Source organism: Haliotis rubra, unplaced genomic scaffold (assembly GCF_003918875.1).
Source record: "Haliotis rubra isolate DU_JTF1 unplaced genomic scaffold, ASM391887v1 Scf421, whole genome shotgun sequence".
Taxonomy (NCBI): Eukaryota; Metazoa; Mollusca; class Gastropoda; order Lepetellida; family Haliotidae; genus Haliotis; species Haliotis rubra.
The window spans coordinates 1-72,089 of NW_025767104.1; the positions used below are offsets into that span (position 1 = coordinate 1).

The 72,089-nt window shown below is 38.8% G+C and overlaps 3 protein-coding genes across 4 annotated transcripts; 1 reads left to right on the forward strand and 2 right to left on the reverse strand.

Annotated features, from left to right (window-relative positions):
* Nucleotides 1-8,384: 8,384 nt before the first annotated feature.
* On the reverse strand, nucleotides 8,385-15,725 carry LOC124288652 (sulfotransferase 1B1-like). The gene is made up of 7 exons (XM_046725221.1): nucleotides 15,440-15,725; nucleotides 14,609-14,692; nucleotides 13,790-13,988; nucleotides 11,555-11,873; nucleotides 9,689-9,792; nucleotides 9,163-9,325; nucleotides 8,385-8,764 (listed from the first exon to the last, which is right to left on the reverse strand). Exons 4-7 carry the CDS (start codon nucleotides 11,733-11,735, stop codon nucleotides 8,628-8,630), a joined length of 585 nt encoding a protein of 194 aa, XP_046581177.1. The 5' UTR covers nucleotides 11,736-11,873; nucleotides 13,790-13,988; nucleotides 14,609-14,692; nucleotides 15,440-15,725; the 3' UTR covers nucleotides 8,385-8,627.
* Nucleotides 15,526-24,472, forward strand: LOC124288658 (sulfotransferase 1B1-like). The gene is made up of 6 exons (XM_046725227.1): nucleotides 15,526-15,600; nucleotides 20,240-20,438; nucleotides 21,674-21,997; nucleotides 23,102-23,205; nucleotides 23,585-23,747; nucleotides 24,083-24,472. The coding sequence occupies exons 1-6, from the start codon at nucleotides 15,526-15,528 to the stop codon at nucleotides 24,202-24,204; spliced, it is 987 nt and encodes a 328-aa protein (XP_046581183.1). The 3' UTR covers nucleotides 24,205-24,472.
* Nucleotides 24,473-27,386: 2,914 nt separating this feature from the next.
* Nucleotides 27,387-43,684, reverse strand: LOC124288653 (sulfotransferase 1A1-like). 2 transcript variants are annotated; one of them, XM_046725223.1, is made up of 6 exons: nucleotides 43,550-43,684; nucleotides 39,965-40,162; nucleotides 31,709-32,029; nucleotides 29,034-29,136; nucleotides 28,525-28,687; nucleotides 27,387-28,070 (listed from the first exon to the last, which is right to left on the reverse strand). In XM_046725223.1, exons 4-6 carry the CDS (start codon nucleotides 29,121-29,123, stop codon nucleotides 27,937-27,939), a joined length of 387 nt encoding a protein of 128 aa, XP_046581179.1. In that variant the 5' UTR covers nucleotides 29,124-29,136; nucleotides 31,709-32,029; nucleotides 39,965-40,162; nucleotides 43,550-43,684; the 3' UTR covers nucleotides 27,387-27,936. The 2 variants fall into 2 exon arrangements, with proteins under 2 accessions (XP_046581179.1, XP_046581178.1); XM_046725222.1 differs by lacking the exons at nucleotides 27,387-28,070; nucleotides 28,525-28,687; nucleotides 29,034-29,136 and adding an exon at nucleotides 29,364-29,423.
* Nucleotides 43,685-72,089: the final 28,405 nt, after the last annotated feature.

The window sequence follows — 72,089 nt, forward strand, 5'->3', positions numbered from 1 at the left end:
TTACTTGGTAGTTCAATGAAACGCACATTTTACATAGAGCTTTTCATTCAAGGTTCATTCAAGGTTTCACCAATCAATGTCCTGGTCAAGTCATTCCTGAAATATTACGGTACATGTTAAGAGGAATATACTAATTGTTACACAATTATTTGTTTACATGGCATTTTGGGCACTTGATACATCAGTGACAAACATGACAAATATATGGATGACAACTTAATTATTTGTTTCACGACGTTTCCTGGCCAGTTTGTGTCCCTTCTTCCAGGGGTCAATGCCTTTGAAGAATTTCATGAAGTTGGTCCAGTTCACTAATTTTCAACCTTTCAAGAACAACTGTATCACAAGAGCTTGATAATGTGCCATAAACACATGCTGATGACATAATCACAATCGCACAATAGACTCTGCTTTTACTGACGATATGTGGTGAATGAATTTTGACGATTAGATTTATTGTCCCTATGACGCGTCTGTGTTTAGTGGCAGCTAAAGCTAGATTAGCAAAAAGCCTTGCATCATTTCAGTGTTGCATTTATATAATTTTCACAACTATTTTCTACCAACTCCAAATGGATCCTGTTTTACAGGTAATCAATTAATTGCTCGATATCTGGTGTCAATTTACCTGTACGAGCATATCCGGAGAAGTATATGTCATCTGGCCTCATGTTGAAACCTTTGATTTGTTGAAGTATTTCGACTTTAAACAATGGCGAGTAGCGTACCCCTTGGAATATCTGAAAGGTTAGGTCTTGGCCGCTTCGATCTGTTACTTTAACCATGTGCTGCCCGCTGTAATCCACGTCCAGCGTCTTCCCAGATACCTAGTAGGAAACAGGTGTTCGATTATATCGTTCATGTTATTGTTGTAAAACATATCCCATATTAGGAATGTTTAATAGTGTCCTTATGCAGTAGAACCTGTCAAAATGAAAACCTATGTTTACACTTTCAATATGTTAGTTATTACAAGTCTCATAAATGTATATTTTGTTCAATGCTATGTTCATTTGCACACATTATCATTTTATACCAGTCAGGACAAAAGGACGACTCTGGAACTGCATTCCAACTGATACATGAGATTACAGCATGTAACTGAAAACGTATCCCATATAAATGTTTAATCTTGTCCTTGTATAGTATGGAAAATAGAACCTGTGAAGTTGAAAACCTGTGTTAACACTTTCACTTTGTTTGTTATCGCAAATATCATCGAATATCACCTTTTTCGTTTTGTTAACCGGAGGGAGCGAAACATGAACTGGGAAGGTTTTATTTTATAGGGGCATCTCCACATTACTACTTAATACGGTAAAAGCACGTAAATAACCTCGCCTCAAAGGTCATTCACCGTTAACCAGCAAAGTGAAAAGGCACTCTTCAACATATGTGTGTTATCGGGCAGCTGAACAAAACCTTTTTCAGTAGCATTGTAATGAGGAACCATGCTGTATCTTAAATGTACTCAGAGTCCATGTGCCCTCTTCTCCCTTCGCGTCAGCCATGTTTTACACTGTGATACACGAATTGTCCACTCAGTCCTGTCACTATCGTGGCTACTGTATAATGATATGGTCGAAAGGTTGCAGTCGTAAGGCGTTACCGTCCTTCTTCTGATATAGGAGGCTTCCCACATTTAACATTAATACACCTTGAACTACTTTGAAATTCATTCACTTTGAATGCGTTGAGAACGTCTGTGTTTAAGAAAGTGGTCAAATGAAACATCTAGTATCACACTATCCATAAAGTACGAATTCTAGTACCTTTCAGTGTTGAGTTCCATGCAGGATTCAGAACGCACAGTCTCAGGGTAAGGTACATTATCGCCAACACACAAGTGTGTGACACGGGTGCTCAGTGGGTTGGGGGTTGCCAGGAAGTCGGGACCAATGACATTATTTTCTAAAGTACTCCGTTTACGACAACCATGCTCATATTTCACTAAATAGTCGGGTACAAGACTGAATTGTTCACAGTCCGTGTCGTATAGCAGTAATTTTGTGTAATGCAGCGTCAAACGAATACATAAAGATGATATAATCAGAATTGTACAATTGGAAAGAGTTTTCTTCTTTCTATTCATTTGAGCCACATACGAAAATAACATTAATGAACAATCACAAACCACAAAAGGCAACATATACCAATTAATGACTTCAAAACAAGTACAACTTATGGCAGAACCGTTTGAATAACCTTGTAAAGGAATCCGTATTCGCTGTTAGTCACAACCGAGGCCCCGTTCTCGTACCAAACATGGCCGCGATGAGAGTGCTCCACATGTACTCACACGAAGTACATTAATGATTCAAACTTACCACCACTTTGGTATAAATATCATTATACAATCCTGTCTCCTCAGCAAAGTTCTCCGCTGCCACAATGGTTTTCATTTGGCATTTCGGGCGTAATCCTATAACTAACAAAGGTTTATAAATAAAAAGGTCTAATGTGAGGAATGCGTTAAATATTATGCAATACGCACACGGCAGTGCAACAACAGAAATTTTTGTGATAATTATGTTTAACAATCACCTTGTCTGACCAGTGCACAGAGCTGACTATTATGTGTATTTTTGTATAACATTCCAGAGAAATGTAACCCTTAAAGGAAGACATATTGCAACTAAAGGAACAAAGAGTAAAAGCTATATGTTATTTGCTACCCAAACCTCGAGAGTTACATTTCCTTTCAGGAGAGTGTGTTTTTCTGGCCTTTCGAACACGTGGATGTTCCGTTTCACCTCAACTGCTGCGATTTTTGGTGTTTCACTTTCGTTTCTCTAATGGAAGTTGATAGTTGTTTTAATATAACATTGAATGTACAGGCAGCGTCCATGTTTGCTTGATTAGCAGATGTGACGTCACAAGTGATGATGTCATCAAAGTTTCGGCACAATCCTATTAAAGTAGACTACTTTCAGTACTTGCACATTTGCAGTACTCTGCTGATATAACAGTACCTTTCAGTTTTGTAAATGAAATAACAACAGAAAATATAGTCCAGAAATATATTAATCGCTGTGAAATAATTCTCAATTACGAATGCGAACTGAAGTTTTATAAATATTTTGACAGAAGTCCTGGCTGTCAATTCAGAAACGTTACCTGTTCAACCTCGAAACGGGGCGGTGGGGTAGCCTAGTGGTTAAAGTATTGGCTCATTACGCCTAAAAGCAGGGTACGGTGCCCACATGGGAATAATGTGTGGAGCCCATTTCAGATGTCTCCCGGCGTGATATTATTGGAATATTGCGTGTCGCGCACTCACTCACTCACTCACAATTCATTTCAGCTTAAATGTGATCACAGCTATAAGTATTGTTCTGTAGGACCTTTTTGTAGATGGTTGCAAGCTTCCGAAAGATATCTCCAGCAGAGTATTATTATATAGAGCATTCACGGAGGGTCTTGGCATTTGCTACTTAATACGGTAATAAGGTCACAGATAACCGTGCCCACTGGTCAGTCACCTTTCTCCAACAAAATGAGCATTCCAAGACGTAGATGTATCACCGACCGGACAGCTGAACAAAACTTTCTCAGGAACATTGTACGGAAAGACATGACTTTCATCATTTTTACTTACGGTCAATCTACCCTCTTCACTTTTCACTTCTTCCATTTTTTGATGTTTGCACTGTGATACACCCAGTGTCCATACAGTCCGGTCACTCTCTTGGCTACAATAGGGGTGAAAGGTCGCAGTCTTGTCATGGCTCAGGCCTTACCGCATTCCTTCTCATATAAGAGACTTCTCAAATTTCACATCGATACACAACTCCTTTAAAATTGATTCACTTTGCACTCATTGAGAACCCCTGCAACAGGAATACACAATGTTGGGACCACAATATTATTGACGAAGTACTTCATTTTCAACAACCATGCCCTTAATTATGTCATGGTGTCAATCACGGAACTGTCTGGTCCAGACTCGGTTGTTTACAGACCACGTCATTGCAGCTGCTGGATGTGAAACAAACACACATCCTCATGATATAGTCAGAATCATACAATCGACTCTGCCTTGTCTCACGGATGTGGAAAGGGTTTTTTATCGTTTCTATATTTGAGCAGCATATATACCAGTAAGAACTAAATTCCAACATAAACCCAAAACTTCAAGCGCTTGCTCACAAAATAAAACCACAAGTTTAAACCACAATATCGTCACGCAGATTAAAACCCAACCTTGCGTGAGGGTTCGAATCCGGATGGGACTCAACCAAAGTGTACTATAATCTTTGCTTAATTGAGTAAGTGTAACCTTTCTACAAATGTGAACGAATGTTTTCATACATTTGAAAAGGTTGCTATTAATTTGAAATGGATTGGTTATCAGAGGACCTTGTTGTTGCAGAGTGTATATAGGGGAAAAGCTCAGGAGGTTTATTCTACCTTACTATTGATAGAAGTATATTATCAGACTGTTAAGGCTGCAGTTTTGAAGGTTTTATGAATTAGATCCTGGCGTCGGTATAGGTCTGTAAAGAAAAGGGATACTAGTATTTTGGTTTTGTTTGCTAGGGAGATGAAAAACAGTTCTGAGCAATATGTGGTGTTCTTTAAAGACGTCAGTGGAGATTCTTACCGTTTGAGGCAGTTTCTTTTGCTAGAAATGTTTGAGCATTGTGTCTCAGGAGACATTCGATCTACTGCACCAGAAGGTAGTCCAACCCTTCAGGCAGGGGTTTATATGGTTATAAACCAGGAAAGGATAGTCTAGTCTCTCCTAGTTCAATCTCTCTCAAGCCACGGCATATCATTTCTGAACATAGAAAGTGTTTTTTAAAATGTCAAACCACAGCAACGTTGTGGTTCGGCTAATCGGGAGCATGCTTTTGTAGACCAGTCATCAAAGTCTCTTGTGGGTGAAGAGTATATACCTCTCCTCAATACATGTTTTGTGCCAGCTGAAAGTCACATTTCCAGTGTAAAGCCCTTTTACCGTTTTGAGGGATAATTCTGAGTGTGGATGTTAATTTGCCATTTTCCAAGGAGTCACCAGCTAATTCTGATATTCTTGTTCCAGGGTTTTATGTGGTTTTGCAAGTGCACCTCTCAGTGTTGTGAATTTGAACCTGATGTCTGGGTTTGTTCAGGCGGTTGTTGAAGAAACACTCCCTTTTAAGTTGCTTATTGTGGATGAATTTGCAGAGGGACTATGTTTGGGTGATCCTGTTGCTTGTCATGAGCCCAGCACTTCGGAAAGAACTAAAATCTTGGAATGCAAATTCCTGACATGTTTTTCCGTCCTGTGTTGTTACTCGTGCTTAGACTAGGCACATTTCTTCTGAGGAACTGAGATTCCAGTTATGATCCACATATCTGAGAAGAACTCATTTTCTTGCCATTAGGGCATACTCTCTCTAGAAGAAAATGACACTGTTCTAGTTTGTTATTATGTCATTGGTGATATTTTGATAAGGAAATGGAGACCACCAGAGGTACCTGCTGATAATAAATGGAGAGTTTTTCATGAGACTGTTTTGCTATCGAAAATATGTTTTGAATTTGGCTCATGAAACTCCTTAAGCAGGTCATCTGGGTATGATCAAAACTTGTCACAAAATTTTGTCCCCTTTCTGGACGTGGCTGAATGTTTGTAAAATTCATTCTAAATACATTCCAAATACACAAATGTATGAATTATATACAACTGAGTTTGAATTATTCAACAAAATTATATAATGTTCACTATGGCTACATAACGAAAGTCCACGTAGAATAGCCGGTGTCTTTATGCTATGTATTGTCTCATGTGTGTGTATCTGAGGCAGGTTTTCACTTAATTTACCGAAGGAGCTGTGACGCCGATGACAGGAAGAGACAGTGTTCAGACTTTTCATTTTATAATCAATGTGTTAGGGTTCCCAATTACTTTCGCTGAAAGACCATGTTGGCATTGTTATGCATGTACGTATACACTGTGTACAAAGTAATACAGCACTGTACTTCTGGTCCATAGGCGGGGCGGTAACGTACCATTGATATGAATCACCGTATGTTGTGAGAGTGATTCGATTATTCACTCACTGCCGTCGTGTACCTGTAGCACTGGCACATCCAGAGTGAAAAAAAATATAACCCTTTAAAACCTTTGGGACACCTACATGTACACGACACAGATTTTGAGCTTGATGAATCATGTAAATCTAATTGATAAAATACACAACGATTGTTATCTCGTAATACTCATCTTTATATTCTTGTGAGAACTACACATTGCTCAAAGGAACGCATACACAGTCAACGATTGAACCACTTTCATTTGACATTGAAATAATTCCCTAGAATAGCTATAGACTTCCTTGTCGCGGATTCTGAGCATGTGCAATTACGTGATGTGTGTAAAAGTATGAAGCTTGCTACACGTTTTCATGCCAGAACCATGTTCTGAAAAGATGAGAGAGTTTTCGATTACTAGCATCGAACGAAAGAACTCCATCATCTGATTCACGGATTATGACAATCGTTTTGTGAACATTACGACCATACGAATGCATTACGAGGCATGTCATAATTATATGACAAAACTTGTGACGATCTCCCAAAATCTACAGAAAATGTCTACAGGAACATGTTCGACCAATAGTATGATGTAACACAACCTTGTAATCATGATTGTCAATTGTTCCAGATCTGGAGAATGTAAAGATACAACAATAACACCAACGGCGAAATACGCATCGAGATACGAGTGCAATTCAAACAAAGACGACGATACATTGGTGTATGATGTTGCGTGAACATTACGACCATACGAATGCATTACGAGGCATGTAATAATGATATGACAAAACTTGTGACGATCTCCCCAAAATCTACAGGAAAATGTCTACAGGAACATGTTCGACCAATAGTATGATGTAACAAAACCTTGTAATCATGATTGTCAATTGTTCAAGATCTGGAGAATGTAAAGATACAACGTTCTACCATGGCTACGTGAAATGCTCGAAATTGATTGGTCAATCAATAAAATCAGACGGTATCAATTTGGATTGAAAATGCGTCTGATTTCACGGCGCTTCACTGCGCACGTATACAACACTGCCGCACTACTTCAGCTTGGCCACCAACATGACTAATATCAACACAACAGATCGACGTGATGGAAATGCTGATGAAACATTTATTAAAACTCGAAAAATACAATTATACGATTTCTCCTCCACAATTATTAGGGAACCTCACTATCATAATTATTACCTTCTATTATAAAAATATTCAAACTCAATTACAATACACAGCCCCAAACATAAACAAACAATATCTAACATATAAATCAGAAAACCTTGTAAAAAATTAAAAATACATCCCTATCTATCCCTATTTGTGCGGCAAAACGTTCGTAAACATTTACCTACCTGGTAAATGGTATATTTGTTTCCGTTTAGAATGAGAAATTTGCAAGATAACGGTCAGGCGGAACACAAAATTTTGGTCACTCATACTCCATCATGTCCCGTTGCATCGTTCAAAAATGTCAAAAATTGAACCACGAGAATTCCCGCTCTCTGTCACCTTCACCGCAAGGCTGTCACTGCAATGTTCGTACATTTTGAAAAGCTTGGCCACAATCCAGTCAAAATGATGAGAACAATGTTCCAAGGAATCCCAAGTTAGTCGCATGTACACAAAGCAGTACTGTCACTCTTTTGTCGCATGCCGGGGTGGAGGCAGGTACGTGAAATTATGATCGACACTCGCCGGTCATAAAAATCAACAGTCTTTGATGAGTTACAGGTCATAGGTCGATCAGAAAAGGATGTATTCTTCGATTCTGCAGGGTTCAGGTTCGACAGTCAGTCAAGTATTTTCCACTGTCACTTCGAATTTCAACCTTTTGCAAAATGTAAACACTGGCTCGTCCGCCATTTCAAACTGTTGCGTAACTGTCTACTTCCAAGAAAATAAGTAGGTCAGACGATTCCATTATAGTGTGGCCAGGGGGGTACAGTAACACGGCACACAAAACAATAGGCTGGTTTCGGTCGTGTGGAGTTATGATTATAAAAACCAAGCTCTTAGGTGTTACATTATTGTATTGAATAAACAGTAGTTTGTTTTCTTTGGACAGAATAGTTCTTATGTTGCAATGTTAACAAAAATACGAACGGCACCTACCACTCCCTTCACAGACGAGTTCAATTCGCCTTCTCGTCCCATGCCGGATTACGCCGTGTCTTCCGCAGGACGAGGAAGTTCGATGTTAAATCGGTTATGGTAGAATGGAGATAAACATACTGTGTTTGGAAATTAGATCATTTGAAACCTCACGCTACGCGTTTCAAATGAAATTTAGAGACTATCAATTCGGTCTAACATTCATCTAATTTCAAAACACAGTACGTTTATCTCCTAAATAACACCAACGGCGAAATACGCATCGAGATACGAGTGCAATTCAAACAAAGACGACGATACATTGGTGTATGATGTTGCCGGTTAGCGATGGTTTTCAAGGTATGTTTTGTGTGCTACGAAATGTGTGTTTAATAATATAATATTTTGACAAATGGTTGTAGAAATATATATCGACATATGTTAGCGTAAAATCCGAATATTACGATATATCTGAAAACGGCACTAACCCAAACTAAAACGGAACTTTAGATACATATGATATTAGTTTTACTCCTTGCATATTTAGCATAGAATCTCGACCCCGCCATCTTCTCTTCGTATACTCTGTAGTAATCTTCCACCATCTTGTCGTTGAACCAGTTCTTCCAGTCACCAACGACTCCTGGGATATGTGATTTAAACATCATGATAGTCATAGAAGTTCTCGAAAGTACCCGTTTGTTATCAGGAACAAATTACTGTGCACCTTCTAAGAGATTACTCTTTTATCAAACGTTGTTCTTAAATACTTGTGAATCAATAAATTCTTGATTTCTTATGTGATTTATTGTGATGCACCTTAAACCGTTGGTTTATATCAAAAATCAGTGTTCATGAAATTACCTTTTCTGTACAGAAAGTGTTCTCCGTCAACTTTTATCGAAAATGTTTGTCAAACGTTGTGATTAAATACTTGTGAATGATAATGTTTTTTGTGCTGATTTTTATGCTTTACGTGATTTATTGTGATGCACCTTAAAAAAATGGTTTTATTTAATAGGTTAGTTTGTATTAAGTTACCTTTTCTGTACAGAAAGTGTTCTCCATCCACTTTTATTGCAAAGGGTTCCTTGTCGATTTTCATTCTTGAGAAGCTGCACTTCTCTGCAATGGCTCGGCACAGATCATCATTTCTGTGAAGTCCAAGAAAGTCGGACAGAGCTTGTACAGCACGTACAGGATCCTAAGGAAAGAAAGTAAAAATCATACCTTGGTGCTCAAATGACCAAAAGTATGTCTTACCATGAATTTTGCAGTGGTGTCTTGTAAATATAGACAGGGTTTTGTTTTCATGTATGAAAATTTACATATCTGGTTGGTCTTGTAAGTTTCGTGTTAGGTCAGTCATAACCCGGATTGGCATAGGTCTGGTCATTGTTAATGTAATGTAGTAAAACAAGAAAACAAATGAAAAGGTGTAAATCCTCGGTCTCATTTAACTTCGCATTCTGAATACTCCTCCAATTGTATGTTGATGCTTAAGTAAAGGAATTTCGGTAATCATAGCACTAAGACCATTTTGTCTAATTAGGCTGTGTTTGGATACCTTGATGGCTTCTTCATAACTTTGAAAGTGCACTGGGACTTCAGGATGGTCAGTGAAATATTTCTCGTCGTCTCTCCAGTGTTCAAATATGCCATTATTGTCGACTGAAACATACGAAAATCACCATGATCCCCTAGTTTTGGATGTTGGAGACTCATCGCTCATGCGCTCATGTTTTAAACGTGAAATATGTAGCAATGTTCAAACATGTTTGATATAAGCTTGTCTTTAAATATATCTTTGAATTCATGACTCACCTGTGTATACACATAGACTTTTTGTCGTCTTATGGCTACAACAATGCGGTTGGAACGTTTGAATTTATTATTAAAAGTAGCACAAAGAACTAACTTATGCATTATTAAGTATACTTTTCTGCTTTTTACAATATCGACGTTTGCACACCAGGAATGGGCTTTACTCGTCTTCCATGTGAGAAGTTCCTTATACACGTTATTTCTTTGTGTTTTTTCTATTTGTTTGCTGATTGTTTGATGCCGCACTTGGGATATGATGACATTGTAAATCAAGTCAGTGCCCCGTATCACTCGATCTCGTTAGACGCCTCTTATGACAAAGATGCGTTGCTGAAGGCCTTTTAATCCGGATTGTCAATGTGTTATTGATGACTTTACAGTAGGAAAGATTCAGAAAGGACTTGCTTCTTTTGTATATTTCTGAAGCCAAAAGCTTTGTATATTTTTCAAAACAAAATTTCCGTGACAAAAGGTTTAAGAGTCCCCTTTGAACCAGCAAATTAGAACACAGACAAGTGTAAAATATTCAATAACATATTGAACAAACAATGAGCAAGCTACAATGAATGACAATACAGATTTCTAGTAAAATGCAATTGAGTCACAAATCTAAAATATTGGGTCACAAATATGAAATATTAACTCCCCAGAGTCTTGACATTTACAGTGAGAACAGATATACTGATTGAAGGTTGTTAACAATGACAGCAGTTAAATAGACAAGCACGGTCGGTCTTGAAATGTTGAGCAACTTGACGATGGCAGCCAGATGTGTATAAATCCAGCCATGTGAAAAGACCCGTGTCAGAACTCAACAACCGGCCTTTATATAGCTCTTACACAGTTCTCGAGCATTCTAGCAAAGCTAGGCTCCATCATTGTTCTCTCAAAACGCCATGGAACCATGTGGAAAACACATGACGTGACAAGACCCGGAAGTCAAAACAAAATAAAGCCAGCCAAGGGAGGCAACTCTGAATCGCTATCGAAAAGGTGTGTCGCTACACACATATTATTGCCGTTGAACATATATGATGCGAGATGCGAGCCAAACCCACACTCACAACTTTAAACATTGTGACCCATAATAACTATCACTTAATCAATGTGATATTACAAATTACAAATTACAAAAACAAAACACTCTCATAACACATTATTACATTACTAATGAGTCACTGGTTAAACTAAATATAGTGTAAAGGTTGAAGAAGGTTTCAGACTGTGCTAATAGTTCATGCAAAAACATGTTGTTTGCTTGGTCTTTTAACAAAACCAGAAGGATAAAAACCTGTACCATCCAAAAGAGTTGAAGATAATCATATAAGGACCCCATGCATCTACTAACGGGCGACGACGGTGTGTCTAAAGATTATTATGATTACAACTAAGTAATGCATTGGGTTAGTAGGAATTATTAGTATACTATTCTAACTTGTCGATATGAAATCATATCTTCATTATACTATATAATGAACTGTGATGATTAGAAAAAATATTCTTTGATTTCAAGGAAATCGGTGGCACTGTACTAATAGTTCATGCAAAACGTCTGGTTAACTGGGTCTTTTACCAAGCAAAGTTCTGAAAGGTTGTGAAACTGTCAAACCTGTTCCATCCATGAAGAGTTGAAGGAAATCCTCAAAGTCTCCATTATATGTACCAGACGAAAAGGTTCTGTTATAATAGAGTTTGTACAGAGAGACGGCGACATCCTTTGGGTCTCGCATAGTGAAGATGACTTTGCACTTCAGAGCCGTTACATCAGTTGGAGAGTCGGACAGCTTCATGTGAGAGTTGATGATGCGTGGCGATGGCAGCTGTGCAAGTTCATCATGAGGAGTTAACTCAATGAGATCCTTGGCTTTTGGATGGTTTCAGCTTTACCATTAAGAAGCATGCTTGTCATTTCAAATGTCAATTTGTTCCTTTGGAAAAAACAATAAATAGTAACATGTCAAAAAGCTGAAATTTGGTGTGAAGGAGTGGAAGATAACTTCCGACATCACACTTTAAACTCCTGATTGGAGATATCAGCTAAGATAAGATAATCTTTTAAGGGGAAATAAACGGCATGTCATTACAATTTACAAATAGTATCCAGTCCTGTCGACAGAAGGTGGTCATGCCACCTATATCTTTTGAGACGTTTAATACGATGGCTGATTTAAGCTTTTCTATGGGTAGCTTACTCTTATACATATCTCAACATAAACGTTATGATAGAAAGACACGTATACTGATGTTAATCAATAGACGAGACATATTCAACACACATGTAAAAGCATAAAATATCTATGAGATGACCCCTTGTGGGTAGCAGCACATGCATTCCATACCAGGTGAGTCGACCTGGCGTCGTCATACCTGGCTGAGCGACCTACTTGCCATCTATAATTTTCAGCAGCCATTTTATGAGTAGACATGCTTTTCTGGATATCCTATTACGCATCCCACTGAACGCCCAGTTAGGCCAAAGTGGGTTGTTTCGACATTATAAGTTGTAGCATTGTAAAGAGTTGTATTTGGGATTTTAAGCGTCCCGTGTTAGATTTCGTTAGGATGAAACCTAACGAGGGACGCATAAAACCCCGGATACCCCGACACACAATGCAACAACGAATTTATCTTACAGAGTGTTTAATTCTCTCATTATGTAAATATGCCATTAAAACAAACTGAAAGTCAATCATATATTTTACTAGCATGGTACTGACTAGTCGATCCTAACCACTGGTTCACTGTTCATTGACTGCCATGGATGCAGGCTTTACCATGGACCTTGGGATAAATGATTTATCCCCCTCGGAAAGATCTATATCCCGCTTGGGCGGTGTACGGCCGCGCACCGGGCAAACATGGTAATTTGTTCAAGGTCATGTGAACCAATCAGAGATGGACATTCTTACATGAGGTGGGATAGATGCTATTTGCAATTTTAGGGATACGGAGTAACAGTCTAAAAACAGTTTTTTTCCCTCTATTTCCGACAGTACTTTAGGTGGTGGTAAACTGATGGGATCAATGGCCCTGGTCCCTATTAAGTTTTGGGCGGTGTCTTTTTATCTCTAGTGCTTCTGTCGATTTTCTTGTAGTGTAATCGTGTTGATTGTTTGCTAGTCTTTTGACAATGTCCCAGATTGATGACGTGTTATCCCCACTCTCACTGGTAATATTATTCTTCATGTTTTATCTTGCATCTGGTTGTTTGTTGTAATATTATGCTTGTTTATTATTTCATTGTTTATCATCTTCTTTATCATCCAATGTCTTTGTTAGCCCTTATACCCTATATATAACCTGCTGTCTCCATTCCCTCTTCATACCTGAAAACGGTAGTTAGTATCTATGCAGAAACGTCGCTATTGTACAATTAAGAAGTTGATCATCCATAAAGACTTGTCATTCCTATATACTAAATATTACACATTTATTTGTTGACATGGCAGACATGTGACGAACATTTGATAGATCAGTGACAAGCATTAAAGTTGGTTGCAATTCACTATTTTCCCGTGGAAGACATGATCCAAGTTTTCAACCTTTTATCGTCACAGTTTGATAATGTGTCATAAACGCATGCTCATTAAATAGGCAAAATCGTACAGTAGACACTGCTTTCACTGTGGATATGTCATGATTAGAGTATGAAATTTGACGATTAGATGTATTGTCAACATGACGTGTTTGTGGTAAGTAATAGCTAAAAGTAGTTTAGCAAGAAGGCCTTGCATTATCTGTTGTTTTCAGTGTTGCATTCATATAACTCAAAATGAATTCTGTTTTTACAGATAATCGGAATCAATTAATTGATAGATATTTTGTGTTGACCTTTTGAATTTACCTGTACGAGGATATCCGGTGAAGTATATGTCATCTGGCCTCATGTTGAAACCTTTGATTTGTTGAAGTATTTTGACTTTAAACACTGGCGCGTAATGTACCCCTTGGAATAGGTGATAGGGTATGGTGTGGCCGCTTCGATCTGTTACTTCAACCATGTGCTGCCCGCTGTAATCCACGTCCAACGTCTTCCCAGATACCTACGAAACAGGTGTTCAATTATATCGTTAATGTAATTATTGAAACACATATCCCATATTAGGAATGTTTAATAGTGTCCTTATGCAGTACCTAAATTAGAACCTGTCAAAATGAAAACCTATGTTTAAACTTTCAATATGTTTGTTATTACAAGTCTCATCAATGTATACTTTGTTCAATGCTGTGCCCATTTGCACACATTATCATTCCATACCAGTCAGGACATATAAGACGACTCCGGAACTGTATTCCAACTGATACATGAGATCACAGCAATTATTGTTTTGAAGACAGGAGGGAGCTTCAGAAAAATGAACTGGGAAGCAAGGTATTGTTTTATAGAGGCATCTCCACATTGCTACTCAATACAGTAATAAGGACGTAAATCAGCAAAACAAGCAAAATGAAAAGGCATTCTTCAACGTATCTGTATTATCGGGCAGCTGAGCATTGTAATGACTGACTGACTGAGTTTGGTTTTACGCCGCTTTTAGCAATATTCCAGCAACATCACGGCGGGGACACCAGAAATGGGCTTCACACATTGTGCCCATGTGCGGATTCGAACCCGGGTCTTCGGCGTGACGAAGCATTGTAATGAGAAACATAATGTACTCACAGTCAATGTGCCCTCTTCACTCTTAGCGTCATCCATGTTTGTACTGTGATGCTCGGATTGTCCACAGTCCTGTCACTATCTTTGCTTAAGGAAAACGATATGGTGAAAGGTTGTAGTCATGCGTAAGGCGTTACCGTGTTTCTTCTCATATAGGTGGCTTCCCAAATTTAACATTAATACACAACTACCTTGAAATTCATTCACTTTTTTAATTCACTTCAATACCATCTGTTATATCAATACACTCAGTGTCACTCTGTCATTAAAGTAGAAATTCTAGTAACTTCGTGGGTTGAGTTCCATGCAGGATTCGAACGCACACTGTCAAAGTAGGACACATTATCGCCAGCACACAAAGTGCGTGGCACGGGTGCTCAGTGGATCGGGGTTGCCTGGAAGCGGAAGTATTCATTTTTCGACAACCATGCATGCCCATAGTTCACTGGGTAGTCTGGTCCACGACTCGATTGTTTACAGTGTACAGCTGTGATACTGGGTAATGTGGCATCAAGCGAACACAGACAGATGATATCGTCAGAATTGTACACTTGCCTCTGCTTTCAAAGTGTTTGGTCGTTTCATTTCATTTGAGCAACATACGAACATGACATTAATGAACAATCACAAACCACAAAAGGGCAATATATACAACTAATAGTAACTGTGCATTACATAAAATTGCATAAAATATAGTTTTTGAAACGTTAACAATAACAATACCCTAAAAAATGTAGCTAAGCATATTGCATGAAAATTGATGTCACGTATTTGCACTTTTGCACAATGACCTTTCTCACTTTTGCATGCTTTTTGCAAATGAAGTTCACAAACCTGATATTGGAAACTGAAGAACGGTTGATAATTTTCAGCTTCTGAATTTTGTGGAAAACACGTATAAATCAACCTGCGCGTACGCCATGCCATGGCTCACAGAAAATCAGCGTGTCCGCGCCCAGGGTATGCTGGAGACTGGAATGGCCCAAAATGAAATGGTAAGATATTTTCGTGTCCATCGAAACACGATTTCATCTCTATGGACACGTCTTCAACATGATGGGAACACGAGGCATTTAAATCTTTGAAGGGCATTGAGAAGTGGAATGCATAAGAAAAGCAAGATTTATGGATGTCAACTTCTTTATTGCGAATAACACGACGTTTCGGAGTGTATGCCTGCTCCTTCATATCTGAATACACACACCTGATGAAGGAGCAAGCATACACCCGAAACATCGTGTTATTCACAATAAAAAATTGACATCCATAAATCTTTCTTTCTTACGAGAGACAACCACATTCGGCTGACCCATCTGAGGATTCGATTCCAGACTGCTAGTTGGCTTTCGTGCAGTCAGTTCTAGGCCTGCACGGAACCGACTGAGGAGCACAGCATCCAGCTCCCTCAGTCGGTTCCGTACGCATAACAATCCGTGAATACAACTGAAAGCTTTTCCCTAGGTCAGCGTGCTCTGCTTTCAGTGCAAGTGTGTGATTACAAACAAGTAAAAGTAGGACCAGCTGGATGCTGTGCAGCTCATTCCGTCTAAACCAACACTGTTTCTATTACAGTGAAGCCTCGTTAATCCGTTTCTAAGTCAATTCGGGCGGTGGGGTAGCCTAGTGGTTAAAGCGTCCGCTCGTTACGCCAAAGACCTGGGTTCGATTCCCCACATGGGTTCAATATATGAAGCTCATTCCTAGTGTCCCCGCCATAATATTGCTGGAATATTGCTAAAAGCGGCGTAAAACCAAACTCACTAAGTCAACTCAGCGTCTCTGTTAAGTCAATTCAATGTTGTCACAGTTGTTTTTTTTCTGTTTTGTGCTGTTTTTTATTCATTCACAGATACGTCATAGTCATGTTGCGGCACCGTAGACAGAAATTCTATTCAGTATAATGTTGTCACAAATTGTAATAGTTACTGGCTCTTGAAGATACTACTTTCCGAATCTTGATATATGGATATATTTAATGTTGTCACAGACTTTCCGAATCCCAAATAGTACATGCACACAAACCGAAAGGAAACAATCATAATGTGAAAGGATACTATTTAGGCCGGGTCGACGTGACCTGGGTGTACGTAAGGGCCATATGGTAAAGAGTGTCAAGAATTTGAGGGTTTTTTTCATCATCGATACGATCTATTTAAGTCCCCAACAGCTGTTTTTTGGATAGAGTGTATATTCCTTTGACACACGGAGATTGGCGTGTATTGAAGGCCGGGTACACGTGTATATACTCACGGTAACCATGGATAATGCGATTTTAATAATTCTAGCAAGGAGTATGGCTTGTAACATTTCGAAGTAGGGTCTACGTGCTGTAGGGTTGCCATTAAGCCGTGACTATGTGTCGGTTGAATGACACAGGAGGCCTATGATCTGGATGTAAGTTACCTAGTACAGGTGTGTGTATTTAGTGACACACCATGATTCTACGGGCTACCATGAGCCTTGCACCATTCAGTTTATATATGAAACAACAACTGAAAATATAATCCAGAAAATTAAACATTGTGAAATAATTGTCAGCTACGCACGCTAACTTAAATTGTTGAATATTGTTACAGAAAGTCCAGCTGTCAATTCGGAAACGTTACCTGCCCTATTAGCCAGGGGCAGTGGGGTAGCCTAGTGGCTCGTCATGCCGAATACCCGGGTTCGATATTCCCACATAGGTACAATGCGTGAAGGCCATTTCTGGTGTCCCCGTATATTGCAGGAATATTGCTAAAAGCGGCGTAAAGCTAACCTCACTCCCTCACTCACAATTCGAAAGGTGCCAGCCCATATTTTGTCAACATAATATGTAGTATTTTGGAAACACAACATTTTGGCGCCCTTAAATGTCTCACCCTACAACGGACTGCATGCTCGCTTTAGCTTTGCGCGTTAATCTCTTTGTTCGCATTTTCTGCATAATGTTTTAGTGAATAACTTCCTTTGCTGTATATGTACTTCATCGTGGCATCTAGTTTTGAACAAATTGCTCTTCCTAGATTTTATATTTGCGACATATAAATATCAACAGTACAAGCGCAGGTCCATTTTCTAAAAGTTAATTGCTGCAGTTGAACACATCAATCTTTGGCTGTCGGGCAGGCAGTTTTTTTCGACGCTGGCAATGCTTTATTCAGACACTCGTCCATTTACAGATACGTTGTGGCTCCCACCTACTCCCGAATCTGGAAATTGCCTAAATGTCACGCCGTCCTGGCAGGTGGTCTCACATGAAAAAGTATATGTAGATTAGTATGAGGTGCACAGGTACATCCCAGCTACCAGGTTAATATTTAGGCCGGGTCGTCGTGACCTGTATATACGTAAATACGGCATGATATGTTCTATGTTTAAACCTTTGTCTTCTAGGGGAGGAGGAGGAGGAGGGAGTAAAAGTGTGTCCACTGCATAGACCCATGTTTCTACCTGTGTGACAAGTCGGTCAAAAAAGGCGTCCTGGTTTTCTTGGTACATGTCCAAAAGTGACTTTAAGCAATCGACTGGTTTATGCACACACCTTATGCATGTACGTGCAAATGGCCATGAATGATTTTTTTTTCTACAGACCCCACACTAATCTTTACGCTTACACTTTAACTGGCGAACAGTTATTCGTCCGTCTTCTAAAATGGCGGCCTCCACTTGCTGGATGGTGTCTTCATCAATGGCAGAATTAGTGCGCCCAGGAATGGGAGACGTTTCAGCAGATGTTCTGCCACACTTGAACTGGCGACGCTGGCGTTTACACATAATGGGGTATCATCCCCCAATACGTTTCTTTCAAATCATCGAAGGTCGCTTTTGGCGTGCGACCTTTCAAATATGAAAACGTGATCACTGCTCATTACTCGACTATCTCCATAGTCACACCTTGCTCCAATCTAACACTTGTAAAAGAAGAAGCAGTGTGAGTTCAGCGTTGCAGCTTATCATGTGACCTAAAGCTTCATGTAATACTATACAAGTAAACTTTCAGCCGGGTATTATAACCCTGAGTGTGTCAAGGGGATTATTTAATGAACGTCCCTCGCATGTCAGTAGCGAGTGCTCCCGGCAAGGCAAGCCAAATTTTCCATTCACGCGAACTTCAATATGGCTGGAAAACTTCAATGTGTCTATTGACAGTTTAGATATTGCAATAATATAACAACTGTACCACAAGTATTCAGAACGAGTGGTCTATTGTGTTCTAATTGTGTGTCTATTCCTACAACAAAACATGAAACATACAACAACGCAATTTCAATTTAATAGACTATCATAAATAATGATATATATTGAAATAGGAATTAATTTCCACCTTTACAGTCCTATGTTATTACCAAGAAATTTATTATGCTTTATAATAGAACAATATGTTCCTTGACATTACCAACACATATTTTATTAAACTGTTCAATATTTCTATATGAACTCTGATACTTCTGACATTATGTTTTCATACCAAGTAAATTTATTGATTAATAATAAACAGTGTACAACGTTCTCCACTCTTAAGCCATTGTTACAGTATAGAAATAAATTTAATATATTTTATGTCAATTGTTACAAACGTCATTGTTGTTATGGAAACCAATATGGTTTAAGGATCAAAAGTTGTATTTATTTTCCACGGAAGTCCTAATATTCATTACACAACTAGGCACAGCTTCACAGATCAGATCAGCTGGCTCTTGCTGTTTCAACAAACATCTGATACAGACCTGCTTGCCTTTTAGTCAATTTTAACTATTAATTTTTATGTTACAGTTTAAAACCGTGGTTAAACCGCGTATTTAAAGGTGCCTTTTATGTCCTCATCTGCCGCAATGTCTCAAGGTATAACGGTGAGTTTCATTACATTGTGACTTTTGATATAATAATAATAATAATAATAATATTGTATTTATAAAGCCCCTAATATCCACCATAAAGATGCTCAGTGGCGCTGTGACAATATTTGGGAAGGAAAAAGTTCATATAACTTTACAGAAAGGCAGCAGTGAATAGATGGGTCTTTAGCAGAGATTTAAAAGTTTATTTCGATGAAGTGTTCCTGATTTCCTTTGGAAGAGGAGAAGGTTCGGTCAGACAATTGGTTTGGAGATCTGTGTTGGGTGAGGAGAGAGTCAGAGGAGGATCGGAGACTTCGCTGAGGTACATACACGGAGACGAGATGTTTCAGATATGTGCACTTCAGGAAATTTGAATAATTTTTTATTTCAGAATTTCTTTAAAAAAAAAAATGTTTCTTGATTCGGGGAGATATTTTATGAATGAATTAGATGCATTGAAGGATCCCAAGACTTTTGTAAATATTACATGCTGTAAGTGTTTACATTTCAATATATGTATATATATACAGAGAGGGGGATAGATATAGCTAGATATCTATCTGTATCTGTGTGTATGTGTAACGTTAATGCCACTTGCTGTACTGTATATTTTATTTTACTGCATGCTGTGTAACGAACTACGGTTCTCCCGAACTAAACCTTGTCATCCCTTTGAGTTCGTTTTAAGTGCAGTTCGCTAGTAAATAGTATCTAGTGATAGTAAATAGTATCAGTTCGCTAGTAAATAGTATCTAGTGATAGTAAATAGTATCAGTTTGCTAGTATCTCTTAGTAAATATGTGTCTTAACACAGATCTGTGGCCATGAGATTGAACTACCCAAGTCTGAACAGGACCTGGTTATTGTCAAGGACAGAGGAGGAAAGGCGTACACTTTACAACGCTATGATGGCGTCTATTACAACATCTTCTACTGCGCGGCTCACCTTAAGCAAATCAAAGGATTTAAACTGCGTTCGGACGATGTCTACTTTGCTGGATATTTGAGGACAGGTAATTAACAAACACACAGTGGTACAAGTATTGTTTGATCCGCTACATTATGACATTCAGGTTTTTCTATAATCCTGAAGAATGATGGCCCCTAACACATTTAACTGCATTGAGATTCATTAAGAAGTTAGAGTAATGGGGAGATGTAATATATGGATGATAAAATTATTTAAGACAATAGTGAGCGAAGTTGGGAACACCGTTATCAAGCAAGTGATGGAGGTATGTAATAGCCTTGATCACGCTTAATCGATGGTTGGAGTCTTTGATGTAGACAGCTGCTTGGCGTTTTCTAATTTTGAAATCTTTGAGTTTGGTGGTTAGGGGTTTTGACTCCAGTGAGACAGAGATGTCTACATGTATAGAACCGTTAGGCTCGGCCTTGTTCCAGTTGCATAGATCAATGGTCATGATGTCACTAATTGCACTGTTTGGTCCGGACTCCATTCTTTACAGACCGCCATCTTAGCATCATATGGAAGCGTAGTAGGACCACTGTGAAAAAACAATTTGGTCTCACTATCTCCTACGTATGACTTAATATCTCCTACGTATCACATACTATCTCCTACGTAGGAGTTATTACGTCCTACGTAGTACTTAGGCGTAGGAGATACTAAGTCCTATGTAGGAGCTACTAAGTCCTACGTAGGAGATACTAAGTCCTTCATAGGAGATATTATGTTTTACATTGGAGATACTATGTGTCCTACATAGGAGATAATGAGACTAAAAATAATTCACCGTGGCGCTACTACGCTTCTGTAACATCATGTAATTCCGCATGCAGCAAAATCGCTAACAGCAAAAGAAACCCATATAATTACCAAGTTCGCCCTGCTACTGTGTATAAGATGAAACTAAGTTTAGATTATTAAATCATATTAATGATTACATGATTATTACATAAATACTAGTATACTGCAATACACAGTAACGTGTCTGGTTACCCGTGGCCTTGCCTATTTAACTAGTTTCCCGTGAAAATCCGGGTTAAAATTGGTCATACGAGGCGACTAACCCGACTGACAGGATGGTCAAGTTCGCTTGGCACGTTTGGATCGATGTTCATGCTGTTGATGACTGGATTGTCTGGACCAGTCTCGACTATTTACACACCACCGGCTTTAAACAACAAACAAAACAAACATCTGACAACTAGTAAAATGCCATCATTCGTAACTTCACATTCACCTGAGTTCCAGTATCCTTGAAGAAAATTATATCTTCAACAGGCACACACTGGACGTATGAAATGATGAGCATGCTCCTGAGGGGGAAAGCTGAAACCGCCGCTCTGTGGAAAGGGATGAACCAATTAGAGATTGTGGAAGCTGCAGCCCTGGACGCACTACCGTCTCCACGCATATTAAATACTCATTTGAATTTGCTTCATGCTCCCGATGATCTTAAAGAGAAGAAATGCAAGATTGTGTATACCCTCAGAGACCCGAGGGATGTTGCCGTGTCCATGTATAACCTGAGTCGTAGTGGGTCTGTTGTGACCAACTATACTGGAGACTTCAAGGATTATCTGTACCTCTTCCTTGAAGGGAAAGGTAGAGTGTGTTTAATACGTTCCGATGCTTTGCGTATTTCTATCACTGGTTACATTACGTGGTTGACAAAGCGGCAGACCAGTATAGAAGTTTCGGTGGGCTTCTTGTGAGTGAGTGAGCGAGTATGGTTTTGGGCCGCTTTTAGCAATATTCCAGCAATTTGACGGCAGGGGACACCAGAAAGGGCCACTACATGTTGAACCCATTGTAGGGTGTCAAACCCCGCCTTCAGCGTGACGAGGGAACGCTTTAACCTCTATGCTGTACCACAGCTGCCGTGCTTGTTGTTACTTTAAAGCCGTACGATAAGTGAAAGTGAGTGAGTGACTGAGTTATTATTTAACGTCACATCGGCAATATTGCAGCCATATCGTGACGAGAACATATTTGACATTGAAATGGAATATATGCATATGATAAAACCTGTCGAAGAAGGGCAGTAAAACAACTAGAATATCACAATTACAACTTAAACTAGTGTGGAAAGTTAAAACTAATAGGACTATTTGGACAATACAATATAAAAACTGGCTATAGATCGCCAACAACTGAAGGTAGATCACCAAATTAGGGACCATGGGCACTTGCATTACTTTTGCTACTTGCATGGACGATAAGTGAAAGTGAAGTTATTAGAAGATTATATAGCAATATATTTTCCAAATGTACCTTCCTACTGTGATTAATTCAAGTGGAAAATATAATTTGTTGATGCTACAAGTCGTTGTTAACGGCAGATGAATCATACAAAACAAAACAAATATATAAAACAACACAACAAACGACACATAATCTCAGCTGAAATGTCGATGTTGTATATGACGAGTTCAATAGCTTAGCCTACTACTGAAGCTGAATCTAATGATGACAAACACTGGGCTGTCTAGTTCATTTTCGATTGTTTTCAGACCGCCACCATATACATGAATTATTGCTGAAGAAAGAAAACCGCTGTTGGAAACATGCATTGCATTTCATATAAGAAATCAAATTTATAGTTAGCAGATTAATTATTCCTCCTTTCAGCCGTATAGTCCGTTATTGTGATAAATGTGACCACCAAAGGAGGACAAATATTCGTAATTTCACCGATTTCATTTGCAGCTGATGTCAATGGGTACTTTAATCACATGAAGAGTGCTGAAAAGTTTCTTCAACAACATCCAGACATCCCTGTGCTCACAGTAGTATATGAGGAGATGCTTACGGTAACCATGACCAGCCTGTTATTGATTAGAAGCTACAAAACCCTTTCCACATTCACAACAAATCTTTGGTAAAAACAAAATCGATTTACAATTGTGACTATATCATGAGGAGATATTTGTTTCAGCAGTGTTACAGCTGTATGCTGTTGTTTATAAACAAATCGGGTCTTAACCATAGCAATCAAAGTAAATCACGTTTTGTTCAGTTAATTACAACAAACATAATACTCTTAACGTTCATCGTAAATATTTGCTTATGGGGTGTAACAATGTTTTAGGATTCATCCTTAAAAGGGAAATTCAATCAATCATAGCCAAGCGTGTGATTACTCAAAAATATCATAAGTATACAATGACTAGTTATATATTCTTTTCATAGAATAAGCTGATGGCAGTTGAAAAGCTGGCAAACTTTCTTGGCGTCCCGAAGAATGTTGATCTGTTTGAAGCTGTTGTAGAAAAATGTCAGTTTTCGAAAATGGTGGTTGACAAGAGTGCATACACTTTAAAGTTCAGTGGAGAAAACACTATTTTCCGGAAAGGTAAGAAACTCTAACAGTATGACTTAATGAATGCATTTTAACTCTTTATAAACACATCAAATACGGTGCCATCCCACAGGAGAGTGAGTTGGTATAATGTCGCTTTAATCAGTATTCCAGTGATACCTCGGAATATCACCATCATGTGAGCTAAATGCCCGAGGTGGTGCAGGTCTCTGACATTTCCCGAATCCCACGAGACCGGTATTATGATGAGAAACCTAAAAACATAGTCCGAACTTATAATCATATGTTTCTGGCTTGAATTTGAACCTCAAAACAGAATTGTTATCTTAACTCGTTATGTGATTCACCCACGCTTGCTTCTATTTTAGGCGTGAGTGGTGATTGGAAGAACTGGTTCACTGACGAATTGCTGGAGGACTACTTCCGTGTGTACGAAGAACAAATGGCCGGCTCGAGATTCTATCGTGAAGAATATGGACGACAGAAGTAGTCGGTCGGAAAGTTCATAATGCGAGACTGTGTCTTTTAGGAATAATTTTAAACAATAGAATGGATACTTTAATCAGGTAGAATATATATACAAACAGATAGTACATATAAAGAAGTACCGTATGTACATTGTAACTGTGCATGCCCTTTGTCATACGATTTGTTTTCGTGAGCAAAGTTATTAAAGAATTAGTGACCATGTATTAAACGTTACAAATTCAAATTCTTTGTGCAAGGAAATTTACCTTCAATAAAACTAAAATGTGGTGTGCACTGATTTTTCATATGGGCAGGGTGTAGGGGAATGTCATTGTATTTGTGTGCATTGTTCCAGATAATAACAACACACAGTTTTGTTTTATAAGTCTACAAAGTCAACAAAATAAGAACACATTTCCTTGTACAAGGGCATTTAGTTGCGGCGTATACCATGTATACTAGCCACATAAAGAAACTGTGCATTGTCAAAATATTATCCCAGTTGATAAGTACGATAACAATGTCAAAGGTACATATAAACTTTAATGGAGGGATCATGAGACCATAACAAGTGGGGAGAATTTCAATTGAAAAGTCAATCACAATGACGTCACGAGTCCACAAGCGGGATAGGGGTCAAACGACCATGTCACAAGCTCAATAACGGGTATGTCCACCATCGGCATTGAGAACAGCAATGCATCGACGACGCATAGAGCCTATCAAACGTGCAAGGAGGGCTAGTGGGATGTCACGCCAGATTCTCTCAAGTTCTGTTGCAAGGTCAAGGACGTTATCTGGCGGATGAGGAAGACGGCGTAGACATCGATCAATCTCGTCCCAAACATGCTCTATCGGGGAGAAATCCGGTGAATTTGCAGGCCAAGGCAGTAAATCAACGTTGTGGTGTTGCAAGAAATCCATAGCAACCCTTGCCTTATGACAGCGGGCATTGTCCTGTTGGAATGTTAACCCAGGGCCATGACATTGCAGAAAAGGAATTGCCACAGGTCGAAGAATCTGATCCCTGTAGCCCACACCAGTTAAGTTGCCCTGAACAATCACCAAAGGAGTTCTTTGGCGTGCTGTTATTCAACCCCAAATCATCACGGAACCACCACCAAAGGGATTCCTCTCCAAGACACAGGCTTGTGCATAACGTTCTCCCACGCGTCTATAGGCACGTTGACGTCCATCACTATGGGAAATGTTAAACCTGGACTCATCTGTAAAAACAACATTTCTCCACCAAAACAAGGGTCTGCGGACATGATTTTGGCACCACATTCGGCGAGCTTGTCGATGACGTTGTGTCAGGATAGGCCGTATGGCGGGACGTCGTGGTCTGTTCCCGTGATGACGTAAACGTTGTCGAACTGTGTTGGGGTGGATACGGCGAAGTCCTGGGATGGTTCGAGCAGTCATCACTGCAGTCTGAAACCTGTGGCGAAGATGGGTCACCTTATCCATATGTCCTGTCTTGGCGTTGTTACACGTGGACGTCCAGAACGTGGCCGATCGATGACGTCATTTGTGTTCTGGTAGCGTCTCACCAGTGCAGAAATGGTGTTCCGGTGGCAGTGGAAATGTGAAGCTACTTGTCGTTGAGTCATTCCCCCACGGACCATCCCAATGGCCTCATGACGTTGTGCAGACGTGAGCCTTGGCATGCTATGCGTTTCAATAGCCGTTTAATTTTTTGAACGATCGCAAGGGCAGGGGTTGAGCTTTCCAAAGTGACAGTATTGTGTGGCATTCATTTGCTCTGTTTCTCTTTCCCGGATTGCACGTGCAACAACGTATTGCACGTCTCAAGGACGAACCGACTGACGTCACGGAACGTGGCACGTGCATGCATGTTGGATACATGTCACTAATCTCTGAGTTTAAATCCTTATGTGTCGACACAGGTTTGATCAATTTAGATTTTAAATTTTTGTATGCACAGTTTCTTTATGTGCCTAGTATATATGCCCTGTTGAATGGTATCCCCAACCCACTTTAAACAAAGAATATAATCAGATTTACAATTTCATTGTTATTTTCGATGTCCTGTATGTTGAAGATTTGTAAAATTGCATGTTCAACAATAGCGCACGTAGGTTTGTCTTGATTCACAACTGGGAAAAGTCCGAATAATACTGCTTATAATAAGGCTGATGTGGAAGGGATCTGAGGTAGGGGGGAAGAGAGTTCCATGGTACGGAAGCATAGTGTTTGAAGGATATGGGACCAAATGCCATGTACGGAGATGGCAGGAATCTCAAAAAGGAATTTGACTGCCGAATGAAGGTTTGTGGAAGGTTCATACACTGTATAAAGAGTTTGACGATATGGAAGGGTGATCTTGTGGACTGTTTGGTAGACAAGATATTAGTTAAGTCGTGTTTTGTTCATGAACTTGTAGGAAATGAAGTGATTTGAGTACAGGTTGGATGTGTTCTTTAGAATTTGTCAAAGTAAGTGGCTGCCATATAGCTGGAATATTGCTGAGTGCGGCGTAAAACTAAACTCACTCACTCACTCAAAGTAAGTGGCCTTGCAGCTGTATTCTGCAACCTTTCCAATCTGTGAAGTTGATCCTCTGTAATGTCATAGAGTAGGCTGTTGCAGTAATCCAGGCGGGAAAGAATTCGTGATGAGTGATGCGTTGGCAACATATAACCGAATAAAACCAATATTCCTGAAGTTGAAGTGACTTAGATATATCATGTGGTCTTCCATTGTTAGTCAAGAAAGACTCCATTAATAAACTGTGAGATTGGAATAAATTCCTGACCGTTACACTACTCCTGCTGCATTTCTGCAGATTTGTCTGCATTACGATTTAGCATGTAATGTCTCTCATTGACTTGCTCTATCCCCAGCGAATCTTGTCATCTGGGAATAATATGCATAGGACTGGTGACCAATCTCATTATCAGTAAAAAGTCTTTGTGTATAGGCTAAAGAGTGGAGGCCCTTGAATGGAGCCCTGAGGGACGCCACATGAAAGCACTGCACTCTGAGAGACTGTTTCCAATAACTGTTGATTGAGATCTGTCACAAAGGAGGTACACCAGTTTAGTATTGTACCATCAATGTCATTATCTTGTTTGAGACGATGGATGAAAATAGCGTGGTCTATACCTCTAGTCCTACTTCAAGTTCCCTGTCCAAATGGGACAGAGGAACAGTACCATTTTGGCAGGTTAACACTGAGACTTTTGAACTTGTGTGTTTCAATTATCCATTAAAAGACAATATTCATATCACACACATAACTTAATGCTTGCCTTCACTAGATGAGACAAGTATTATGAAATACATCTTTACTGAGAAACGTGCCTCAGACATTTAATCCATCCGAATTCTCACTGGTTATTTCACACTAATACCGTGTTCCTGGTTATGAAGCCGATGGTGTTTTACTTGAACACCTTCTCCCTGTTACCCCTTTCACACCTCGTGTCATCATTCCTTTACAGTGATCCGTTCACATACTATTCAGAGAAATTTAGCATTTTGTTCGCAAGGAATATATAGCTGGTTCCAGTACAACTTCGTCAACTTTAACGCGCATTAGGCCTGGTAAAGCATAAAGGCTACAGCCGAGATAGTAATCGTGTGTCATTCGAGAAATGATGATTCACGTTACAGGAAAACAAGAAATAAATGTAGCCACACAAAATGCTATATGTTCTGCTTATTATTCTATCTCCACTGATAAACGTTTGGTTAGAATCATTGAGAAATGACTTCCTGAAATGAATCATTAGGGTTTGTTGTCGACCTTCGTTCTGGCATAACGTTCATAGAATTTTGACCCGGCCATCTTCTCCTCATACACACTGTAGTACTCCTCCAACATCTCATCCGTGAACCGGTTCCTCCAGTCTCCAACGACACCTGAAGAACAGCGCCATCATGACTCAACATGTCACAATTTTATGACTCATAATATCACATAACAATGTGCAGCTTTAACTGAAAATTTCACAGGATCATAATTTTTTCCTACATCCCTTCTACAATAGCCTCTCATAACATTTTAATGTTCACCAGGTCGGTAATCTATTGCACTTTATATCAACGCCAAAGTTATCCTCATATCCTTTAAGTTGTACTAATCACTTCACTTCCATTTAGTTTACCGTTCCATTAGTGAAAGGAGGAATCCATTCTGGCTTCAGTAATAATTTCTTGTTTTCAACACAATAATACACAGTAAGTCATAGTATAGAAAGAATATTATTCATTGCTATTTGTATTATTCACCAATCACTAAATGTCAGTTTTACAAAAATTATATTATTATGTCTGAAAGTATTTACTTTGGTTTTGTTTTGCATTGTTAGAATACCTTTTCTGTACAAGAAGTTTTTTCCATCAACTTTCATACAGTACTTGTCCTTGTCAGCTTTCAACCTTGCAAAGGTACACTTTTCTGCAATGGCACGACACAGTTCATCATCTCTCTCAAGCCCAATGAAATCAGAGAGAGCTCTCACTTCTGCTACAGGATCCTTTTTATGAAAACAAATTGGATAACATAAATTTCATACTTATTTTATATCAATATCTCTGGCTTTTACACATGATAAAATAAAAATGAAATACAAGTAAGAAAATCATGATCACACTCATACATACATGTACGACCACCCGAAAGGCACTCGCAACAGCATCAACAATCAGCAAAATTAGATGCCTTTTCCGAAGATGCAAGATGTGTGTTCATGGAAATATATTTAGCAGAACTGGATTCATGTATTGGACAGAAAAATACGCCAGATTATTCTCTAGGCAGATCTCTTGAAACCTAAGGCGTTGTTGCGAGCTGGGCACATAATGTTATCATTGTACAGGTACCTTTAGTGTTTCATCGTAAACTTGGAAGTGCACTTCAATATCAGGATTCTCCTCAAAGAATTTTTCTGCATCACGCAGGTGTTCAAACATCCCGTTGCACTCACTCTGAAATGTTCAAAACGAAGTTAACCCAGCCGATACACTTAATAATCACTCACAAGGAGATGTTGCCAGTGTTTTCATAATGGCATAAGCCTTGAAACCCAAGAAGCGTGTGTTGCGAGGGTCTTGAAACTTAACAAATGTCCCCAGAGGGTATGATCCCATTGTTAATAGTAACTATGTTATCATAGATATACCTATCGTGTGTTCATTTTGACTGGTTCCTTTAAGGAGGAATCAAGTATGGCTAAGACCTGTAAGGCGCCGGAGATCGCCTGTTACACTCAACTGAAATGTTCAAAAGAAGGTTAATGCAGATCATACACTTATATATCACTCATTAAAAGCCATTGTCAACGTCTTTATAATGGCTGAGTGGAAGAGTATTTCAGCTGTCTCATAAGCTTTGAAACAAAATATTCATTTGTTATGATGGTCGTATAGTATTCCCAGAAATTATTGAGAAAGTTGGTTCGGCAAATATGTAGCTAATACATGTACCTATATATAACCTATAGAAGTTTTACTTGCATGAATATGTTGAGATGTGATCCTCTTACAGTCTAAGAGATTTTTCAGTACTTTGTGAGACTGCAATACACGACTGAATGCGCCTAGGTACACTACCAATTAGAGTTTGTAGGAAATCATATGACAGCGTAACCCTATTTTCGACCACTTCTTTCTTCATATCCTCAATATTTTAAAGTCCTTTTTGGTTTATTCTGTCCTTCATTAGTCCCCACACATTCTCAATAGGGTTAGGATCTGGGGTGTAGCTGGGTCAGTTTAAAATGTGAACATTTTCGTCGCACAGCCACTGTTTTGTGTAGCCCGCAGTGTGTTTTGGGTCATTATCATGCTAGAACAACCAATTATCTTCATACAGTGTTCGGGCCGTTGGAAGGAGGTGATCATTTAAGATGTCAATATATCGTTCCTTCGTCAAAGTTCCAGTGGAAGACACAATGGCGTCACTCCACGTGATGATATCCCATTTGAAATTTCGAGCTATGTTTTGGGCTTTGGTAAATAGGTTTCACGGTATATTTTGTCCAAAGTTTCACACAGTTCGGAAAAAGCCAGACAAAACTTTCATCAGAAAAGAAAACATTATCCTAATCTTGAATTTCGTGAGCACTACAGCAGTTTAAACGTCTTTTTTTTTGCGTCTCTCATCAATGGTGAGAGAATTCCGCGCTTTTTCATACAGTTAAGTCTTTGTAATTTTTGTCTAAGGGTTTTATTACATACGTGAGGACTACTTCTATTAATCATATCTCTTCTGATATCATCAACGCTTTTCAATTTTCTCCTCGGTGATCCGTAGTACTGAACTTCCTTGGCCTCCTTGCCCATGTCTTGTGCTCAATCACAAGTCCTGACTGAATATTCCACAAAGTTCTGCATACTGTAGACAGAAATGTCATGTCTATCAGCTAACTCTTTTACACTAGTGACACCCCTTTCAAAATCATCTACAACCACCTTTCTTTTTTCTTCTGCTGTCAAATCTGCCATGCCAACAAAGGAAGCCGTCTGCTACACCAAGGGAGATAACTCTTGATGTAGTAAGGTTCATTCTGAAGTCTACAAGAGTTACCTCCCATATCGAGTACCTTACTACACCTATTTTAAAATTCTATCATCAGTATTAGGAAACAAAGATTTTCTCAATAATTTCTGGGAAAACGTAAAAAGTGCATAAGAGATCTCATCATTAACAGAAATGTTATAACCACAGTTATACCTATCGCGAGTTTAATTGGGGTGGTGTCATTTCTCTTTAGAGCGGAAGGTCGCGGTTTCGATCTCCGGCCACGTCATACCAAAAGAAGTTAAAACATGGTAAATCTTGTTCCCTGCCTGGCGCTCGTCATTAATGGGTAAAAGAAGGACTGGTCGGCTCGGAGTCAGTGTAATATGTCTTGAGACGGGTATGCAAGCTTTACTGCGGCATCTCAGTAAGCTATACCTAGCACTATAAGACTAGCTTAAGTCTGGGCTAGTACAAGCAGCCACACATACACACGCATGCGCGTCGTCATATGAGCGAAATATTCTCAAGTACGACGTTAAACCCCATTTCACCTCACCTCAACTATTTCTCTTTAATGAAGAGGCATGTTTGGCTAAGACCTTTAAGGGTGCGTCTGAGGAAAGTGTTAATGTTTCCCCCTGTACTGAGCTTCATTGGGGATGTAATCCTCGTATTTCAGTTTATATTTTTACATTCGAAGTACCATTCCAACGATTAACACTTAATTACTCCGTGATCTTCTTACTCCTCAATATCATATTTAGAAGTTACATCAAACGCTAGCTACGCGATCGGTTTTGTCACAGCCCCGAAACGCGCTGATTTTTCAATAGCACACCCATCAGTGATTAAACATACAGTTCGAAGCGCTTACCCTGGTTTTCAACACATGCATTAAATAGGACATCATGTATTGAATGACTTTCGACTACAAAGATGCCAATAGGGTCCGTTTAATCCTAGTTTGGTTGTAAAATAATCCATAAACAATTATCTGTTTCATTGAAAATATATGCTCTATGGACATATGTACCTTTCTCATTGTCGAAAAGTTCTAGAAAATCTTTGAATGTGCCCTGGTAGCCAGTCACCCCTATATCCATATATAAACAGTACAGTGAGACTGCAACATCCTTTGGGTCTCTTAGATTGTAGATTATCTTGCATTTCTTTTCTCTCAGCTGCGTTGGTGCACGAGAAAGTTGGAAGTGGGTGTTGATGATTCGTCGGGAGGGGAGACTACTCAGTTCATCATTCTTTGTGAATTCTAGTTGAATCTTTTCCTTGTATGTGGGTATGGTGTCGGCAGTTCCATTAAGCAACATTCCAACCATTTCAAACGTCCAGTGTGTTCCTGTACAGTATCAAAGGAACAGTCGTTATCACATTAATGCTTAGTGTACATGTTTTATATGGGTACACCTATAGAGGATTCAAAACTCGTTCTAGTCAGATTCTATTTACTCGGCGTGGCTAAAATTTTCAATAATAGGAAATATCGTCGATAGGAAGATTATTAATGATTATTGATCTGAAAATTCTGTTATCGATGATATCGCTTTGTGATGGAAAAGAGTTTTAATTTTTCTCACACAATATACAAATTTAGGACTTTTTCATGGTCTGCATTTGTTTGTTAATAATCCAGGCAGACAACATGTCACCAGTCACTAGTGATGTGAAATATATTAATTATCTTTCAGACATTAGTGGTCTTTATGCTCAATGTTACATCACCGATATTTATCGATAATCGATTGATAATCAGTTAACGATTATCGACCCCTGTGAGCTATATTGATAGCCAGCGCGACCATTTGCACTGTAAAATTTGCACTGTAAAATTTGCAAGGTACGTAAAATGAGTAGGTGTTTCTAACTGACACAGAAAAACATGAATTAAGAGGCACTTTACCAACTGCTAACGATATAAAAGATGTTTGAGCTCAGCTAGATAATCCTGCTAAATGATTCGTGCCAGCTGCCTCACCAACAGTACAGAGAATTCATTCCATTCAAAGGGTATGTAGTGAGTATACATATGAGCGTGAGTTAAAATGATAGCAAGAGAATACTAAACGATGTCCCGTGTAATACCATATTTATTAAACGAGACCATAGACCCTTGAAGATCCGGGGTAGAATAGGTCTTCAGTATGCTTGTCGTAAGAGGCGACTAACGGAATCGGGTGGTCAGGCTCGCTGACTTGGCTGACACATGTCATCGGTTCCCAATTGCGCAGATCGATGGTCATGCTGTTGATCACTGGATTGTCTGGTCCAGACTCGATTATTTTTCCAGACCGCCGCCATATAGCTGGAATATTGCTGAGTGCAGCGTAAAACTAAACTCACTCACCCACTCATTTCATAAATATGGAATTACACTGGACATCGTTCAGTATTTATATGTATTACTCACCCAATTAGCATCTTAGAATTCGACTTACGGAACGAGTGTATTACGCCATCATAACAGGGCTACGCCTATGAATACATTTCATTACTTACCTTTGTTTATTTATTTAAATTTGTAACTGCCAGACTTTATTTTATTGTATAAAAATATGTGGCTATGTAACAAAAAATGTTTTGAATATAACATCTGAAATATCGAGATGTGTTGTGAATGACAGCCGACATTTTGCTTTGATCACATTACTTTGGTCATGTGACCGAGAGCAAACAGTTCCGGCAGGACGCAATGTTATTACACAATGTGTAATAAGATTGTAGATTTATTAAACAGTGATATCGTGAACGGGTGAGTAATAATATATGATATCAACAAATGACTGACGATGATTGTCGGACTGAAATCTCCATAACCTTTCTCGATGGTTTCATTAAAGAGTTTAGATGAAAACATGAGTCTCTCCATATTTCACCCTACTCTCACTGACCGGTTCTCGGTAGGCTGCTAGATATATATCTTCCTTCCGAAGCTGGACGTCTTTTAGCTGGTTTAAAACATCTCGTTTGTATGCGTTGGGGTACAGGATACCCTCAAACATCTGTAGCTGCAGTGAGTTTCCTCGCTTGTCAGTCACAAAGACAATTTCTTGATCCTCCTGGTCAATCTCAAAATCCTCTCCTCCAAACTACAAATCAATAATGATTACACCACAAACATTAGTTACTGTTGTGTCTTCATACAGCACGCCTGGATAAAGTTATTCCACTTATTAACTAACCACAGAATACACGTAAAAGTGATCACTACTCAGGATGAATTCAAGAGAACAACATCTCTGAATTTCAGTAAATGTAAAACACGTACAATATCAAAGTAAAACTTACAGTTATTGTAGGCTTGGACATGTTCCTGGTCGTGTCGAGCGAATGTAGGTCATGAAATAGTGTGATGTCCCTTACGCCTGTACTTTAGATAACAGAGTCAGTAACGTGCCCAAAGTTATATTTGCGAACGAGCGAATTGATATCCACATTAGCTCTTGTGATTGATGACTGGCGCGTGGCACTGTAGCTCACCTATATATGTAGGCATCATTTTATAGTCTTAATTGTTCAAATGTAAAGTAATCACTGGACACAAATTGGTATGGTAGTCACTTTCCTTCTGGGTTAATACTGTAAATTTAAGTTGAAAATCTGAAAACAAAGTAACATTTCACAGTAAGTTCAGGTCCTTCAGCTTGGCAAATTCAGAGGAGACGTCTCCATACGAAAATTTACTTTTGAGAAAATCAGACATTGTTTTAGCAGAGTGGTGAAAATTTAAACTATCGCGTAAAACGAAACATATTCTCCCAAAATTTGAAAAAATATGTTTATGAACAATACTTAATCATATTTAATGAAATACGGTACATGTGCAATTAAAAGCGTGGTAGAAGGTAACTGTTCTGTTGGTTTGTAATTGTATTCAGCGGCGTCCGTACGTACGTCCCGATTCTTGTTAACGCGATATCTCATGAACTGTTGTACCCAATGTCTTCAAATTTGGTGACAGCCTACATTGGGGGATTACGCAGACACCAGTCGATTTGGGTGACCTTGACCTTATTTTCAAGGTCACCACGACACTTTGACCACTTTTCAAACTCTTGTTAACGCGATATCTCATGAAATGTTGTACCCAATGTCTTCAAATTTGGTGACAGCCTACATTGGGGGATTACGCAGACACCAGTCGATTTGGGTAACCTTGACCTTATTTTCAAGGTCACCACGACACTTTGACCAGTTTTCAAACTGTTGTTAACGTGATATCTCATGCACTGTTGTACCCAGTGTCTTCAAATTTGGTGACAGCCTACATTGGGGATTACGCAGACACCACTGTATTTAGGTGACCTTAACCTTATTTTCAAGGTCACAACGACACTTTCAACACTTTATAAACTCTTCTTAATACAGCATCTCATCGACTGTTGTACCCAATGTCTTCAAATTTGGTGACAGCCTAAATTGGGGATTACGCAGACACCAGTCATTTCAGGCATCTTGTATGTGACCCAAAAATAAGTAGTAAGTATAGATATTCCATTCTTTAGCGGCGGGGACATTGACACATCAGTGGCAAACACTTGTTTTTGAAATATTCACACTGATTTAGCCGAGTGTGTGTGTGTAGTGACGTTTAGGGTATCCTCAAGTTGATAAAGAGAAAGGCGTTTTGGGTCATGAGCGGTTTGAGCCGAGGATTGTCTCAATGAAATTTCAGGCAAGTGGCCACGCGAAAACAGCTCGGTGATTGCTGTTGCTGAAAGCCCTTTCTCTCTTCACCACTCACAAATTTGTAGCTTCATCGAGTTTCATCGCTTGTAAGTCATAAAAAACAATGTATTTGTCATTTCAAGTAGATATACAACCCTTTTCTTCATATTACAAATCAACAAAGATCACACACCAAATTCATGCAATGTTGTGTCTTGGTAAGTTTTGTCTTGAGGAAATAATAATACTTAAAGATTCTGAAATTCACGCCCTTTGAATACATTTAAACTTAATCATTGATCAGGCTTGACTCCATACTTCTGCAATATTGCAAAAGATCATGTACGTAAATCTTATATATAATTCGGCATATGGTAGCTGTATCACTTACAGAGAGCGAAGGTCACGGGTTCAGTCCCGGCCCGCGTCATACCAAAAGACATGTTGTTCCCTGCCTCACGCTCGGCATCACTGGTTACACCAAAGACTGGTTGGCTCGGAGTCAGTTTAATGTCTAAGTGGGGTATTATGCTTAACAGCGGAATGGTATCTCAGTGAGCTGGCACTATAAAACAAGCTTAAGTCAGGGCTAGTACAAGCAGCCACACATACATATGTGTCGTGTGACCAAGATATTCTCAAGTACGACGTTGAACCCCATTTCAGCTCATATCACATCACCTCACCTCACAGTTATCGAAGGCTTGGACATATTATCAGTTGGGTCTAGTGCATGTGAATGTAGGTTGTGATAAGACAGACGTAACGTCCCATACACCAGAGATAACAGTATTACTTGAAACGAGGTCAGCTGTGTGATAGGACATTGACTCTAGTTCATGTGTTTGTCATGCTCAGCACCAAATTTGGTAGTGGAGGAACGTATGTAGAAAAACTTACACAGGGATCACATATATATGGCGCTACAGTTTCCTGAAAATGCTGTCACCAATTTCAAGTGAGTGAGTTTAGCTTCACGACGCACTTAGCAATATTCCAGCTATATGGCGGTAGTCTGGACCAGACAATCCAGTTATCATCGATCTACGCAGTTGGTATACGATGGCATGTGCCAAACACGTCAGCGAACCCGTTAGTCGCCTCTTACGACAAGCATGGGCTACAGAATATCTATTCTAACCTGGATTTTCAGGGGTGGACCGTCTTTATATGATCTTACACCATTCAAATGTAAATATGAAATTATGTTATGAATTTCCTTGTCACCGGGTCGATGCCCAGCAGTGGCACAAACATACTAACTATCCTTAGCGACATAATGGCGTCGCTCAGTCCTATTATTACCGTTTTCTCCATCTTTGTGGACTCAGAGGTCCGGTCATTGTAGGACCCAGAATATTTAGAAGGTGTCATTTAAAATTGCAGTTATACAATCCTATGGAATAGGCCCGTATGCAGACTCGGGTTCAGCCAACTAACCAACTAACTTAAATGACACAATTTACTGTGATAGAAGGATCCCCTGAACCAACTTTGTTGCCTTTAAATGTTTTTTATTCTGCTCTGTGTGTTGCACTTACATATTTCAGTGTTTAAAAGTTGAATGCTAGGTGGTGGTCGGGTATATATGGAGCAGTTAATGATAACTCTGTGAAGTAAAGGAAATGAAATAGTGTCACAAATGGTACTCTTACAAATGTCAATTGAAAACTGGCATAAGGCCTCTTTAATGATATAGCTCTTCTAATTTAATGACAATACAGGTGTCTTTAAAATTACCTAAACCTTCACAGAGAAATAATGAACAGGATGTGACAGATTATACTCTCTTTCGAAAGGGATCACTGGGCGTCTGAATTTACGGGTGTGCTTCACACCGGTAAAGCAGAAATCGTCCATAATTTCTAGCACTTTATCTCCTCATGAAGAACTAGCTTAGCTGCCTTCACCTGGCGTCGTCCTCAACAAATAAAGCTGTCCCATTCTCCAGACGATATTTCGGCACTGAGGTGCAAAGTGATCTGCACTATACAGGACCCAGAGCCTATCCCTTTGGTACATATAAAGGGATCGACAGTAGTAGAGGTTTGCATTTGTATTATTATAAGGTACAAAATACATGGCGTAATCATTCTAAAATTACATCAGATTCTTTATTTAGATCTACGAGTTATTCTCATTAGTGAACTATATTTGTGAGAGCAATGGTGACAGAATGTCGCGAGTTACAAGGAGTTTTGTTTAGATCTATGCCGCTCTCCGAAATATTCCAGCTATATGGCGGTGCGTTACAAGGTACACAAGGAGATCACAAGGTACAAGGAGATGAATGGAGATCAATAGTTTCAGTGTCAACTTTCATTAAAACTTATGTGGGAACCGTTTCTGAAGACTTTATTACATGAAAACAATTGTCGGTTTGGGAGGGTAATTGCCACAGTTTTAGGAATACACACACAATATGTATTTACCTCACTTGTGCTCGTTTAGTACAGTGTATTCGTAACATATTCGAAAATAGGATTATTGGGAACCTTGACGAGTCGCGTCACAGTTGGGCTCTTCTGCACAGGTTTGCTGACTTTTTGCCATTAGTGTTAGGAAATGATTCAAAGTGCACCCTTAGCCACACACACCAGTCCGCGAGGCAAATACTGAAGACTAATTTATTATCATGTTAGCCCTGCAAGCAGCATTCATTTTCAGGCTACAATTCGGAAGCACTGCTACACATTTTCCTTCGAACTTGTTCTGAACGAAACACACACACACACACACACACACACACACACACCACCACCACCACACACACACACACACACACACACACACACACACACACACACACACACACACACACACACACACACACACACACACACACACACCACGATTTTGTTGGAAGAGTTCTAAAACAGCGCAAAACTAAACTCACCTTTGGACTTGTCTCGAAACACGTACACAGAGTTGTTTTAGGGTTGTGGTGGTCTCAGGCAAGTCAGTAGGTCATTACATACAGCTGGTGTATCAAAGAGAGGTTTCATACATGCAAATGTATGGATCCTGCTCACATCTACTTTGCATTGAGCCCACATCTACACTAGCTTTATACACCCACATTTATACATTCCAGTAAACATAATTTTGACCTCTTCGTTTCATGAAAACAGGTGCATATGATATGTTATGCGGTTCTCCCTGCAAACAAATTATTTGGTATTAGCATGAATACGTGAAGTACAATATTATTTCCATTTGCTAACGGATGAAGGTTTTCGTGGAACAGCGATAGTTAAAATAATTTAGATACGAGTGTTGTTTTTTCATGCGTTTCGAGCGTACAGTTTGTAGAATCTCGAGCCGGCCATTTTTCTTCATACACCCGATAGTAGTCCTCCAGCATTTGGTCTGTGAAGTAGTTCTTCCAGTCGCCAATAATACCTGCCAATCAATAAATATAAACAATTCTAAGAAATTAGTCTTCAGAATTTGCCACGCTGTTATATTGTAAACCAAAGTCACTGTATTCTTTTAATCTGATTGGTTGAAAAACGTGATCGAATGGTATTCCATTCTCGGAAAATCGCTAAGTATTAATACGTACAAAGATCGCTCAAACCATTGTATTGTTACGTCGTCAATCAAATCATATTGTGACGTAAAGTCTGAATGACGTCACAAATCAGCAGTTCCAGAAGCTACCATGTGAGACAGCTGAAACGGCCGGCTATGATTTGATTGACGACGTAACAATACAATGGTTTGAGCGATCTTTGTACGTATTAATACTTAGCGATTTTCCGAGAATGGAATACCATTCGATCACGTTTTTCAACCAATCAGATTAAAGAATACAGTGACTTTGGTTTACAATATTACAGTATTTGCCTCGCGGACTGGTGTGTGTGGCTAAGGGTGCACTTTGAATCATTTCCTAACACTAATGGCAAAAGTCAGCAAACCTGTGTTCATACAGTACGTCAGCGTAACGTCTTATCAAGGTAAAATACTACTGATGTGAATATTAAAGCCAAAATATGTTTGACATGCAATCCTCATGTTTTTGTCTTTGTGTGTTCTTTTACAGACGAAGATTTGAGTGTTTTAGAAAAGTGATATCTTCAGTACAGTGACAGAATTTTGATGTGTTTACTATAGTGAAAATATTGTACGATGTCGATTCCCAGTTGAAACTAAAACCTAAATTTTAATAAAACAAAACATGGAAGTAACATACACTGTACTAATAAATAAGACATATGTCCAGTTAAATATGATGCATCTGTCTTCTCGCGGGCTGAACGAAACGTGATATACGTTTTTCACGTCACTCAATGATGGATGGATCATATTTGACTCCATGTGTGAAATATATACTGTCTATGTAAAGACGTCCAGAGAAAGAAAGTAAATGAAGCACTTACGTCGTCCATACTCCCACAGGCATCTTTCGGTCATTTTATGTAACATTAGTGTTCTGGCTCAGTATGTTGCTGACATTTTGGTAAAGGGAATGGTCAGGAGTTTGTTACAGTACAGGATTTATTCCCATCTGAACAGACTGAAAAGGGACATTGCCAGACCAGCGGGGTGCCTCTCTATGCGCAAAGGGAGAAAAAAGACACTAATTATGCAAAGAGCAGATTACCTGTTCTTGGAAAGGCAGGACAGAAGACATCATCAGGCCTCATAGAGACGCTCTTTATTTGATCGAGGACTGACGGAGGATATGCTGGAAAGTGATGCCGGCCATTGAACATCATGTACTTGATGGTCTTGCCAAACTTGTCTGTTTCTACCTTGATGTTCATTTTGTATGGTCGACATTGTGCACTTCACCGTCAATCTGAAAAAGGCGAACAAGAAAACTTTCAGTTGTGATTTGTGTACCAATGTACATTTCGTTGATGGAATTCCACTGCTACCTGTCACATTTTGCATTCGCAGCTTGGACAATTGCATCGAACTCAGACGTGTAGTGATAGGCCCTGATTTGTTTCAATACCCCGTCAGACACGCATAGCTTGGTGTAGGAAGTGGGCCGTGGGTAGCCTAGTGGTTAAAGCTTTGGCTCGTCACGCCGAAGACCTGGGTTCGATTCCCCACATGGGCACAATGTGTTAAGCCCATTTCTGGTGTCCCCGCCGTAATATTGCTGGAATATTGCTAAAAGCGGCGTAAAACTAAACTCAGTCAGTCAGTCAGTCAGTGGTGTAGGAAGTAGGGGTGAAATGGTAAGCCCTTACCACGGTGCGGTGCGTATTGCGGTACAAGGACTTCGGTTCGGTCCGTTTAGAATGGGTACATGATCACAATGCAGAAATTTGACAAGAGCCAAACCTTACATTGTAAAATAAAATGGAAAAACATAGCCATACTCTTTGTTATTTTGAATGAACAAAACCGTCATTTAATAAGGTTAACAAAATGACGGTAGGGAAACCGAAAATACCGAATTTTTCGATTGCATTACGGTATACCGATCTGAAGGCAAAATAACGCAGTTCTACTAATGCTCCGGTTGCACTGTGTTTCCGGTGACTACGGCAACTCCATTTTGCCGGGGGTAGGGAAACAGGGACAAAACGGGATGGACGTCAGACAACATGAGGGGGCTGAATGAGTAAACATGACAGTCCGTGATTGCCGTGAATACCGTGATTGTCGTGGATGCCGTGATTGCCGTGATTACCGTGATTACCGTGTCGTGATTGCTACCGTGCCATGGATGCCGTGATTACCGTGATTGATGCAATTGCCGTGATCCCCGTGATTACTGTTGATGCCGTGATCCCGTGATTGCCGTGGATGTCGTAATTATCGTGATAGCCGTGATTACCGTGGATGCCGTGATTGCCGTGGATACCGTGATTACCGTGGATGCCGTGATTGCTGTAATTACCGTGGATGCCGTGATTACTGTGGATGCCGGGATCACCGTGATTGCCATGGATGCAGTAATTGTCGTGATTGCTGTGGATGCCTTGATTGCTGTGGATGCCGTGATTGCCGTGATTGGTCGCCGTGAATGCCATCATTACCGTGGATGCGGTATTTACCGTGGATGCCGTGATCACCGTGATTGCCGTGGATGCAGTAATTGCCGTGATTGCTGTGGATGCCGTGGATGCCATGATTACCGTGGATGCCGCGATTGCCGTGGATGACGTGATTACCGTGGATGCCGTGATTGCCGTGATTACCGTGGATGCCGTGATTACCGTGGATGCAGTGATTACCGTGATTGACTGTTTACAGGGCCGACGAAATAAGGCAAGATGCGTTCTATTCCGGTCTGATTCGGTGCACGTGGTCTGGGAGGGAGTATGACGCAAGGACTCGATGTATTCCCCAGCAAACATGCAAACACATCTTGAGGGTTCATGCTGCTCTTGTCCCTCAGGATACAATGGCTGCTATTGCTTGGGAAGCCTTATTTTTATACTGTGGGCACAAACGTGCTCCAAAGTTGCCCGGAGTCCACGTTTTATCCATAGAAAGTCTTGACAGAACGCGCAAAACGTGTCAAAACCTTGATCAAAACGTGAGGGAACCCATCAGAACGCGACAGGCCGGGAGGAAACATATTGGCATCCGTAGTAGTCTGCGGACTGGACCGTAGTGGACTGGACCGTGAGTGCGGACTCAGCAGCTCGTTTTCCCAACAGCCCATCTCGGATGCCGTGATAGACCGTATGAAATCTTAGCAGGACCTACCTTGACTTTGGAGGGAACAAAATGGCAAAAGTCCCATGGCACACTAAGTTTCTGGGAAACAGGGCTGCCGTGGCCACCGGGAACGTAGTGTAAACCCTAGCATAATGCCGAGGTATACCGTTTCACCCTAGGCATCATCTGAGGTTCTGAACCCAAGGCAGGGACAGTGTACTGTTTAATGAAGAGTCCATTGACACTGGTTGATGGTTGTGAACGGGTCTACATGCATCCAGGAGAAAGTTTGTGTAATTTAATTTCACCAATTGTGAGTTGCGAGTGTCATGGTTTGAAGTGACATCACACCTCATCAATTGCAAGATATTTCAATGTTGTACGATACAGAAGAGACATTGTTGTAGATCATGTTCTATCCTGTATGCAAATGAAGGGATTTCACGGTGAAGTAGGATAATGTCCGCCCAAATTTGCACTTGTAGAAATAGACTTTGTGAGGCAGCAAGTAATCGCTGTACCGCTGTGGTCGAGTGTTTCTTTGACCACTCTCTGAGTGAGGACAAAACACCCGGTAACGCTAGCTCAGTTAGATAGACCTTTGATTGCAATTTAGAAACTTAACACCCATATTATCAGTCACCTGGTGCCTTTAAGTCGCCGCTACAGTCTCGCTTTCACAATGTAAATGGTGGTCACACCCGATTTTTTTCTGTTATACCAACACACTTTTACGGCTTTTCACAATATCTCTCTTGCACCATGAGTGGGATTTGTCAGTGAGTTATGTTTGATTAAACAAACGAATTACCAATTATTATGATTGTGTTTTTACATCTTCATAGGACCCTCAGTCTCTTTTTTTCGCTAGTGTGCGGCGTTAAACAACAAAGAAACAGAAAAACTTCTGGTTTGTCACTCGGTCTCCCTTTTACCTGGTATGGGCTTTGTCAGTGAATTGGTTATGATTAGTGGTGGTCCGATTAATTGAAATAATCGAAGATTGGTCGCAATGACTAAACGGCCAAGCAATCGATCATGTTTTCTCATAATCGAACACAAACAATTTTGGAACACTTGCTTGCATTAACAATATTTTTCACAAGGTTGGTTTTGTCTGCTACATTTCATAAACACTACAGGCTCGTTCCAAGTCATAATTGAATTTATCTTGAATACTCCAGGACATTTATGTTCCTAGCTTACTAGGCATCCTTTAAAATGTGAAATTTGAAAAACAAACGAAAGAACTACACGTGTTTTTTTATTTTTGTGTATTAAAAACATAAACAGGACATTTTGATGAATGACGCTAACCAATTCTTTTTCGATGATTGATCGGTTGTAATGAACCAATCATCATTTATCAGAAATAAACCATTTCCCAACACTAGTTATGATTAATCAGTCGACTAACCCAATATTATGTTTGTAGTTTCAATAACATAATATTTAAACTCTTCATATGAATAACAATTACATGTTTTCTCTAGTTACAATTTTACTATTCATGTATCATCATTCCATTTCAAGTCAGCAGTTCTCTGTTAAAGTCAGTACTCACGGTAAGGATGCGCTTGGGCGAAGCCATTTTCTTGTTTCAGATTTAAATATGCAAGCATGTATTATAGATGTCTTGATCCTATGGCGCCCCACTACTTTCTACATGGATATCTGTCAATGCAAGCCGTGTACGAGTTACCCTTAGGTCACTGTGCCCCAAACCACTGCAATACTGTTCCTGATTATGCACACTGTGCTGATTATGCACACTTTACTCCTGACCTGGGTCACTGTGCCCCAAAACCTGCTGCACCATATTAGTGCACAATCACATTTGCTATGCCCTTTGAGCGTCCCTCAGAAAAATATATATTTACATCTCGCACTATTGATTAATGTTGTTGTTGTTGGACGCGTTCAAGCCTATAAAACTGAATCACGATAGCAGAGTGGATATGTATACTAAGCAGCAAAACAAATGTCAGTTTGGAATTTTTCTTCGCAGAAACGGATAACTGTAAACTCATTTAATGTTTTGATTTATATTTTTGACAACATCTCCAACTTTACCTGAGCAAAGACATTCTTTCCCAAACTCAGAATGGAACTCAGGAAATGGTCTCAAAAACGCAACCTGATCTCGGAGATGGTACGGTGTTCTCCATGTTTTTCATGCAACCCATGCTGCACGTGCGGTTCACAAGGACCAGCCCTATAAAATGCACCCCAAACCTGTTGAAACATTCACATTACGACAGCTCAGAGGAACCAGGCACTTGGAAGACTTGAAGCTGACCACTTCTACAGGCAGCTGCAGCAACGTTTCCGGGCCACCAACAGCACAAATGATCGTCCCCGTACTGGCAGACCAAGGGTGACCACAAGACGACAAGACCGCCATGTTGTGCGACAGCATGTACAGAATCCCTTCATGCAGGCATCCGAAACAGCACGCCAGACAGTGGAAACACACGGAAGAACAATCAGTACTGATACAATACGCCGACGTTACGCCGACGTCTTAACAGCAGGAACCTCCATTGCAGTAGATTTTACCGTGGACCTATCCCCAAACCTCGTCATCGGCGTGAACGTTTACAGTTTGTCCTACAACACCAAAACTGGCGATACAGGCAATGGAGAACTGTTCTGTTCACCGATGATAGTCGATACTGCGTATTAACTGCAGATGGCAGAACAAGAATATGGCGACGACGTGGCCAGCGTTACTCAGACCAATGTGTTATGGAAAGAGACTCATGGGGAGGTGCAAGCATCATGGTATGGGGTGGAATAGGCCTGAACCAGAGAGTGGGTCCTGTGGTATTCCAGAACCTTGGTTCAGGGAGAGGAGGCGGCATCACAGCGGTGCGCTACATCGACCAAGCTCTCAGACCCCACGTCATACCACATTTCGCACGTCACTGGCACAACATTTTCCAGCATGATAACGCCCGGGCCAATACTGCCAGCGCTACACGGGACTTCCTACAGCAGAACGGTGTCAACATTATGCAGTGGCCAGCCCTTAGTCCTGATTTTAAACCCAGTTGAACATCTTTAGGATGAATTTCAGATGAGACTTAATAATGTCATTCCAAGGCCGAACACAGCCAATTTATTGCGCCAGGCCTTTCTCAGAGCGTGGTTCCAGGTGTCAATGGCCTTCATCAATCGATTGGTGCACTCCATGCATAGACGCTGTGCTGCAGTTATTGCCGCTCGTGGTCTTCACACTAGATACTGAAGTCAAGAGCGTGAATGGACTGCAAACTTTCACGTAATGTCTTGGAATTGTGCTGAGTTATTCATTGATGTGTCAAGATATTGCACACAAAATGTTTTGATCCATTTATTATGTCCATTTCTGTAATGATTTGATTACAGTGCCTGTCTAATTTTGAATTCGTACTGATGTTTTCTTGCTGCTGAATATATTACCAACTGCATATTTCTGTCCAAGGAATGGTGGCCATATTATCCATCATGTCGAACAATGAATGCCATCATCCTCTCTACTCTCCACCATCAATGTTGGTCATTGTTCAAAACCATTGTTGATTTTGTTGCTGGACCTGTACTGCTGGATAGTATCAACCAAGAGAAGTGCTATATGAAATTGGTACAAGGTCTGTTTTTTTAAAAGAAGGCTTTATGAGCGACCTCCGCATCTGAGTTTTTGTACAATGTGTTGAAAGGAAGAGCAGACCCGAGTGACATGACATCAGTTGTCCGACAGAAGGTATTCCGTTTGCTGCTTAGGACCAGTCACTTTCCACTCAAAATCGTCAATGTTTACATTAGCAACTGAATTTAAATGTGAAATGTAGTGTAAGCAAGGAATGTAATCAGACCGCCTGACACTTTGTCGCCTGAAAAGCAGAGTGTACTAAGTCACAAAACCTATTTTCGAGAAATTCGATCTTGAAGTTTAGCACAATAATATCTTCTTCACTTTTCAATCGACTTCTTTCAAATTTTGCACATGCATGTGACATGTTAAACAGGATCAGAAGATATCAAATTATATGCTCAATCTATTGAAATAAATAAGAAATTCACGAAAATGATTGGAGATAGAACACTTGACCAAAGAAAATCGTGATTTTTCTCAAAACCAAAGTATTCTAAGTGTCAAAAACACAGCTAAAACTCAGCTTTATTATTATTATATCGATATTTGATTGTTATTTCCTTTTTACCAGGTTGTATTTTTGTCGTTTAAACCTGTTTTTCTTTCAAAAGGACTATATTTAATTAGATAAAGCAGAAATAAAGCTGGATAGCACTGTAAAAAGTTGCTAGAGTAATAGATTATGCTCTAAAACCTACCCTGAGCATACCAACTCTAATTTTGTCAAAAGTGTACTTAGAACACTCTGGTTTTCAGGCGACGACTTAGTGTCAGTCAATACCCAGCATTGCCAGCAACACAGCAAAAGTATGAGTTGCTCCTTTCTCTTATTACCATTTTGATCATGATTGTTTGACTCAGAGGTGTGACTTTACTAATTTAGATGAAACTAATGAAATGGTCTCCTTTTGGCATAAATGTGATCACACTTGCAGTACCAGTAGTCGAAGTGCCCATTGTCTGAAGTTTGGTACATCACAATTTCTTGACTGGCATTGGGAGTGTACCCGGGTATGCTGCCCAGAACACAGCCCTTCAGGCACTTTCGACAATGCAGAAGGTTGCGCTGTAAGGGATTATTTTCATTTTCCGAATCATTTTGGTTTGTTCGACTTCCAACTCCACGTTGGTGCTTAAGATTTTGTACCGGCCAATCTGTGTTGCTGACGTTTGAGAGTACCCGGGTAGCTGCCAGGAACACGGGTAATGCGGAACCCAAAGTTCTGGGTGGGCAGGGGCGCATAGCTAATGATACGCCTAACCATATCTGTACAGCTATCACATATTTCATTTGAAAGCATCTTGATCACAACCAAGTATCTGATGATGTAATTTATGAGTAAAACAAGCAGCAGTTGTATAATATTAGCTCGTTAATTATAATAATAAATGTAATAATAATAATGGCGGGGTTTGATTAATGTCGGGGTTTCATTAATGTGGAGGCTCTTCATAATATAATTTGATTGTGTACTTTTGCCCAAATTTATTTATCGTATTATCCTCTGGTGATGCATGTCAAGGATCTTGATGAAAGGAAGGAATTCCACAGCTATTTTAAGCGTGCCAAGGTTGTTGGACAGAATCTGAAATCTGATGTTGATTTTGTTGATGACGATGTACTGCCTGACGGTACAGCAATCTCAGGACCAGTCACTTCTCACTCGTAATCGCCAAAATGTGATTCTTAAAGAAAATATCAAATGAAATGTCGACTATGTAATGAAATTACAGAGATTGTCCAACACCTTGTCAGTGGATGCCCCTCTTTGGCACAAACAGCATATCTTAAATGACATGATGGCATGGCTCGTTGCTTTTACTACCGTCTCCGCCATGTCTGTGGCTTTGACTCCGAGGTCCATCCATGCTACCACCCTGCAAATGTCCAGGGCGTCATGGAAAATGATGCTTTCAAACTTCTGTGGAATAGGCCCAATACAGCCCTCAGAAGACTTCCTGCCAACAAACCTGATCTTGTCCTTTTGATAAAGCCAATGATTTTATATATATCATTGAATTTTCTGTCCCTTTGACACCAATGTGATTGGCAAGATTAAGGAAAAGCATGATAAATATGCGGACCTCGCCTTTGAAATGTCTCGCTTGCATCCCAAGTACACTGTGGTCAGTCTCCCCCGTTGTTCTCGGTGCCCTTGGTTTGGTACCTCCTGATCTCTTGGCGCAGATCAGGAGAGTCCCCAGGTTATCCACCGGGAGCACAGCCCTTCTGACAATCTGGGTAATGCAGAAGGCTGCAGTGTTGGGGAGCCTTCATATTCTCCGCAAAGTTCTTGGTGGGTTTAAACTAGGCAGTGTTTCCTGGGAGAAGTCCGAATTTGCTGTCTGGGCTGCGTGTAGAGGGGCCCTGAGCTAATGATGAGCCTTACCAGCTTGACTGTGCCAGGATCACCCGAACCCTCTCTGCTGCATACTATCTTTAATCTGTAAAACATAATAATGGCATTTATATTGCGCTGTGTCCACACCATGAAGGTATGCTCAAAGCGCATTAACGCATTATTACCCCGGATAACCCAAGCTGCCTGTTAGGCGCTAGATGTTATAGTCACATTTCTTATCCCACTGGGTACCCATTTTCTGCTGGGTGAACAGAGGCAATTTTGAACAAACACTTCCCTAAGGTGAGAACACATGTTGTGGAGCAGGACTGAAGTGCTAAAAACTCTCAGGAGTCAAGCTGCCAAACACGGTCACCGTTTCAACGTTGCTTAACTTCAACTGATTTGTTACCTGACCTTTTGCACTAAATATAACATATGTATTTTCTAATTTATCATGTGGTGAATGCATGGCTATGTTATCTTGTTCTCCCCGCTGAAATATGCCTTCAGCCTTCATTTCGACATCTGGAACAGTTTGACACGATTATATAAGTCACCATGACATGGTCACCCAGGCATAATCACGAGTTTGTTGAGTGTGATATAGAGGATACTAAACGACCTTCCGTGTAATACCAATTTTATAAAACGAGCGAATGATTTGGTATCAAACAAGCAAAAGCGAGTTTGATACTAAATCTTTCACGCTTTTAATAAAAATGGAATTTCACGGAAGCGAGTTTAGTGTTCTGTTTATTACTCTCCAGCATAAATTGATAGAAACTGCCTACGGTGTGATGACTCTCATATCAATGTTCCTGTATTCCTGTATGGACCAATTGTCTAGTGACACTTGGGGGTGGGACAGCCTTGTGGACACGAAATTGTGCAGAACTATGGATTCAGAAATAACTAAATTTTACATTGTCGTATTAGACTGGGATGCAGCAACTTGGACACTGCATTATCTAATCTTTGAAGGACTGTTGTAATATGTATTTGTTTGGGGAGCGACATTAATATAGGGGAAATACTGTTTGTCAATCCCACTGTACACTACTAGTGGTACAAGAATAAATATTATTTAAACTATACACACACTTGCGAACATCTTCAATCGTGTCGCATTGTAGATATACACTATAGTCCTAGAACAAAGGCTCACGCTTCAGTGGCTAATGCTAATTACCTGGCTCGGATCTCTCACCTAGCCATAGTGCAATGTTGTCTAACAAGACCTTTTAGGAAGACTCTGGCTGAGTGAGAGTGAACCGTTTCTGAGCGTGGTGAGCCATGAACAGTGTTCACCACATGCAAAACAATTTTAATCAATAAATGTTCACAACTTGCAGCTTCAATTATCAATTTCTTATCCTGTCTCCCACTTAGTGGGATTGTACATATTTGTATTGTATTTGTATTTGATTAAAATGACATCACATGATTATAAGTTATATATGTATCACTTATTTATCTGTAACTAAATTTATAACACAAATCACCTGCTTAAAATAATAAAATGTTAAAGAAACATTATGTGACTGTAAACTACTATATTATATATGTATAATTTGTTTATTTTGTATATCTGTAACTTAATATATAACATGAATCGTATATATTTTGTAAATTTGTAAAATGAAATAAATTGGCAAAGTGTTGAATCCCCTACTCATCCCCTTTGTTGCACCATTAACTTTAATTAATTGCTTGACAATGAAACTGGCAAAGAGGGAGGACACCACATTCTTAAAGTACGACTTTACAAATGCCAATTTTTGTTGATGCATAGAGGGAGTTTCCATGTTTATTACTACACCGTTATCAAGATACAAGTTTCTCATTTATCATGTGGTGATTGCATGGCTATGTTATCTTGTTTCCCCGGTGAAATATGCCTTCAGCCTTCATTTCGACGTCTGGAACAGTTTGACACGATTATATAAGTCACCATGACATGTTCACCCAGGCATAATCACGAGTTTGTTGAGTGTGATATAGAGGATACTAAACGACCTTCCGTGTAATACCAATTTTATAAAACCAGCAAATGATTTGGTATCAAACAAGCAAAAGCGAGTTTGATACTCAAATCTTCACGCTTTAATAAAAATGGTATTTCACGGAAGCGAGTTTAGTGTTCTGTTTATTACTCTCCAGCATAAATTGATAGAAACTGCCTACGGTGTGATGACTCTCATATCAATGTTCCTGTATTCCTGTATGGACCAATTGTCTAGTGACACTTGGGGATGGGACAGCCTTGTGGACACGAAATTGTACAGAACTATGGATTCAGAAATAACTAAATTTTACATTGTCGTATTAGACTGGGATGCAGCAATTTGGACACTGCATTATCTAATCTTTGAAGGACTGTTGTAATATGTATTTGTTTGGGGAGCGACATTAATATAGGGGAAATACTGTTTGTCAATCCCACTGTACACTACTAGTGGTGCAAGAATAAATATTATTTAAACTATACACACACTTGCGAACATCTTCAATCGTGTCGCATTGTAGATATACACTATAGCCCTAGAACAAAGGCTCACGCTTCAGTGGCTAACGCTAATTACCTGGCTCGGATCTCTCACCTAGCCATAGTGCAATGTTGTCTAACAAGACCTTTTAGGAAGACTCTGGCTGAGTGAGAGTGAACTGTGTCTCCCCACTTAGTGGGATTGTACATATTTGTATTGTATTTGTATTTGATTAAAATGACATCACATGATTATAAGTTATATATGTATCACTTATTTATCTGTAACTAAATTTATAACACAAATCACCTGCTTAAAATAATAAAAATGTTAAGAGAAACATTATGTGACTGTAAACTACTATATTATATATGTATAATTTGTTTATTTTTGTATATCTGTAACTTAATATATAACATGAATCGTATATATATTTTGTAAATTTGTAAAATGAAATAAATTGGCAAAGTGTTGAATCCCCTACTCAAATGCCAATTTCTTGTTGATGCATGGCAAAGAGGAGGAGTTTCCATGTTTATTACTACACCGTTATCAAGATACAAGTTTCTCATTTATCATTTGGTGATTGCATGTTTCTACAACCAGGTGAATAGAAGTATATATGCATAATGACAACCAGCAAATTAACAGATAATTGAGCAAGTAGCACATCGTTGGATGGGGCAGCAGGAGAGTAAGATCAACAAATTGTAAAGTGGCTGATTGGATGGTAATTGAACAGCTGATTGACATATTCTAGCTGTAAATCAACTTCAGTATGGCAAAGTCGAAATCCACTCCACTGTCAAAGTGATGGAATCAATCAACATTCAATCAGCCTGTTTATCCTGAACGATGTACATCGAAATGCCGCTCTATTCAATAAACAGGGAGTTGTTATCACTTAAGTGGTATGTTCCGTTATGTATCCCCATACTGTTTACTGCATTATAAGTGAGATCTGATTACGTTTGCGAATGACCAAACTTTTGAAGATTATTTATACTTTAGTAAACTGCATCCTAATAATTTCATTTCAGATTAAAACATCCCATTCCAAATTCGTGTAATCCTATTTCAGGTACTAAGATATACAGTATTTTTACATTTTACATAAAAATCTATCAGTACCAGTTTGATGTGTCTGGTCATGAGTTAACTAACATAATGATTATATATTTATTGTCATTACATGTGTCATTAAGCGTCATTTATGCCATTATAATGTTCTCTGATCCATTTCATCGTACATCATTTATTTCATTCAATGTTTTGAATCTCACATGATGACATGAGAAATGTTACTGTTCCAGTTCAGTTCGTTCTTCAAGTGTTCCAACCAATATAGTCATTATGGTTACAAACGGCCTGATTTTAATACCTATCAAGTTAGATGTTATATATGAGTGTATGCACACACATTCACGCAAAACATACGTAATTTGTGAATTCTGTTCAGACGAAAAAGAAATATCTAATTTGAAACACTACATTAATTATCTTCCCTCACTCTGAGAGAAGCATGGCGTTATTCGTTTATTTTTAAATAATTTTATCTGCATAAAAGAAGGTATTATAAAACATCTGAAACAAACTTCCGTATACTACCATTTAACCAACATTGCGACATTGACCATGGAATCATGTTAATTTCAGTCTGATTTTAATGTCATAATTATGCGAGGTTCCTCATTCACACATTCATACAAATTGACAACTCAACACAAAACAATATGCAACCAACCAAATTCAATACAATACAGTTTTCACCGCCTGTGCATACCACACTGTTGACGAATCTCTCAGGTGTGTTAGAGCGATAATCACATCGCAACATGTTTAACAAACCTACAACTCAGCAGATTGAAATAACTTACCTTTAATAAGAAAAGCAAGACTTATGGATGTCAACTTCTTTATTGTTAATAACACGACGTTTCGGAGCGTATGGTTGCTCCTTCATCAGGTACAAATCATGTCACAATACAGAAGTTGACATCCATCAATCTTGCTTTTGTAATGCTTTCCACTTCTAAATGCCCTTCAAAGATGTAACTTACTTTCACAGGCTTCTTGGAGAGGCATATAAACCTGGGTGTATTCTCTTTTTGCCTGCACTTTACTTGGCTATAAGCGGATTAGGGTTAACAGTCCAGTGCCTGCACAATTATAGTCTGTTCAAGTAAGTGGAGTTCAGTACCCACTCACCACCAAGGTCACTAGCCGACCACACTGAACACAGTCATAATGATTAGTCAACTTAGTCATTAAAAGTAATCAAATATGACATGATCGAGGCATGGGGTTATAAAACTGGTGGGATTGTAAATGTGATTATTTTGTCATATAAAACAAACAATACACTGGTGTAACATTTAACGCTTATTTATGTATTTGCTGATTTATAATTTCATCATATTTGTCAGACAATTCATTTTTGTATATTTGTATACATGAAATAATGTGTATGCATATGATGTTACATGCAATATTAGTAAAATTAAAAATGTCACCATATTTTCAAATAACTCATATTCGTATATTTGCTATTGCTATATGCAATAAACAAAATGTGATAAAATTTACTGTTTACCAACAAGCGCTGGCATACTTGCTTTTCTACAACAGACAATAGCTTTAATCCCCATTGTTGTAAAGATTAGTACGGTCCAGTAATTTCAATCTCAAAACAGTACGTGCAGGCAAAAAGAGAACACCCCGAAACTTGGAACTTGCTTTCCTTCCAGAGGCCGTATTAACTGACTTGACTCACTCATGCATTAACAAGGCAGCACGCCTTGTTAATTGGTGAATCGTAAATGCCTTGAATCACTCATCAATTAAACAGGGGATTAGGTCTTGGGGCGTGCAAACTTTAATCATTTACCATCACCCATTAGTTATCTTCCCTTGTGGACATTTCCAAAATTGTAATTTTTGGAAATCTCATATGTCCAAAATTGTAATTTTTGAAATCTCATATTTCCAAAATTGGAAATGTCTTGGAAACATCATCTTTCCAGGACATTTCCAAACTTGTAAATGTGGACTCTTTTTCCAACGTAAGCAACGATCAGCCGAAAACAAGCTTGACATGCTTGCCCAACGAGTTCCCTGTCTAGGGAACCAGAAACGTCATCACGTCGACCCTACCTACTTATTACCTAGTTTGGTCATTAGATCTGCTCATGTCACAACAACGTACACCGTGTATCAGCATGATAAGACCGTTTATTTGATACTGTACTGTAACACACTGGACGTTTGAAATGGTTGGAATGCTGCTCAGTGGAACTGCCGACACCATACCCAAATATAAGGAAAAGACTCAACTAGGATTCACAAAGAATGATGAACTGAGTAATATCCTCTCCCCACGAATCATCAACACCCACTTCAAACTTTCTCGTGCACTAACGCAGTTGAGAGAAAGGAAATGCAAGATAATCTACAATCTAAGATACCCAAAGGATGTTGCAGTCTCACTGTACTGTTTATATATGGATGCAGGGTTAACTGGCTACCAGGGCACATTGAAGGATTTTCTAAAACTTTTCGACAATGGGAAAGGTACATACATCTTAATACATTTTCAATGGAATGACCAATTCATATTTAAACCGATAATTGTTTATTGATTTCAGGCCTAGTTTCAATTAGATCATACATCTAGGATTGAAGGTTTGTTTCTTCCTATTCGCCAGTTCGTATTTGTATTATTTCTTCCATGTTGTTCTATTTAATATACATGTTCAAGGGACAGCGCGAAGAAAGCTGCAAGGCTTTGTTTTACGGCAACCTTTTACGACCATGCGTTTTTATTTTTTATTTGAAATTTCAAGATGAATAAGTTGAAATTTCAAGATGAATAAGTTGAAATTTCAAGATGAATAAGTTGAAATTTCAAGATTAGTAAATTGAAATTTCACGATAATGTGTTTTACCATGCGACATGAAAATATATTGGAAGTTAATTATCTTGAAATTTCAAGACCATGCGAATCATGTGGTAGCTCACCATTTGGGGAAAGTCTCTTCGATAGGAAGGATGGCTAGCCGAGGTAGATCTGAAACTACAGATGCTACTCGCACAGATGCAGTGAACGTAAGTTTCTATTTCTAATAAATTTCAGTGACAAGATACATGCTAAATACAGGTTTTCCTTTAGCGGTATTTGACATTAGAATAAGACTGTAGCCTTATCTTCTTTTTGCAGTTAGAGACGTTTTGCAATTCCTTATTCTGTACGTCCCTTCTAAGCTAACCGGTTTGCCTCAAAACCATGTTAAAGCATTTGGGAAACAACTCGTTTAACGATGCCAAAATGGGCTTTGTTTTAAATTATACCATCATGACAAATTGTATTTGTCATATCTTGAGCAAAGGTTTTATGCCGTCCAAGGGTGAAATATATTGAACCCTTTGAACATATGTTACGTCTTTCATACGTCTGGCAAAATAGAGCCAGACGAGGTGATTGTTATCGCATGGCCGACTTTAGTATCACTCTGGTAACAAAACATTCATGAATACAATCAATAATTAGCCTTGTATGCACAATGAGAAACGACGTCATTGAATCCAATTTGACCATTACAATTCAGGCTGTTTTCATGTGTCACATAAACTTTCAATGCTTATTCTAAATTGTCTTTTCAGATTGAACAAGCAGAGATGGCTTCTCAGAAGAAAACTTCTAAACGGAAGCAGAATTTATTTGATCGTCTGCGCATCAAACTGAACCGACCGTCGACAAGTGACGACCCATCAGATAAAGGTCCACAAAGTCGAAATGCTGTCAAACTGACAAAACAGGTGGGGATTGGGCTGATGAATTTCGACGAAAAGAAAACGATGTATACTCAGGTCCGAACTAAATCAGGAGGTCGTACTCGGAATATATCGGTTCTGAAACAGTCAACTAAGCAAGATCTTCTTGCTCGAGCTAAGAACATATTCTTCCCAGAGGGACATTAAAAACATTTGGACCCGAAACTGATTATGAGTTCAATGTCATGGACTATCAGGTTGTCATTCTGAATGAGGATGTCACTGTTCAGGATATGTCTGATCTTACTCGACTGACAAGCCTGAGGTTTTATTTGGCGAAGAAGAAGATACAAGATACCACCACCAAAGATCCTGTCCCTGGTCATTGAGTACCCATTCAAGACCGCAAACTTGGGGAGAAGCTGATCAAGATCAACCAGGACAACAAACGTTGGAACAAGGTCAACAGCATCAGCCACCGGGTCAACAGCATCAGCCACCGTGCTGGAATTCTAAACCACAGAATCAGGGGATCAGCAGGATCACCAGGCACAAGCTGCAGGAAACCCAGATGATCACATTGATGATATCGATGAGTTACCAAATATCCTGCCTCTACATGCTGAGGTTGAACCATATTCAGTTGGTATTGATATTCTGTACAACTTCATTGCAGATCTTGAACACCAGACAGCACAAGCCAATGTCAGCCACCATACCATACTTATACACAGAGGTCAGAAGACATGTCTTACAGGACTTTCAACTTTCAATCCAAATAAGGATATTTTCAATTTCCAAATGATTTTGCCAATTAGAGAAATGGAGGTTGCAGAAGACAATGGAGGAGTCATGCGAGATGCTTTAGTAGAGTTCTAGGATTCTTTCTTTGAACAGTGTTGCCAGGGAAGAGCTTGTAAGGTGCCATTTATAAGGCATGATTGTGACAGTGATGACTGGCAGGCAATTGCTTTAATTCTCTATTTCGGATGGAAGTGGCAGAACTACTTCCCCGTGAGCACAGCAAAGTCTTTTATGGCGTGTTGCATTTATGGCATGGATATATTTTCAACAACAAAAGAATCCCCTTATACCAGAATACCTTTCCTTCCTTCCATGTTCAGAGGCTGGCATACTCAAGGCGTCCTTGGAAGGTGATTTTGAGGAGGAGGACGTTATGGTGTCCTCAGTGTCCATGAGTTCTGCCCACAAACGAAACTCTAAAGAGGTTGATTGGCGAGATAGCATACAAGGAGATGGTTCAGCAGGCAATATATGTCAACGGAGCATGGTTGATAAACTGACTTTGTTGGGGTTCAGTCTTGGAGAAACATCTCTTTATTCACTGTATGACTCCCTCAGGCCAAACAATCGGAAAGTGATGAAGATGTTTTCATTTCCAGACCATGTCCTTGCAACAGCAAAGTACATCGGAGCTCCTCAGAAAATATGTCCATGAACTGGAGAAAGATTATCTCTTCGGGTTTCTCAGGTTCTGCACTGGAGCCAGCTTGTGTATCACAGATGGTTATGGTCACCCAAAGCCAATCTACATTCGTTTCACAACGCTATCAGGTCTGGCAAGGAGGCCAGTTGCTCACACTTGTGGACAAGTACTTGAGATACCTGGCCAATACGACAACTTCCTTGACTTCAGGAAGGAGTTCAACTCGATCCTCGAGAGCAGTGTGTGGGTGACTATTTTGTTTAGGAAGCTTTTGTTATAACAAGTTTCACGTTTGGCGTGATATTTCCAAAATCACAGCCTTCAATTTAGTTTGATACTTTCATAAGTATATTTGATTTTAGTTTACGTTTCATGAGTTGATTCTGCTACAGATGATAAGCAAAACTCAAATATCGACGAGGACAATAAGAAACTCACGTATTCCTGATTGAAGAAAGTTTACAATGACGTTTACGCTCATTTGTCAGGTTGATACAATAAAGTAGTTTTTTATGACACCCTGCCATGTATTGCTGCCATTTGCATTAATTGTTTGATCTCATTGTTTTGATATCCATACAATGTTAAGTTACAATAAAAATAATGACCAGTTCAAGCACTACTGTGATTATATTTCGTGTATTTTTTCTGTGGTGTTTGATTTATTATGATGGTTGGTGCATCTTATCATATCCAATTCCTTGACAAAACCCATCATCACAACATATATTGAACTTAAATGCGATTTGAACTCCTATTTGGATTAGGTATGATGTTCAAAATGTTGTTGTTGCGTAATAATCTCTGAGTCGGTCGTTGATAAGCATGGAATGGTTTGGATTGGAATGACTTTTCCCAGAGTATCCAATTGGCGGTGTTCCTTGAACAAAACCTGGATATTCTCCCAAGAGGTTGGGAGGTAGCAGGTACGAAACCTAAGACACCAAGAACAATGGGGACTTGATCAACTTGCTACTTAGGCTGCAAACATAAGGTTGTGCAAGCGAGGCCGCCACATTTGCTATGTTTCTCCCGAATCTCGTCGAATACATTACTGTCAAAAGGGACAGAAAATTCAATGATATAAATATATTCATTGGCCTTATAAAAAAGTTCAAGATTAAGTTTGTTAGATGGAATTCTTCTGAGGCTGTACATGAGCCTATTCCAAGTTTTCCTATTTTCCATGTCGCCCTGGACATGTTCAGGGTCGTACCATGGATGCACCTCGGAGTCAAAGCCACAGGCATGGCGGAGACGTTAAATTACATTTGAGACGTCATTCCATTGTCTGCTCGCTCCATTACTTTTCAGGAATGGAGCGATGTGTACCAGCTTCAAATTTAAGACTTCATTCTGTCATTTTGGCATATAACTTTGATAACAGAAATATTCCCAATATTTTGAATGTAATTTAAGTAGGGTGATGTCCTCGTAACTCTCCATTCCTTCAAAATAATGTGCCTCGGCCCCTCCGGGGCCTCGGCTCCATTATTTTTAAGGAATGGAGAGTTACTTGACACTAGCCATACCATCATGCTCACAAGGTGTTGGACAGTCTCTGGGAATTGATTGCAAAGTCTACATTACATGTTAATATTTTCTTTAAGAATTACATTTTGGCGTTTGCAAATGGGAAGTGACAGCAGCAGGAAAGAAAGCCCCCAGTTTCATATTAAGACCAGGGGCCGGATTCACTAAACTTCTTAGAATTTTCTTAAGCCTTAAGAATTCTTAAGTCTGGAAAAGAATTCTTAGTTTCCATAGCAACCTGTATAAAACTAAGATATTTGCTTAAGCAATATTCATCAAACTTCTTAGTGCTTAAGATCTTTTCTTAACTTAAGAATCATCCATAGGTTACTTAAGCACTAAGAATTTTCTTAAAGTAAACAAAGATGGCCGCCCATGCAATCATCGATAGAACCAACATTTTAGAAAAATACACAGAAACAGAGTTGACACGAAGATTTAGATTATCAAAAGATGGTATACAATTTGTAGTAAGTCTCATTTCCAATGAAATTTTCTACTGACGCTGCGTTACTTTTGCCACGGGCAAAATGCAGCTGTGTACTGCGGACCACATTGGTGTTTCACAGTCTTCAGTGAGTAGGGCCATTAACCAAACAATAACTGCACTGTCTGTCCCTGCCATTGTTCGACAGTTCGTTTCGTTTCCTACCAGTCCGACTGAAATCCGACGAAACCAACTTGGTTTCTATGGCATCGCTAATTTTCCCGGAGTGGTTGGGGTTATAGATGGCACCCACATTCAGATTATGGCACCATCCCAGCACGAACCTGCTTATATGAACAGAAAGCAGTACCACAGCATCAATACTCAGGTTGTCTTTGACCACAGTTCACACATCATTGACATTGTTGCGAAATGGCCCAGGTCCACTCATGACTCGCGCATACTGACCGAGGCGGCGTTTGTGCTTTGTTCTCTCGCCACCTGATGCCTGCCCGCTGCCACTTGCTTGGAGACAGTGGATATCCATGTAGAGACTGGCTCCTCACTCCTTATCTTCAGCCAAATCCGGCTCTCAGACAGCATACAACAGGTAAATCGAATCTTGCAAACGACATGACTTTTGGTTAGTCAAATAGAGTTATGCCCCTGTCAAATATGACTATAAAAGTGTAACTGGGTTGAATTAAAAATTGATGTTTTTCTTTCCTGGAACAATCTACAATCCTAGAATACATCAATAACTTTCTTACAAATACGTAATGAAATGACAGTAAACATAAAAGAATGCTTTAGGGCTGAATCGATTATTTATCTACATCTATATCAGGTTATTTTTTACATGCCAGTTAAAATTGCAAAATATGCTATTGCAGATTTTAAAATAATCTTCATAACATTTGATTTTTTGACAGAGCTCATAAGAGGACACGCAGCATAGTGGAGAGGGAATAGAGCAACACAAGCGGCGCTCTCGTGTGTTGCATGGAGAAGTTAGATTAACCCCAGAAAAAACATGCAAGGTAAATGCCAGTATAAAATAATAAATGTGGAATACAGTTATTCATCTGTGTAAAACCAATGTGATTTGTAATCAAACTGTGCTTTATTACTTAACTGTTCACAAGTAGAAACTAATCGTATATAATATTTATGTTTGATGTATATTTTATTATTCTTAAAATGTATTTGAAGCATGTCTTGTATGTGTGTGTGCTTCCATGCATGTGTATGTATGTTAAGTGTTAATATATAGGTTTTAAACACTCCATTTATATCTTCTTAACATCATCCATTAAACTGTATTGAATTATTCAAACAAAAGAATGACAACAGATAAAGCATGTTCAGAATGATGGTCTTCCAGTGAAACATATACAAATATATAAGAAGTAATATACAGAAATGAGAAACAAGATATCTTACCGGTATGTGGCCCCACACAACACTATTGACAAAATAACAAGATAACAATTTTGAATGAAAACAACTTTTATTTACATGCAATTACTTTTCACAACAGGTCATCACATGTTGTGCAGTTTTGCACAACATATGCAAGCTGCGAAGTATCCCTTGGCTGATGGTGAGTCGATTGACCCAGATGACGACGACCAATCACAGGTTGTACCACAGTTGTTTGGACATAACCTGATTTACAGGGATCACTTTGCCAACACTCACTTCTAAGGTAAGGCAAATTATTAAATATTTTCAGCAACAAGACAGTAAAAGATTTAGTACTAAATTAATTAAACTTGAATATAAACATAATTTGAAACTCACAAAGAATGTAATCGATATTTTCATTCTATGGTTGCTATATGTGAATGAGACAGACAGATATTTCATTCAGTAATGGGCCACTGGCCCAAAATACATTAATAACTGTATATATTATGCATAAAGTTACATGCGTTTTACAGAAAAGACATCAGATTTATTTATAACATTTATGTTTGTTGAAGACATTACGTTGACAGAACTGTGTCGTGATGGAGGGTGTTTCAAATATTTATCAAGAAATGTATTCCTCATATCTGGGTAGGCTTACAAAGAAGTAAAACAAACATGTATTTCCTCTTCAATTAAATTAAGATTAATGTTTTTGAGAAACCATCAATATCTCCAAAGTCCTGTGAAATCCAAACAAAGCCAAACCCATATCTAAATTACAATTTATTCTTGATATGAGATGCCCATGCCATGTGTCCAGATTCATCCAAAGACTTTAACATTAAATAAATCTGATGTGGTAATCTACATCTTGGTCTACACCAATATTTACCTTACCTTGACATATAAGTTAGTTGAAGAGGGAATCTGCCACAGTCACCCAGAATATTACAGACAGACAGATATTCTTATTCAGTAAAGGGGCGTCAGGCCCAAAATACAAACATCATTAGATTTCAGTTACTGAGCATATTTTAAGCTGCTCCTCTTCTCTACATGATAGAGGAAATTTCCAACATTATATAGAGTGAGAGTACTTGTGTTTGAACCCTTTAATATATTAACAACAGACATCTGATTATATAGCAATACGGTATTTGTTTCTAATATCAACATATAGTGCACATTCAAGCATAATATGATATATGTCCTCAATAATATTGACATTATTCTTTTACAGTGGCTACACAGCCTTAGATGTCTATCAGCATTAGTGTATCTTCCTGTTTCTATGGCAATTTTAAAATTTGAGCATCTAAATCTGGAATAGCATTTCTTACATGTAAAGGTAAATCACAACATAAGTACTTTTCAACATTCAACAAATATTTGTAGGCTTTGTAGAGATAACATTTAGGTGAAGATTCCACAAAGGTGTATGACTCATGTAAATTATCACATAACCTCTGTTTGAACATAGATATGAAAGCCTTTGAATCTGCAACATTGTGGCTAAGCCAAGCGTAACCCAAACCCAAACCAAATTGAAACAGTACCGTATATGTTTAACCTTACTAGCGCATGTACTTCTCCCACACTCATCGAGTGCCTTAAGCATCATGTGGATACCTACATTAGGCTTGAACCATGTTCAATGAAGTAGATTTGTTGACTTTAAGAGAATATTTGCACGAACCATATTGTTACAAGTATTTTGGCCAGCTTTTAAGAAATATGTACATTTTGAGAAGCATGAGTAGTCTTCTACTCTTCCATAAATTTCTTTAGTTTGTGTTCCATCATTTTTTTTTTTTTTTTTAGTTCAAGAACCTCAATTTCTAATTTCATCTTCTTATAATTAATTTTTTATTGTGTTCATTAAGATTCTGGCAATCTGATTGGTTAACTGGGAACATTTCTTTTGATTTCATTTCCCAATGAATCTAAAAAAATAAGCCACGCCCACCGAACCGGACTACTTTCGGACCTGAGGAATGTCGGGGAATACCTTTACACAGCGAGGGAATTCCCTTGCACTCGGGTACCTTAATGAACTTTGGATAAACATTGAAGTGATACATTGTGGTTAACATAAACAAACAACTCAAAATTATCCGTGAACGTTAATAAAGTGTTTATTTAATAAAAAGTGTTTGTCATAATACATCATTTGACTGGTTACTGTGGTTACCACGTGCAGTCAGCGAACAGTCATCTGCAACTTGTCTTGTTTACATTCCAACAAGATGGCCGATTCCAGGTACGGAAGTTTTGATCTGGGGAATTTTGAGTCGATTTTCGAAGATCAATCTACCGGAAACGTTGCAACTCTTAGCACGGATAACATTGATTTTCCGGATGATTTAGACCTGGAAGAAATTGAAAGTTTGTTAGAGATAACAGCATCAACCAGATCTACAAAACATCGGCAAATCACGAGATGACGTGTGCAATGCAAGTCGATGATAAGCCATCCCAAACACATCGTTTCAAACGTTTATCAAGTAATGATTTACTTCGAATGGACGACTACAGACGATCAACATCCACAAAAAGAAACACAAAATGGGGTGTTAAACTATTCCAAGGTAGATATACACAATTCATATAAATATTATTTTCAAATTCCATCTTACGTATATTTTCTCAAAACGAAACACAGTTCATCAGCACAAAGTTGTATTTTTTAAAATGGAACAATTATCAGAATGAGATTAAATTTTGTAGATCTAACCGAGAAAAATGATTTGCTATAAAGTTACCTAGTTCAAAGTTTACATAGTTGGGTCTGTCATAGTCAGGTTTCTAGATATTGTTTTCGTTCTGTTTATTTAGATTGGTCGTTCGAGAGCGAGGGAGGACTGTGGATTTTCAACAATTACACCAGAGGAACTTAACACAAAGTTGAGATTTTTTCTACACTGAGGCACAGCCTAAAACCAGGAAACAAGATGTGAAAATATGCCGGCTGCACATGCTGCCGAGTATCACAAGAACACTTTACAAAATGTTCGTTCTGCCCTGAAAAAAGACACTTAAATGATATCGGGAGAGATATTGACATTGTAAGAGACAAGCAGTTTAAGTCTGCAAATGATATGCTTGATGCTAAATTAAAGTACAATGTACAACATGGCTTGTCACGTCCCACACAACATAAATCAATCATTGAAACAAGTGATCTGATGAAAATTAGCACTTATCTGCATTCGGCATCCAATCCTGTTATCCTCCGGTACAAAGTATGGTACGACTTGGCCATCCATTTTGTAAGTCGTGGTCTTGAATTTCACCAGCAGCTTACGCCCACATCCTTTGAATTTGCGGTAGATGATAGCAATGTTGAATATGTCACACTGTCCCACGAAACGAAACAAAAACATCCAGGGTGGTCTCAGCAGCGATGAAGCGCAAAGCGACAAACGAATGTACGCAACGAATGATATAAACCAATGTCCCGTCAATGCACTTCGCCAGTTCCTTGACAAAAGTGACCCAAATGCCGGATCACTTTTTCGCACTGTAATAAAGATGCACTTAGTTCTCCAGACGCACACAACATTTGGTATACAGCAACCCCAGTCAAAAATACCAGTTCACTCGTTTCATGTCTGACATATGTCGCAATGCCCAATGTAGTCAGTCATACACTGCTCATTGTCTTCGCGCCACAGCAATCCAAGCCATGAGTGACGCTGGCTTTGAACTTCGTCACATAATGTTTATGAGTGGCCATAGGAATGAAAGTTCCGTGCGTAGTTATAGTCGCCACACAACGACTACTCAAAAACTAAGAATTAGCGAGACCCTTTCCGCCATTGTAACGCCTCGACAAGAGCATGCGCACGTTGGAACATCAGTTCATGGCATCGCAATCCCAGTCACATCACAGCCCCTTTCCACTTGCGCAAATACTGCTGCCACTAACAATCTCAGTTCCACTAACTTCATGTCATCGGGCTTCATTTCCAATTCTCACTTTTCAAACTGTGTCTTTCAGATCGCTGGTAATAATACAAATGTTTGAACTAGAAACTTTGCCGTTACCGGAACGCGTCACGTTGTGTTGTTCCGCTCTGATTCGCAACCCCGATGTTAGCTTGGTTGATTGACAGCTGTTTGGGGGTGCTCTATGCTGATTGGCTAATGGTTTGGTAGGCGTGTCATTTTATGTAAATGAGTCACCTGAGTCATGTCACGCCATTACCGAATTCTTACACTGAAAATGTTAATCGGTGGTAACAAAGATATCTGTTTCGATGAATTTGATTGTGTTTAAATAAAATATTGTTGAAAGCCTATAGTATTTGTTGTTGAATTTAATTATAAGGATTGACTGTGTATTTCTTTCGTTGCATTGAGGTATGAAACTAAAAACCAATGTGCAAACTTTTGTAAGAATCCGCTACGCGGATTCATACAGTTTGCACATTGGTTTTTAGTTTCATACCTCAATGCAACGAAAGAAATACACAGTCAATCCTTAAATGATTCAGTTCATCACATTCAAGGCATGGTTCAAGATTGGATCTTCTTGCTTGGGGAGCACATCTTCCACTACTTGGTGCCGCAGTGACTGTGTGTACGGCCTTGACAGTGGGAACTGCTGCATCACTCGGATTGCTTGGAGTCACCGCCACATCTGCCACACTGGTGACCATTTCCAGGCACCCTCCCACTGCTGTCAGTGCCTGGATGTCTAAAAATGACATGGCATCAGTGAAATTTTAAATAAACTATAATCAGTTTTACTTGTTATCATGTATTCAATTATAAATATCAAACATTAAAAGGCAGTCAAGGGATAAATGTTGGAAAGAGAGCTTTATTAATCTTCTTGATATGTGATTTTTACATTTTGGATTTCGTCAATAGTTTATTTTGAAAATAAAATTTGTTATCAATATTTGGAATGTGATGCAACCAATTTTAATGAAGGAATTATCTAATGACATACAGTAAAGCTGAATGTTTTTACAAACCTTGACTGAGTAGACTCATTTATCTGCAGTAGAGTTGAGTCCATTGAATCTGGTATTCCTGATATGGACACATTGTCCTTCCCAAGTATGTCCCACATGACTTCTGCTGTTTCAGTTAAAAGTGGACAAGGTGACGGCCCACCACCTGCAATGTATAGATAATTTCATAATTACCCATGGGTTGAAACATAATCAGACGTAAGCGAAATTCATATTTTTTCATGAGGGTCTATTCAACTTATTTTGTCAGGGGGACTTTGCGGGGGTGAATATATTTTGTTCAATTCAAGACCCTGTAAACAGCCTAATTTGCACACTGACCAATGTCATTTATCACTTGCACTTCTTTTGGTAAGCTCTAAATAATGTCACATACTAGTAAGTAATAATATGATCTGACATTGCCTATATAATCTATACTCATACATCATTCTCTCATTATTATTATTACCATTGTGGCAGACACCAGTTCTGAATAGTTTGTTGTGAATAGTATATATTGTAAATAATATATTATGATACATATGTATCACTGATTGCCATCTGTATCAGTGGTGCCACAAAGTGATAATTAATTATTGTATTGAGAACATGTAGTGTACTTTATAACAAATAGAGTTATCGCCCTTGATGAATTCTTTATGTAATCAAGACAATGATTTTATGCCTCATTAACAAAGATATTTATATGCGAATGTGAATGTGTAATTGTAAGTTACTCGTATGTGAAAGATGCATCATGTTTTTATGATATTACCTTATGTTATTGTTTTGTGTATTGCAGGGTGTCGTTACCTCTCTAACTGCAAATAAAACCTCACACCCGTAGCCTGTGTTTGAACGTCATTCTTACCCATCACAACCCGGTTACACCATGACCATTTATTACTCAATTTATACTCCTTCAAAGTAATCACTTTTCATCACACACAGACTGTCCAAAATCAAAAGTATGGACCATAAATCTATATTTGAGCTCTTACCTGTAGATACAGCCCCTTTCTTATATGCTGCAATTTCAGACTTGGACTTCGACTGGGTATTATGCCACTTTTCTCCAGTTCATCATTTGTCCTGACACATCCTGGCAGAAAATGAAAAAAACATTTCATGAAACAATTGAGGACACAAATATGAAATCAAATATTTTCATTTACATTAAATTCACATTTTTAAATTCATGATGTAATGGTATTGACAACCCAATTATGATATTAACAAAGGTTCAGTCTGAAGGTATGATAAGGGACCACTTGGCCCACTAATATTAGTCACATTTCACAATATTAGTGCTATTTTTCAACATACTATTGTTAATATTAACATGAAAACATCAATGTTGACTCTGTGTATGCCTCTGGTTGGAATTGAACCAACTCCACAAAATGGACTGCCATTCAAAAGCTTTAAGGGAGTCAAAATAATGAACAATAAATCATAGGGGTCAGTGTTTGATTAAATAAAATAATGGTACACATGAGAAATATTCTGCAAACACAACAAAACGAATGGGTCATTTCTTCATGAAAAGTACTGCAGTACAATAAAAGGATAATGTGTGAGTCTTTCACACTGGGTAAAATAAAATAGTCTTTCACACTGGGTAAAATAAAATGAAAATGTGTGAGTCTTTCACACTTGGGTAAAATAAAATGATACATGTGTGATTACTTCACATGAAAACCTGCGATAGAAATATCTTACCTGCCTTGATAAATACCTGAATATCAACCTATATTTCTAAGATAAATTTACAGAATTATCAACATGTCAAACCAACCCTAATTCACTGTTATCATTTTCATTCACAAAAAAATCTACATTTGACTAGATACAACAAAACTGGCCCAAATACATTGCTTTAATGTTATTTCAATGAACATACTAAGCATGTCGGTTGTAGTATACTTGTAAGCTGTTACAACAGAAGATGTGTAACATTTAATTTCAGTATTTGTTACTTCAAATGATTATAATCAGTTGATATGCACAAACAATATGATGTTTGAATGCATAAATCCAATATCACTCGTCAAAGTTTTGATGGTAAAAGTTCCGCCCGTAACCCCCGCTTGAAATGTATTCTATTTATTAGGATTATTTCAAGGGTTTAGGGTAATGTTTGGGGTTGGATTTTAGGGTTTTAGGTTAGGTATAGCCTGTTTATAAAAAAACATAGGCGGATATTCTCAGGCATATAATGATTAGAAATAAATACGGGGGTTACGGGTGGATCCTTCCGTCTTGAGATGGGTGATCGAAAATAGCACATATGAACCATCTCGCTTTTAATCTTGCACTTACTTCAACGTTTAAATTCTTTACAAATCAATAAAAATACATTAATTATTGTAGAGGCAAATACTTTACAGTTACATATACAAGGTGATAACATTTTAAAGTGCACTCAAAATTTACGATCGTCACTTACCTGTGAAGGTGGCATTGATCTGCTTAGTAATATGCGTCCAAACTTCCTTCTTTCGCGCAGATGTCACGCCCGGTCCAAACTTGCCGAGTAACACAGCCTTGTTTTTCCTCAACAAGGCGAGTTAAGTACAACGTCATCTAAGAATATTCTTAGCATAAATTTGTATCCAATAATCCCATGCGTTTCTCACTAAGAAAATTCTAAGAATTTTAAAATATCTCAGCTAAGATTTATGCTTAGTGGCTTGGTGGATTGCTACTTAAGATAAATTCTCAGCTAAGAATTCTTAAGGAAACTTAAGCATAAAACTACGAAAATTCTAAGAAGTTTAGGAATCCGGCCCCAGGTGACTTCTTCCAGGTGAATTTCAGATTCTGTCCAGCAACTTTGGCACGCTTAACATGGCCGTGGAATTCCTTGTTTCATCATTGACATACATCACCAGAGGACCATCTAACATATATATGTACACGCAAAATGCTACCATGAAAAGCCTCCACTTAATCAAACCCCAACCTTTCGAATTAATTTGCATTATATAAACGACTGAAAGTAGAACGAGGGTAGTGGTCTCTGTTATCAGACATGATCATCTGGTCAGGCGGTCAAGACTCTGGATGTCTTGTTTTATTTAATCAACTACTCCAAAGGAATAGGAAAGGACTGGCACAGCAAAAGTAATGGTGACTATGACCGTGTCTCAAGCATTGAGCTCTGAGCTCCAGATTTCATTAAGCGGATTTATTACTCGGGCCGAAGTGTGTCTTGAAACTGGGCATTCTGAAGTTTGTTTCGAACTTGCATTCCAAGATAGATGTAGGCCTGATCTTCCGCAAGATGCTCAATAACTCCTCCCCTTGTAGCTTTACCAATCCATCATTAATTACCCTGACTCTTCAAATGAAGAGTATTACATTTGTCGAGTCCAAATGTCATGTCAGTATCATTAGAAAAGAACTTGACAAGGACAACCTGCTCTTTCAAATTGTTTATTATTATTATGTCACAGAGTTTGGCCATATTTTATCATTAAGTTCGTCGCAAAACTACTGATGCGGCGTTATAACAATCACTGTCAACAGAAAGGGACAAATATAAATTACTCAGATGTAAAAGAACAATATCTAGCTGGATCTTTCCTTTTACAGATCGGGGAAATTGTCCTGTTATTATGATAATGATATTGTCATGATCTCGTTCATGAAACAGTTCTTTTCGTATTTCTCTCCTGAGTGTTAAATACAGTTCACTTAATTCAGTCTTATCTTCTGGAGACTGCAGCTGTTTTACCTCCATGATCAGAGCACACAACTCAAACACTGTTGGGTCACAGGGCATTCGTATGTCACGTGTGGTGGCCTCTTCCTCACACTGTAGCAGTACCTCTGGGTCGACAGTTTTGACGTGGTCTGCCTTGTCGTATAATGTTGGTAACGAATACAACACTGCTGGTTTACCATGCAGACCTGGTGGGGTTTACTTGTTGGCTCTCATATGATGAAAATTCCATGTGTGTGCCAGACTTCTGAGCTCATCTTGAAACAGACAATTCTAATACTGAATGACATATATTTAACATACTGGTAAATATAATAATCTTGACACTGATTTATACATACATTACATACATGCATTATTCGAGAGGATATAGGCACGCTTCTTTGAACTTGTAAAACATCGGTGGTGTTTGGTAATGACAATAACATCTACATACCTGTATACATCGCAGAAAAACAGAACTGTACAAGATTCTTGTCTATGAAATCGCCTGCAAAATAGCCGTCATCCGTAATCTGTTTGAAGAGATCCATCCAGAACTGTGCCCATTGCTTCACGAGAATACACCACCACAACTCTATCCTTTGGTTTGTGTTGGTTTGGAACCACAAAGGAAACTTTTGTGACCTGAGAATCTATCAGTATGTTGGCTTCTGTAATAAACGCTGCATGTGTTCTACTGATGTGTTTTCTGTTCCCAGATCCGATCGAACTCGTTCAGGACATCCGTTTAGTCTTCTTACAGCTTCAGTATAGTAGCCAGCGATGACCTTAGGGTCATTATCTGTCGCCCAAGCTTCAAGCCAAATAACATACCTTGTTGAAAAGGCATCAATGCATCCGTATATACAGATACCGTAGGGTTTCAGTTTATCGTAACCATCCATGTGCCATACAGAATTTGGTCCTGACGAGATATAGGTTTGATGTACGAATGCACGCTTTTTGCGACAGTTGACTCCATCAGGATCTATGATATGAAATAAACATCGAACGGTCTCTTTGTCTACAACATAGCCCTTTTTCCTGACACACACGATGCATTCAACGGTATCCGGTGTTGCCGACCAGAAGAGTTACACTCGTTCAAAATATACAAAGCAACTTGCAGAATGTCTGTGCATTGATTTCTCAGAAACAACTTACACTTGGATAGACATCGTTTTAAAGTTCTGTTGCTTATAATCATCTTGTGGTCCTGGGCGAGTATTTCGTTGTTCGTCAGTCCAAGGAAAAGTATGTACTAACGAGTGTAACACGATCCATTTTGTCACAACAACCACCTGCCGTCACTTGTGACAGAACATGTACACAATATATATGCATTCCAAGAAAGCATAATATGTTGAAATTTCAAGTTAGTATTTTTAAATTTCAAGTTAGAATCTTGAAATTACAGAATCTTGAACTAAACATCTTGAAATTTCAACTAAATATCTTGAAATTTCAAGATACTTTTCTAGAAAATTCAACTAAATATCTTAAAATTTCCACTTAGCATCTTGAAATTTCAACTTAATATTTATCTTGAAATTTCCAGAAAATTACAAAAACCGCATGGCCCTAAAAAGGCTTCAGTATATTAGGGCAACGCTACACTATTATTCATCATCTTTTATGTTGAAAATTCAACTTGCTATCTTGAAAATTCAACTACAGTATCTTGGAAATTCAACTTAGCATCTTGAAAATTCAACTTAGCATCTTGAAAATTCAACATCCCATCTTGAAAATTCAACTTACTATCTTAAACATTCAACTTAGCATCTTGACAATTCAACATCCTATCTTGAAAATTCAACTTACGATCTAAATTCAATTTAGTATCTTGAACATTCAACATCCTATCTTGAAAATTCAACATCCTTTCTTGAAAATTCAACTTAGTATCATAAAAATTCAAGAAAATTAGTACTTAAATGAAATGTCCAAATTCTCTGTACACGTATTGTGGCTGATGACAATGGAGCAAAGCAGAAACAATATCATCTCTGTGTATTTTTGTAGTAACGTTAGGATGGGGTTACTTCTGTCTGGCAAGAATTATAGGATTGTTATAGGATGTTTATATAGCGCAACTTCACGGGAGAAAAGGCCATTCTAATATCATGGAAGTGGCTTTGTTCATTTTGCAACAGTGTTACACATCGGGTAATTGTGATGGTTACAGGTGGATGCATCGTAGATGTCAGTCTAATGGACTATAGTTTGAAAGGAAACCATTTTGATATGATACCTTGCAGGCCGCAGTTATAGGCTCGAGAATTACGTAATTAATATAACTCGGGGAAAATAATCTGTCACTCCCAGTCACTGACTCGTCCGGAGCCACAGCTACCCAATACTTCAATGTGACAATACTTGACATTGACGACAATCCACCGGTCTTCTCGCAGATATATTACTATTCCACAGTTGATGAAAATTCTTCTTTTGGTAAGAACATTATGTTTAATGTATCGAATCGAGGTCATATATACATTACATGCATGTAGGAAAACTCTATAAGTACTCTATTTTTCCTATAAAGTTGGACTACTTCCTGAATGTGGTCGCCGTTCTTCCTTCCCAGTTAATAACCCAATGGATCTATTTTCATGTGGGGAAAAGGGGAAGGGGCGGGGAAGGATTTGTTTGACTCATTCACTCAAAACAAAATAATGGTTTCCTTCAATCCATTTTAATTAATATAATTTGATTAATATGTATTAGTCAGCTGTTGATAGGAATAATCATTTACGTCAGACGTATTTTGATATACATGTATACTTGAAATCGTATGAGAATAAATTTTACGGGTCATGGAAAAATAGAAAACATTATTGCTGTCATAAGTTAAAGTAACAATTTCAGACACTTTCGACCCTGTTTTGGCCTGTATGATATTCCTTTCCCACAGAGGTTACTAGTCATATCTTCCTACCATCCTCTGTTCTAATACGGCCCTTTCATGGTGCGAGTGTTCAGATTCGTGATTGGTTGCAATCTGATTTAGCTGTGACATCAGCGACGTTGTTTCAAAGTGCATTCATGACCCACTCGTGTTATTCCGGGACAAGCCGAAAAGCGACTCGTGCCTCTCTGGAAGGATTTCATATTGGCGTAGGAACATCAGAACTACTTCAAACAGGAACGATAACTCTATTCCTGTTTGATTCCAATGATACTTAATATCACCGAAGTACTCAAACATTGTATTGCTGTTTTGTTTATTTATTTTAATGAATTAAACCTCGTTGATACAACTAAAAGAAGGAGAAAAACATGTTTGCTAAAGACATATTCTGACGTAATTATTACCAGATGTCCACCTTAAATTTCCAATTATATTTCAGAAAAGGGTTTAATAATGAC

What these genes read in the sequence shown, in the direction of transcription:
- LOC124288652 (XM_046725221.1), bottom strand. Translation starts at nt 11,735, where the DNA reads ATGAAGCTGTCCGACTCTCCAACTGATGTAACGGCTCTGAAGTGCAAA. An exon ending in ACTCTTCATGGATGGAACAG is followed by an intron (nt 9,793 to 11,554) that starts GTTTGACAGTTT and finishes CGTATGTTTCAG; the next exon opens with TCGACAATAATGGCATATTT. An exon ending in GTTATGAAGAAGCCATCAAG is followed by an intron (nt 9,326 to 9,688) that starts GTATCCAAACAC and finishes TTCTTTCCTTAG; the next exon opens with GATCCTGTACGTGCTGTACA.
- LOC124288658 (XM_046725227.1), top strand. Translation starts at nt 15,526, where the DNA reads ATGCCATGGCTCACAGAAAATCAGCGTGTCCGCGCCCAGGGTATGCTG. An exon ending in TATATGAGGAGATGCTTACG is followed by an intron (nt 23,206 to 23,584) that starts GTAACCATGACC and finishes TTCTTTTCATAG; the next exon opens with AATAAGCTGATGGCAGTTGA. An exon ending in AAACACTATTTTCCGGAAAG is followed by an intron (nt 23,748 to 24,082) that starts GTAAGAAACTCT and finishes CTTCTATTTTAG; the next exon opens with GCGTGAGTGGTGATTGGAAG.
- LOC124288653 (XM_046725222.1), bottom strand. Translation starts at nt 40,127, where the DNA reads ATGAACATCAAGGTAGAAACAGACAAGTTTGGCAAGACCATCAAGTAC. An exon ending in TCCTGCCTTTCCAAGAACAG is followed by an intron (nt 32,030 to 39,964) that starts GTAATCTGCTCT and finishes GATACTGTACAG; the next exon opens with GAACACACTGGACGTTTGAA. An exon ending in ACTTTTCGACAATGAGAAAG is followed by an intron (nt 29,424 to 31,708) that starts GTACATATGTCC and finishes TGAACATTTCAG; the next exon opens with TTGAGTGTAACAGGCGATCT.